The 72,089-nt window shown below is 35.9% G+C and overlaps 1 protein-coding gene across 1 annotated transcript; it reads left to right on the top strand.

The window, feature by feature from the left end:
• Positions 1 to 38,457: 38,457 nt before the first annotated feature.
• Positions 38,458 to 57,232, top strand: LOC149180973 (uncharacterized). Its single transcript, XM_089414049.1, has 4 exons — positions 38,458 to 38,760; positions 41,142 to 41,288; positions 41,413 to 41,538; positions 57,068 to 57,232. The coding sequence occupies exons 1-4, from the start codon at positions 38,458 to 38,460 to the stop codon at positions 57,230 to 57,232; spliced, it is 741 nt and encodes a 246-aa protein (XP_089270175.1).
• The last annotated feature ends 14,857 nt before the right edge of the window (positions 57,233 to 72,089 follow it).

The raw sequence follows: 72,089 nt of genomic DNA on the forward strand, positions 1-72,089 counted from the left end.
GAATTAAAGTTTCATAGCTAGTTATATAATGTCTAAATTTGTTAATGGCATCAACTACGACTTAAAACTCCTTCTCAGTTACAGTATAGTTTAGCTTTGTAGGAGTTAAATTTTTACTAGTATAATAGATTGCATAAGGAGTAAGGTATTTTTTCCCTAACACAACTCCCAAGGATGTATCTGAAGCATCAATTGATATATGGAAAGGAAATTTCCAATTAGGTCCTTTTAAGATAGGTGCTTTAGAAATTCTCTTTTTCAAAGTCTCAAAGGGACCTTGACAATCAAAATCCCAATTGAATTCATAGTCCTTGGTAAGTAGTTTAAAGAGTGGAGATGCATTTTTTGTGAAGTTTTCTATAAACCTTCTATAATATCCAGTAAAACCAAGAAAAATTCTAACATCTCGTGAACAGTTTGGCACTGATAATTTAGAAATGGACTCGACTTTAGATGAGTCTACCTTAATTACATCTCCTGAAATATGGTGACCTAAAAAATTCCTTCATTAAACATCATGATTCTCATGACTTAACGAAAGATTTGTTTCTTTACATCTTATTAAAACTTTTTCTAAATTTTCCAGTGCTTCATTAAAAGAATCTCCATAAACTGTGAAATCATCCATGTACACTTCCACACAATCATGAATAAGATTAGAGAAAATTCTGAGGACTTGTCATTGGAATGTTGCCGGATCATTGCATAATCCAAAGGGAAGTACTCGATAAGCATAAGTTCCCCATGGACAGGTAAATGTGGTTTTATCTTGATCTTCAGGTGCTACCTGGATTTGGTTATATCCACTAAAACTGTGCAAAATGAAAAATACTTTTTCCCTGCTAATGTGTCTAAGACTTGGTCTATGAAAGGAAGTGGAAAGTGGTCTTTTAATGTTTCTTTATTTAATTCTCTGTAATCGATGCATACTTTCCATTCTCCATTTTTATTTGGAACGATTACTAGGGGTGAGACCCACTGACTGTCTAATATCAGATAGATGAAATTTACATTTAACAACGTTTGCAGTTCCTCCTTAACAATTTCTTTTAGATTTGGGTTCATTATTTGTTGTGGTTGTCTAATTGGTCTTTCTCTTTGTTTGATGTAGATATGATGTATGCAAGTTTTAGGTTCAATTCCTCTCATATCAGTGTATTCCCATGCAAAAGAAGAAGAATGTTTCTGTAAGACTTCTACCAATTGATTCTTTTGTAATCCTTCCAAGTTTTCATTAACATTCAAAGTTTTACCTGGAAATATTTCTATTAAAGAATTCCCAAATTTTTCCATGGAGAAAAATGATACTTGTCTAGATGAGAGATATTCATTTCGACTATGGTCATAATGTGAGGAAGATTCATTATTTTCCAATATATGTAAACTTTGGTCTTCCTCTCTTACTTGTTCAGTAGTGAAAACAAGTTGTATATCATCTTCATCATCTATCCATTCGTCATTCTCTATTTCTATTGTTGTTCTTGCAGGAGGGTATAATGTAAATTTCTTTGTAGAATTTCCATCTGAGATAAACATGTCACCTGATCTACAACCGACGAAAGCATGAGATGTAGGTAGCCAAGGTCTTCCTAGGATTAATGGTTGTCCTCATAAATTATTCTTGGGTGTTAAGACCATGAAATCAACAGGATATTCCCCAATATATGAGGATGAACAAACATCATCCAACACACCATCAGGTTTAATCACAGACCTATCTGCTAATTGTAATAGTGTTGGTGTGTATTGAAGGTTAGGAAGCCTAAGTGAATCCATAACCTGTTTACTTATTATGTTTATGGTTGCTTCTAGATCAATCAATGTGTTTGGTATTTCTATTCCATTGATGTGAATTTTTACAATGGGGCTTCCTGGATCTAGATATTATCGGATGGTCGTTTTCCCCATTGTGATGTCTGCAATTTTCCCAACTAATTGAATTCTTTTTATGTCTTTTCTTTTCCTTCCTGATCTTTGAGTACTTAATTCCTTAATCATTTTTGAAAAGATTGGTGTTTCTTTTATGGCTTGTAATAAAGGAATTTTGGTACATACATTTCTCAATTCATCCAACATATTATAATCAGACAATGTAATTTGTTTTTCTAATCCTTCATCAATTTTCAACTGTTCATGGAAAGGTGGTCTAATTGATACCGCGGGTTGTCCTATAGTAGGAGTATTTATTGGAACATTTTCTGTTTGATTATTCTCTTTTTGAGGGAGAGAGGTCTCTCCTTCATTAGATTGATTTTTATGTTTTTGAAGATTTGGTCTTGCTTCCTAAATAACGACGGGGGGTTTTATTGTAACACTCTTCCAAACCTTAATTGGACATTATTAGGATCTAATGGAGTTATTACATAAGTTTGAGGATTTTTCCCCTCCATGTTGTACACAGGTTGTTGTGGCATTTTATTATTAGGATTCAGAAGTGGTTGAGTGGGTAGTTGATTTGGTTTCTGTGTAAATGGTAGGGAGAGCTATGGATTTTGATTCTAAACTTGGATTTGAGGTAATTGATTAGCTTCATAAATTTGATTAGATTGGGGTATAAATTGTGGTGGAAGATAGGATGGTGATTATTGTTGATATTGAGCATAAGCCCCATAAGGAATTTTCCATCCTTGATTCCAAGATTGTGATTGTGGCTAAGCCCAAGGCTGCCAAGATGGATTCCAATTATTTTGTGAAGACTGAGAAAATTGTTGTGGTCTAAAACCTTGTGGTTGATTTGGTTGGGAGTTTTGCCATGGTCTCTTAGCTATAAAGTGAAGAGAGTCTACTTGTTATGGTATTCCTTCGTCATTAAATACAACCTTGAGACCCGGTAAAGAAGGACATTCCTTAGTATCACGATTATCTGCACATATGGAACAAGTTTCTATAGCTTTTGAATCTAAGGAACACTCTCTTAGGGAATGCTTCTTTCAAAATCTAGGACATAAAATAGATAATGCAACACTTTTAGATTTTTTCTTATTTTTTATTTAAGGGTGTCTATCTGTTCACTTAGACTCCATAAATTATTTGTCTTGAAGGTATCAAGCAAGCTTCCTAATTCTGCCCTGCTAACTATCTAAGCTACAGATTTATTAATTCTTGATAAGAGAGGGTCTCTAGGACTCTTTCCAACTCGTGCTTTAGCCCTTGAGATATGTACACATAAATCACAAATATCTACAAATGTAATTGAGAAATATCTCCTTTCCATGCTAAGTTAAGGAGATCGATCCACTCATCTTTGATAGCTTTGAGAAAGAGGGCTTTCAAAGTTTCCTCATCCAAATTATCCATTTTTTCTCTTTTATATTGTAGACAAATCTCTCTACTAAGTCTTCAAGATTTTCATCTACCTTTTGTGTCATTTTGAAGACTTCATCTTTAAGGTTACTAGGCAGACAATAATTTTTATATTTTCCTAAGAAAGCCTCTTTCCTTTGTGCCCATGTTCTTATAGAATTCATTCCTAAACTCATGAACCATTTTAATGTCGAATCTTTCAATGTAGCAGGGAACAATTTCAGTTTTTGAGAATCATGCAGATAGTCATATGATCTGCATAATACTTCAAATTCAAAGAGAAATGTCTCTTGTTATTCATTTCTTTTTCCATAGAAATTAGGAAGAATATAAGGTGAAATATTTTTCATTGTAAGGGTTGTATCTTCATCAAAAATAGGAAATCCAAAAGGATCTCGATTTCCTCTACCTCTACCCCCTCTTCTATTCCTATCTCCACCTCGTCCTCTTCCTCTTCCTCCTCCAATCCTGTTTTCCTCACCATTGACTTTGTGTACCTCTCCTTCCCCTTCTATTTCCATGACAGATTCCTCAGAACTAATGTAAGGTTCTTCTAATTCTTCTAGTTCCTCTATCAATGGGTGGTTAAAATAAGTTTCATATTCCTATTCTTTGCTAGGAACTTCTAATTATTCTCCTAAAATTTGTTCACTAGTGGAGGATAGAAAAACAACTCCTGTAGTTGGGGATGTAAGATTTTCTTCAATTACAGCTTTGGTGGATGAAGTAGGTGAAGTTATGGATTGGATTTCTAATCTTGAGACTTCAGGAAGTCTCTGTCAACCTACAAATGGAATTCGAGTTTGAGTAGGTGGTGTGGAATTTTGAAGTCGTGGTGAAGTGAGTGGATTTGTGGGAATCAAGATTCTTCCTCGTCCTACAAATATACCTCTAGAGTCTCTATCCCTACACATATCATGTTTTGAATTGATAATTTTTGTCTCTTGTTTTTAACTTCTATTTTTACTTCCCTGGCAGTAGCGCCAAAATGTTTAGCCAATTTAGTGTTCTTAAATTGTCAACATAAATTATCTACCAAGGTAGGTATACTGATGAAGCATAAGTGCACTATATGTTCTAGAAGTTATTTTATGTCGTTAAGATATCTATGTTATTGTTAAGGTCTAAACTTAGAATTAATATGGAGATGGTATTACTGACTATATTAGAGTATTGTTCTTAAAGTTGTTAGTTGGTTATCCTAAAAATTAATCTCAGTTGAATCAAGTTTTGTGGATGGTTGGAGAGTGATCCTAAACTCTACTCTATTAGACTTTTTTAATTTTATCTTGAATTTTATGCTGCAGCCAAACTAGATTACTATGTGCAAGAGAAATCTATTCTATCAAATTGGAAATGAATGATGTATGAACTTAATTTCCAAGGAAAAGACTGTCACTCTTTAACCAATGCAACTTCACTAAAAAAATATCTAAAACCGATAAACTGGAAAACAACTAAGCTGTGAAATGAGGCAGTTGAATTACACTAGGTAGAAAGCAAATGAGATGATCAAGTTGTACCAGGTAAAAAGAAAATGAAATAACATGATTATGCTAGGTAGAAAGAAAAGGAAAGTTCTTATGCATACAATAGTTTAATCATGAATTCCATTATACTGCATTCCAAAAAACAAAACTGAGCATCCATAATTTAGCTTTAAGAAATCAAAGAAATCTATTTGCAACTGATCAAAGAGTTGTATTGGACATAGGGACCCTTCACGAGACAGTCAACAATCTTCAATCAACGTTGCATGGAAAATATGAACCAAGTCTATTACTCACAAACAAGTTCAACAAGATGTTCTTCAAAATTTACATATATCGGCGTGCAACAAACGATAGAGCGACCATTGCTCTTATAATATTTCTCCAAGTAACAATATGAGAGTTTTAAGCCTACATATCTTTATTACGATCCCTATTAAACTAAATATATCGCTAAATAATTGATTTTCTATTTGGAAAAGCAAATCGATAAGATTTCGAAAAAATCAGACTTTGTCCTGGCACATAATATTGTAGTTGACTTTGAGGTTGACCATGTTACAGTGTGATATTCTTGAAGGATTGGCTAAAGAGAATATGAAAGAATCCACGAGGGGATCATTCCTCATCCATCCATATATTCTTTTTCTTAGTTGGTGCACTCAAACCCTGTCAACAATGGAGGTAGCTACAGAAATACGGATTAGCTACAAAAACATGCTAATTCCGTATATGAATCCAAACTTTAATAAAACAATAAGGTAGATAGACAAAATATGAAAAAAATGACATTTAAGTGCTTACCTTAACAAAACCTTGTGTCTATTGCATTTATTTAGGTGATAGGTATAGGAAAAAGGAAGAAGTATAGGCAAAAGGGATGCCAAGGTAAGGCAATCCTTGGACTCTACATGCATCCTTTAAATAACTTATAAAACTCATCAAAGAAAACTCAATGTCCAAGCACACGTGGACACCAAAAATAAAGGGGTAAATTAGCTAAATTCACCCACACAACAACGATAGGTATATCCATGGTTGTTGGATTGGGTTATGAGAACCTAGGTGTGATGAAAACACCCAATTTTTCCATAAACCATGGCCCTTCTTGTAATGACATATGACATGGGGCCATGAAAATACATAATGAAAAAAAAAATTAAAACAAAGAAAAAGGTTAGAACTTATGGACCATGTTGTCGTAAGCCAATCATGAATAACTACAATGAAAGGCTACAACCCATTACATATGTATATGAGACCATGGGTTTTGTAATGAATAATGTATTCAATAACCCCATATATATATATAATTTTAACACTTAATTAACATTGAAAACTCGCATGTATGGATCGAAAGGAGAGGAGGAATTCCATTTCTAAGGGTGTGCATCTCCTCGACACACCACCACATTTGCGTAAAAATTACCACATAGTGGCTTACTCATAAATAAAATACTATCTTATCAAGATGCATTTAGTTTCTAAAGTAGGTTTGTAGTTGTGAACTAGTAATAATCTAAAGTAGTCATCAACAAAGTGATAGTTCTTTCAGTTGGTGTTCTCATGAATATTGAAGAAAATGTGGCCAATCCAAACTAGAGTTTTGGACTATGATTGATCCTTCCCTTGTCTCTCTTTTATTGGCATGTCAATTTTCCTTTTTCTAACTCATTTATTCTCATTGACTTTTCCTGTAGATACTGTAAATGATCAATATTTATTAGCCCTCTACTCTAAGTTAATTAATATATCTATATAAGTCCTTCATATATGTCATTTTTCTCTTAGTGTTGGTGAGGGGTGATGCAACTCACTTGAAACATTAGACTCCAAAAGACATCAAGACATGGTTACCTAGAAGCACTTTATTGACCCCTTAACTTCAATAATAATGTTTTTTCAAGGTTCCAAAACTATAACTTCACATTGACACTTCAATATCATCATTTTATAGCATTGTTGTAGGTACTGGAAAATGATTTTCCAACACTCCTATAGGCATTGGAAAATCATTTTCCAGCGCCGACAGAAATCATTTTCCAAAGTTTTTCTGAAGGAGGCTTACAATTTTTTTTGGAAGTTAAAGTTGTAACATTACAAATCAAATGGATGTTTGACTAACCTGAAATGTAGGGTATGAAATGTTCAATGTTCAATGAGATTATTACTTTTGATTTTGCAAAAATTTGATGTATATGCCTTAGGTTTATAACTTTAACACATTAAATTCTAAATTGTGATATGCCAAAGTCATATGATTACATGATACTCTCTATCTTGAGATTCATGAAAGGTGATATTCTCTAACTTAAATTTCACACTCAAATATTTACAGTTTTGCGTCGAAATCTGTCCTACACAGAAATCCTTAGATTGTAATTTTGATGCCTCAAATTGCAATTTTAATATAGATTTAGACTACTCATGAACCTTTGAAATCACAATTCTAAGGTGGAAAGATTGTAAAATTTAATTACTGACATTCAAACTGTTGGATTAAAGAAAAAACATGACTTCAAAATAATTGTAAAACCCCTACCAAAAAAGGGTCATAAATCTTCAAATATAAAAAGGGAAAAATTCGTAGTCTGAATCTACAGCTTGGTGGTTATGTTCAACAATGTCTAAGTTTTCTGAATAATTGCATTCAACATATGCAGGAACCAAAAAAAATCTAAATTTAAATTAGGAAGATGAATTTGACAACCTCAAAAACACTAACAGTGGTACCCAACAGGAAAGGTAGTGTAAAAGAAAATAGCAATTTCATTTTAGTGGCCCATATATACAAATTACTACTTAAAAGTATCGATAATAAATCTTATCAACCAAACTATATGTTCAAGAAAAGGATCAGACTAGTTCCATTTGCAAAAGCATGGCCGAGAGTGCCTATCAGTGGGTTATCTATTCACAATACTCAGAAATCTATGTTTATAGGGTAGATAGTTGAGATCTTTTCCATCATTCAAGCACATTCTTGAGTTGTTCCAAGGTCCATCATTCAAATCTACATGATATTTATTTACGAATACATTCGCAAACAAATTTAGAGCTTAGAGAAGTTTCTATGTCCATTATACAAAGTTATCTTATTCCATACATTCTAGCAAATAGAGAAGATTCATCTCCTCTATGTGTTATTTCTTTGCAAGCTAGAGTGCAATATTTTGAACATGATGTGAGGGAGTTGGGTTCATCGAATTTTTTACTTATAAATGTTCATTGGGACAATAGGTTTCCTTATATGTTTCCACATTTTTGGAAGATTCTGAGACAAGATGGAAAAGAAATGGAAGACTATAATGGGCCTTGAGGTACAAGAACCTAAAGAGAAAATAATATTTTTTGGTAAAGATCTAAAGTATATAAGGCCAACATGAGTATTTATCAAGTTGCAAAAATTCCTAAACATAGATTCGATGACTTCATGATAGGAGAGGAAATGAATCTAGAGGCTCCATGTACCTTTTCTCGACGAAAAACCAAAACTTCAGGCTTAACCGAAGATCCAAGCTTAAGGGGTAGTGCTTCCCTGCGATGGGAACTATAAGTATTTTAGAAATTCCTTATTTAGATGTTGGTATTAATAGTGCTTTATTATTTGTCATATATTTTGACATCTCAAAATTTGTTATGTAGTTATGCTTTCTCATATGGTCGAGGGGACAATAGAGAAAAATCTATAGCCAAACAAAAGAAGTCATTTGTGAAGAAGAGGTGTTGTCAATGCCATTTTATTGTAAAGGTTATGGTTCAAAGCCTCGAGATAGAAATAATGACATAAAACATGTATAACCATGAAGATGGGGGAGGATGGTCCTATCATAGAATAAATGACATTTCAGGTGCTGTTAGGTCTCTGCATAAGCCAAGGATTTCGAGGGATATCGTTTCTTATGTCGAAAGTTATTTTTTTCGACAAGTGCCAATTAACTCAGTTTGTAAAATGCATATTAACAAATATGTTGACATAGATTTCATAGGTTGGGATAAGGATTTTTTCTTATGCAGAAAATATTTTGCAAACATCTATAAACGTTTGATGAAGGGAAATTACCAACTTCATAAAAAAGATGAAATGAGTGTGAAAATTTGGTATGAAAAACACCAAAATGATTTCTTCTTTTACCAAAAGTCGAATGGTGAAAATTTCCCTTTTATAGTTGTAATAAAAAAAAAATGGATGTTGGAAACTATGGTTAAGCTATCCCATAATAGCGTAATAGCCATGGATTCAACATTCAACACAAATAAATATAGGGTTAGTATTTTTTCAATGATTCATTTAGTAAATCATTTTGGTTGTAATGATTCAATATGATTAATGATGTAAAATTAACTTCATTTTTTTTAATATGAGAGTATTGTACACACTCGTGGTGTTTGACGACCAACAAAGCAGGGTTCTCATTGCATGGGTGGTGATGTCACATAGTACATCACAAAATATGTCATTGTGGTTGGAGCACCTAATGCATAGGTGTTATCATCTTCGTCATGATTGGAAAGTCAATGCCATTATGGTTGATGACACATTGGCTGAAATTATTGCTTTGAGGTAACCTCAATCTTCTTATTTAACATTGCAACTTGTATTCAATCTAAATATTTATGACTTAAAATGAACTAAATATGGCAGGAGCATCACCAAGTCTGATGTAATATTGTGTGTTTGAAATATAAGGAGGGCATGGCTCAAAAATGTTAATTGGTTAGCCAATATTCTAGAAAAAGGAAAAGAGATGTTCAATGAACTAGGCCAGATCATGAAAAATTGTTCGAACGATGAAGTGACTAATGCAATAAATGGAATTTTCACCAAATTTGTAACTAAGGTGAAGTTTTTGGACTATTTCCGCAAGAATTGGGTTGATAGTGATAATTTTAGTAAGTGCACATACTCTTTCTTGTGTTTATACCTTTTCTGTTTCATAAAGATAATATACAGTTACAAATTGACTTTTCACATTTAGGGATGTGGGTAAAAGGTTGCCGAGATTTTCCTCATGCAAATCAGGAGACAAATAATGTTGTGGAATCATACCACTGTTTTCTCAAGACTACCTTTCTATCTGATTGTATAAATAAATGTTCTCATAGGATGAATTCATAATTTTATACTCTCCTCACAAATGTTGAACCGTGTTACCGATTTAAGGAATTTTTGAAAAAAGAAGGATATTTAAACAACCACAAGAAAGAGAAGAAACTTGAATCATCAATGGAAAAAGCTAGAATAATTCTAGATAATCATTGAAGCACTCATGAGATCTTACCTCATGCTTATTGGGTGAGGATTCAAATTACACCTGGTATGTGATATCTTATCACTTGGCATCGCACACATTTTTTCACCAGTGATTGCCCATGGTCTATTCATGCAAAATTTGGAAGAATGCCATAAAGGTAGGTTGGTTGTATTCCCCTTCAGTGAATTCAGATGCTTTACTGGATCATGATACCACACCCAATAAATTCAATGTCCCTCCTGAGATAGCTATAGAGGAGCCAAACCTCGATACAGTGATCAACACTAATATCATGGTTGATAAAAATGTAGAACCAAATGTTGAAGAACTTCAGTTGAATAAAGAGGAGTTGTTTGGCTAGAAAGACATGTTGAGGAATAACCTTCCTGCTACTTCGAGAAAGAAAAAACAGTTGATATGTTTGATTAAAAAAATGATCAATGATTCCAATGATATTCTTATTATCGACTATGACTTCACCCTTTAGTTGGGTGCTTATGATTCATGTTTGAAGAGAAAGAAGAGTTTCCTTAGCACTAAACAAAAAAAAGAGAGGAAAACAAAGTGGTAGCTTGGAAATTGATTTGAATGTCCCTGCATCCAGTTATGAACCATTTTATTTCAACATCTCAACCAGCGAAGTCATCCTCATTCCAACAATGCATCTTCTATTGTCCTGGGTAAGTTCCATAAAGTGACGAGATCAACATGTTCAGATTGGTTTATATAGACATAACCATTTCTTAATGAAATAGTGTGTAAATTTTTGCAGTGTGCAACATCCCACTAGTGTGTTTTATCCTATGGATCATCCTCCACTGGAACATGATTCATTGGTTGGCAACTTCCCAATTGGTAATTTTCCAGGTTTGTTGCTATATCTTCCATCTTAATTTTATCTTAAATGTGTGTACTAGATGTTATTGATGTTATTAATGTAGTGTATGAATGTTTACAAAGGTGGGACATCCCACTAGTGTGCCTACAATTCAAGCACATAGACGGATGCACCATCGATCTAGTTATGACATCATTCAAGGTGCATTAGATGGGATTCCTAATTCATGTAGTCATTGTTATGATGTTTTTATTACTTTACATGCCATTATTTGCTTTGATGAAAATTTCATTGTTATCTTACATATGCAATAGCTTCTCTTATTAATGATCCTCCATTAGAGCATGCTTCGTTGGTTGACAACTGTCGAATTGGTGACCTTCCAAGTTTGTTGCTATATCTCCCTCTTAAATTTCTCTTAAACGTGTGTATTATATGTTATTGATGTTGTTAATGTAGTTTTTGAATTCTTGTAGCGGTGCGACATCCCACCAATGCGCCTGCAGTTCAAGCACATAGACAGATGCACCATTGATCTATTTATCACATCAGTCAATGTGCACTGAATGGGATTCCTAATTCATGTAGTCAATATTATGATGTTTGTACTAATTTACATGTCATTATTTTCTTTCATGAAAATTGCATTGTTATCTTACAGATGCAAGAGATTCTCCTATGGATCATCCTCCACTAGAGCATGCTTCATTGGTTGATAACTGTCAAATTGGTGATTTTGTAGGTTTGTTGGTATATATTCCCTCTTAGTTTTCTCTTAAATGTGTGTGTTGGAAATAGCAACAAGAAATGCTAAAAATAGAAGTGCTAAAAATAGCACTGCTATAAATAGCATTTCAGGTACCAGTGTTGGACATAGAAACAAGGAATGAAAAAATGGAAATGCTAAAAATAGCATTACTATAAATAGAATTTCGGGATAGATTCCAATTTTAGTTAGTCCCTGAACTAAAATTGAGAAGTAAAATTCGAATTTGATCGTTGCAGTTGTTTGTAAAATAATTAATTAATTCATTTTGAGTTCATTAATTGTAGAAAATCTGTTAGGCCCCTATACTACTAGTGTAACCCCTTATTGTTATTAGTATAACCCACTTATTATATTGATGTACCCATGTAGTGCCCATATTGTTACTATTGTGCCCCATAGAAGCCCATTATTATTATTATTGTGCCCTTACATTATTATTGTTATGTCGGCTCTGATTATGTTATGACCCCTTAAACTCCTATATATAGAAAGGAGGTCTTTTCATTTGTATCATCCAAGAATTGTTCATTTATGTAATGTAAAGGAGGTTTCCCCCTCGAAGAGGCTGAATTCGAAGGCATTGATCTATCTTTTCTATTTTTTCTTGAGCTGGTTTCATAACATTTGGTATCAGAGCTTTGGATTCTAGGGTTTCGCTGCTCCAAACAGGTCATCGTGGAATTTTCACTATAACGTTTTTTTCTGCAACGTTTCAGAAGTTGCAAGAAAAACCCATTTGAGAATAAATCACACAGAACCTTGGGTCCAAATTTCAGATCTTTTCGCGCTATATTTGCGGAGATATGATCTGAGGAATTTGGTCTTTTTGCAGACTCCTGAACTACATTCCAAACAGGTGACCTGGGGAAAATCGTCATAAATTTCTCTCTGGGGATTGGATTGAAATTTATAAGAAGGTATAGAAAGAGGATGGACTTTAGTTTTTTGTATATCCTTTTCAGATCCATAGGTCGAAATAGTGACACGTGGCACTTCATATAAGTTCGCTCTTCTGGAAAGGTCTATAATCAGGTCATCTTGGGAGATTGTGCATAACTCTTTCTTAGAGAATCCAATTTGGATCAGACTAGTGGCATTGGAAAAAGGACATAGAGGGCTACTATAGGTCTCAATTTCCGATCTTAAAGATCTAAAAGTACAACGTTACAGTCCTTTAAAGGTCAAGCTCCTAAAATCAAGAAAAAGCAAGATGAGGAAGTTTGATGGCAAGGATCCGGTAAATTGGATACTTTAGATGGAGCAATATTTTGATCTACATGGTGTACAACTATTACAAAAGGTATGTATTGCATCTTCATATTTAGAACCAGATCAATTTTTATGGTACGAAGAGCTTTGTTCTCGTAAACAACTTGTTACGTGGTCAATTTTTACGAAGGAAATGATAGCACATTATGAGGATACAAAGAGAAACACCTTCTTTGGAGCAAGACCACAACAATTGGAAAGAGTAAAAGGGCTTTGTGACATAGTGGAAAGAAAAATTATGGAAACCATGAAGCATACCCCTCACAACTATAAAGATGGAAGTGTTGTTTCTCCTAGCCTTCCACAACCTACAAGGGTTACACCACAACAATTGGAAGAAAAAAGAGAAAAAGGGCTTTGTTACAATTGTGATAGCAAATGCACTAAAGGTCATAAGTGTGCTGAGAAGAAATTATTTTACATAGAATATGAAGAGGAGGAAGAAAATGATCAAGAAACATCAAAAGAAGAAGATATACGCCAGGAACCCACCCCAGAGAAAGAAGAAATGAATCAGACCATATCTTGTAAAGCATTGGCAAGAATTACCACTCCTCAAACTCTTAAGATAGAAGGATATATCAAGAAGAAAAATGTGCAAGAAGTGAAAGATCACATCGAGAAAGAAGAAATGAATCCAACCATATCTTGTAATTCATTGTTCGAAATTACCACTCCTCAAACTATCAAGATAGAAGGACATATCAAGAAGAAAAATGTTCAAGAAGTGAAAGATCACATTGAGCATCAAGAAATGAATCCGACCATATCTTGTAAAGTATTGGAAGAAATTACCACTCCTCAAACTCTAGAGATAGAAGGACATATCAAGAATAAAAAGGTTCAAGCAGTGAAATATCACATCGAGCATCAACAACAAGTTCTCCAACTTTTAAAGGATAACGCCACTTTGGTGCAAAATCAAACGAAAAAACAGGTAGATAAACATCGTAGTGAAAAAAGTTTTGATGTAGGTGATTGGGTATTTTTACTGCTACATCTCAAGCAAGCTATTTATGAGAAGGAAATGTTGGCAATACTACATGCACTTAAAAAATGGCGACCTTACTGAATGGGAAGACTCTGCAAGGATGAGGATGTGGAAGCATTGTTTTGTGCTATTTGTATTATCCAACCAGATTGGATAAACGAAGCAAGGGATGAATGGAAGAAGGACGAAGAAGTATGGCCACTTATTCAAAAGTTGCAAAAGATCCCAATTCAAACAATATTGCCAGAAATTGAAGAGGAAGAAAAAATCATATTGGAACCTGGAGCGGTCACAGAAACAAGAACCCGACAACTATGAAATCGATCAATTTCAAAGTATCTCATCAAGTGGAAGAACTTACCTACTGAAGATTCCACATGGGAGGACAATAATTTTATACAGAAGCATCAAGAACTACTCAAGCATTGAGGACAACACTTTTTGAATGAGAGGGGAATGTTAGGCCCCTATACTACTAGTGTAACCCCTTATTGTTATTAGTATAACCCACTTATTATATTGATGTACCCATGTAGTGCCCATATTGTTACTATTGTGCCCCATAGAAGCCCACTATTGTTATTATTGTGCCCTTACATTATTATGGTTATGTCGGCTATGAATATGTTATGACCCCTTAGACTCCTATATATAGAAAGGAGGTCTTTTCATTTGTATCATCCAAGAATTGTTCATTTACGTAATGTAAAGGAGGCTGCCCCCTCGAAGAGGCTAAATTCAAAGGCGTTGATCAATCTTTTCTATCTTTTCTTGAGCTGGTTTCATAACAAAATCAAACATAAAGTCTATGTGAAGACATGCAACAATTTCTCCATTCATTGAGGAAGTTATCCCTTTGATTAAAGGAGATCAGGATGAGTTGTACTTTGAGTTGTAATTAATTAGCTCATTTAACTGAGTTAAGTCCAGTTAGATTAGTTCAAATAGTTTGTTGAACTAATCGTGAGTTCAGTAGTTAATGCATGCATGCATGTAACTGTTGCACTTCAGATAACTGAATATTCATTCATAAATAACTCATGTATGTCAGTTCAGTCAGAGACCCAGTTGAGATGAAAGGAAGGGGCAATGTACTATCAATTGGATGAATTTTCTTATATAGGAAACTCATCCATGTAGAAGGAACTATCTCCTTCAGGATTGCGTAGTTACTTCTGAGTTTAGTGAGCAATGTGAGAGGCAAATTCACACAAGTGGTAGCATTGGATCCCAGGAGAAACTATGCAAGGATATATGAGGCTTGGATGGAAGAGGAGAAGGTTTGTGAGAAGCCTTTGACTATCTATGAGCAGCAGAGGGATTGTACTGAGAGCTAGATAGCTTGTGTGCTAAAGCTTTGTGTAATCCGGACATATTTCCACTTGTATGATAATATAGAGATCGGGGCTTTTAGCTGAGGCTTTCCCCAAAGTATTCTTCTGTGTTCATGTGTGATTGATTTCTCATTCTCAGCTATATGTGTTCTATTTGATCTTCCTCATATTCGATTAAGCTTCCACAAGTTTGTTTTTAGAAGTAGATCTTGTATCTTGCTTTAGTATATTGCATAATCTGTTGATCTACATTGGGAATTTCTACATGGTATCAGAGCAAAGGTGATCAAAGTGAAGAACAGTATACAAAGAAGGGAGAAGGGAGAAGTTTGAAGTTCCTGAATATAGAAATCGAGTTCTTATCACATCTCAATTTCACCAATGGCGTTCAACGGTTTAAGACTCGAGTATGCCCTTGATGGCAACTCAGATTATATAGCCTGGAATGATCGCATGGAAGCAGTATTAGAGGATAATGGTCTAAAGGACTTCATTGATCAAGAAGTCCCCAAGCCGGTAGCAGCTATTGCTACGGAGTTGGCGGAATGGAAGAAATGTGTGGCTAGAGCAAGGAGAATCCTCCTACAGAGAGTTTGAGACCACATTGTCTTGAATCTCCATGGGAAGGAGACACCATTTTCAATGTGGAAAACATTGAAATATCTTTATCAGAATAGTAGTGATCAGAGGAAGCTGGCACTGAAAGACAAGCTTCAAAACATCAAGTGTCAAAAGGGTGACACAATCTCTACATATCTGAATAAGCTCACCACCTGCATGGATGAGCTTGGAAGTGTATGGATCATGACAACCGAAGATGACATGGTGAGTCTTGCACTCTTGGTCTGCCTAAGAGATGGCATATCTACCAAGACTCAGTTAATGGAAGAGAGGAACTGCCAGATTGGGAACGACTTTGGTCAGATCTGATGCAGGAGGAGATAAGAAGAAGAACCATAGATGGTTCTTCTCCAAGGAGGATGAAGAAAACTGCGCCTTAGCGAGTAAGGCAAAGAAAGGGAAGGAGAAGGTTTCTCATCCCAAATCGAGTTCTTCCCATGGTGGGAAGAAGTTTGACAAATCGAAAGTGTGATGCTTTCATTGTCATGAGGTGGGCCATTTTGCAACAAATTGTCCATTAAAGAAATCCAAGATGGGATCCAAGGAAGGATCTGAAGGTGAGGCATTGGCCTCACAGTTCGAGTTGGATTTCACACTCTTCGCATGCATGGTTTCATCCATGGTGGGATGTGGTTGGTTTCTTGACAGTGGAGCTTCCTTCCACATGACTGGCGATACGAATTTGTTCAGTACGTTGGAGGAGAAAGATCTCCAGATACTCATAGCGATGGGTAATGATGAAAAGTATAGTGTCTTAGGAGTAAGCAAAATTGTTTTTCAGAGGAAGCATGGAGCTCACATTACCTTAACCGATGTGAAGTATGTGCAAAGACTGAAGAAAAAACTTGGTATCGATCCCAATGCTGGAAGACGAAGGCTATGATGTAGTCTTCAGTAAGGTAAAGGTTTTCCTTAGACACGTCACCATGAGACGGGTGAAGCAGATTAGTTCACGAGACAAGAACCTGTATGCTCTTGAGGTTCAAGATGCATGCAATTCCTTGAGGAGCAAGGCAACTATTAGAGACTTGGTGTTTGAGAGGGAGAGTACATTACCTCTCAACATGCAGCTCCAAAAGAAGTCTCAGACAATTGTGGAGGAGCCACAATTGGTGAAGCAAATTCAGGAGGTTATGGAGAAGCCATAACTAGAGAAGCCGAGAGGAGACCAAGTGGAGGCATCCACTCATGCAGAGACCTATAGTGGGGGGAAATTTTGAGCCAAGTGGGTAGAGGGATCACATGCATCCATACCTCTAGGTCAGACGTGGGGCAATGTGGAGTGACAGTCCCAAGAAGACTGGAATAGGGGCAGGATCATTGAGGTACCTATCCTCTTTGATTAGAACTTTCTACGAGAGCCCCAAAAAGGAGTAGCAGGACTGGCTGAGAGATAGCTACAGTGCAGGAATCCCAAGACAATGTAGAGCTAGGAGGTTGCAATAATGCAAGAGGCACAGGAGTGTTGCACTAGTGTAGGATGGCACAGAGAGGTGTGCAATGGTGCGAGATGCATGGAGTGTTGTAGCAGCTCAGAGGTCATAGAGGGAGCACTTGTCAGCAGCAGAAGGAGCTTTAACATCAAGGGATGTTTGTAGCCCAACAGGGAGGTCAGTTGGGAGATTTTTTTTGTTTCTATAGTTGTTGGAGCAACAACACTTGGGAGAAGTGTTGCATGCAAAACATTCCAAAGGTTCAAGATCGGGTTCGAGTTGAATGCCTTCTTTGTTGAGAGGGAGTGTTGGAAATAGCAACAAGAAATGCTAAAAATAGAAGTGCTAAAAATAGTGTGGCTATAAATAGCATTTCAGGTACCAGTTTTGGACATAGCAACAAGGAATGAAAAAAATGGAAATGCTAAAAATGGCATTACGGGATAGATTCCAATTTTAGTTTGTCCCTGAACTAAAATTGAGAAGTAAAATTCGAATTTGATCTTAGCAGCTATCTGTAAAATAATTAATTAATTCATTTTGAGTTAATTAGTTGTAGAAAATCAAACATGAAGTCTATGTGAAGACATGCAACAATTTCTCCATTGATTGAGGAAGTTATCCCTTGATTAAAGGAGATCAAGATGAGTTGTACTTTGAGTTGTAATTAGTTAGCTCAGTTAACTAAGTTAAGTCCAGTTAGATTAGTTCAAATAGTTTGTTGAACTAATTGTAAGTTCAGTTAGTTAATGCGTGCATGCATGTAACTGCTACACTTCAAATAACTGAATATTCTCTCATAAATAACTCATGCATGTCAGTTTAGTCAAATACCCAGTCGAGATTAAAGGTAGGGGCAGTGTACTATCAGTCGGAGGAATTTTCCTATATAGGAAACTCATCCGTGTAGAAGGAATTATCTCCTTCAGGATTGCGCAGTTACTTCTGAGTTTAGTGAGCAGTGTGAGGAGCCAATTCACACAGGTGGTAGCATTGGACCCCAGGATAAACTGTGCAAGGAAATAGGAGGCTTGGATGGTAGAGGAGAAGGTTTGTGAGAAGCCTTTGCCTGTCTATGAGCAACAGAAGGATTGTACTGAGAGCTAGATAGCTTGTGAGCTAAAGCTTTGTGTAATCCAGACATATTTCCACTTGTATGATGATACAGAGATTGAGGTTTTTAGCTGAGGCTTTCCCTAGAGTATTCTTCTGTGTTCATTTGTGATTGATTTCTCATTCTCAGTTATATGTGTTCTATTTGATCTTGCTCATATTCAATTAAGTTTCTGCGAGTTTGTTTGTAGAAGTAGATCTTGTATTTTTCTTTAGTATATTTCATAATCTATTGATTTACAGTCGGAATTTCTACAGTGTGTACTAGATGTTATTGATGTTGTTAATGTAGTTTCTGAATGTTTTCAAAGATGCGACATCCCACCAGTGTGCCTGCAATCTAGGTAGATAGATGGATGCGCCATCGATCTAGTTATCACATCATTCAATGTGCATTGGATGGGATTCCTAATTCATGTAATCAATATTATGATGTCTGTATTACTTTACATGCCATTATTTTCTTTGATGAAAATTGCATTGTTATCTTACAAATGCAAGAGCTTCTCCTATGGATCATCCTCCATTGGAGCATGCTTCATTGGTTGAAAACTGTCCAATTGGTGATTTGCCAGGTTTGTTGCTATATCTTCCCTCTTAATTTTCTCTTAAATGTGTGTATTGGATGTTATTGATGTTTTTAATGTAGTGTTTGAATGTTTGCAGAGATGCGACATCCCACCAGTGTGACTGCAATTCAACCACATAGATGGATGCACCATCGATCTAGTTATCACATCATTCAAGGTGCATTGGATGGGATTCTTAATTCATGTAGTCAATATTATGATTTATTTATTACTTTACATGCAATTATTTTCTTTGATGAAAATTTCATTGTTATTTTACAGATGCAAGAGCTTCTCATATGGATTATCCTCCATTGGAGCATGCTTCGTTGGTTGACAAATGTCCAATTGGTGATTTGCTAGGTTTGTTTCTATATCTTCCCTCTTAATTTTCCCTTAATCTCACTAGAAATCAATGGTGGAGATTTATCTCCCTCTCCTAATGAAGTAAAGCATAAGGGGTGTATGAGTATAGCACAAGGGGTGTCAACAATTTATAATGGTTGGTTTCCAAAATTACAGTCAACACAACATAATGAATGTCACATGTTTATTTTGTTTATGAATTTTCATTCATTTAAGCTCTAATCTAGCTATCAAGCCTGCAATACGTTTATGCTTCATGCGATTCCAAATTCTCATCTTGGGAGTAATGTTCCTAGTATAATATTGACATGCATATACTAAAAACTTGTGACGTGTCTCAAGAGTTGGTTATGTTGTGCAGGTCATTTTCCCGAAAGACAAACGACATGCCAGAGAGAAAGTTTTGGAAATCCAAAAAACTGATTTGGAAACAACTTGTAAAAAAATTCATTTATTATGATTCCCAGTTGGAGAGCTCGGCATGGAATACACATAATTTTTTCAATAGGGATTGACTTTGTTTAGTAAATTCTATCATAAAAAGGTTGTAATATTTTATGGTTTATTTCCCGGATATTATGGATCTTAAAGTTTTGTACATTTTGATATATAGTGTATGAAAAAAGAAGACAAAGGGTTTGGAATTCTCTGGGAAAAACTTTGTGTGTATTGTATGAATTCCATGATCAATATAGTTTGCTCTCTGCAAAAGTTTGAAAGTTTTCAAAGATTCACGTGTTACTGTTTTTTGTCTGTCCTCCATCTACGTTAATGTTCTCGTTTTTGCTACTCATATGTTCATATCTTCAGTATTGGAATATACTTGTAATTAACTAAAATTCATGTTTGATTTCTCACTCTCATAATATTGAAATGATCTAAGTTTTTTTCCGTCTAGAGGTTACAAAAATTGTTGTGTAGTGTTCTGTTTGTTTTTAGATCAATATGTTATTCTTCTATTACATCCTGATTTTTACAATATGAACAAAGAAGCCAATACTTGTCTTGCCTCTAGCATATTTTTGAAGGATTTGCAGCTCTTACTCATTTTTGTAAGCATAAACGCACATATGAGTATGGACATGAGTGGGGATGTTGCTTCCCATGTTTTCAAAATTGTTGCCCCTTTTATTCTCATAAAAATTTTAGAATATGTCTAATCCAAATATTGTAACATGACCCTATCACTCTTTAATCTTTCATTACAAATCATTTCCCAATGCTTAATAACTTAATTCACACAAACTTTCTCGGTTTTATGATTTTGCAGCATTCCTATATGCACTGGAAAACGATTTTCTAGCGCTCCTATAGGCACTAGAAAATGATTTCTTAGCACTTTTTCCTGAAGCAATCTTTCCCCATTAAAACACCTCACCATCCAAAAACCCTTAAAGCATGGTAACAAAAGTCATAAAAATTAATGGAGTGACTTATAATTCCCCCCTCAGACATCCCCTGCCCTTTTTCCCTTGAAACTTTGTTGAATAGATGCTTAGTTATATCTAGCATTTTGTTTTCATGTTGCTGAATATATTCACTATGTGTCAGTTGGCAGTGTCATTTGCAAGCAATTCTTGCAAAAAAAAATGGTTTTTCCAACCAACCCCTATAGGAAATTGTATCTATGTTTCTTAACTACATGTTGTTTGAATATAATGTGCCTCACTTCAAACCATTCCCTATACATGAATGGTCTGTAGGATCATGTTTATATGGCCCCATATTTATGCCTCTTAAAGGAGGGTGTGAGTCTCTAAGAGGGTGTTTTCCTATCCAACCTCTCAAGAATTGTCTATATCAGGTCCAATCTATTAAGGTATGTGCCAATGGCCTTTGAATTTGTACTTTCGTTTAAGAAAAGGCTACTAGACATGGAAATATGGATGTCATAATTTTTGATGTCTAAGATTCTATAATGGAACTCCAGAATGTGAAATGTAAAGATCAAACCAATTTAACTCAAAAGGGAATGGATGCATTCAAGAAACAAAAAAGAGAGGATATACTCAAGAGTTTTCACAACAATCATGATGTTAAGAATTGATATGTATTACACTTGATTACCTTTATTGAAGTCAACCAAGGAAAGGAAAGGAATATCCCTGATATGGAACAAAATGATCTTTGTTACATAAATACTTTTACAAAGGTATTCCCTTTCTCAAGATATGGCCCAAAGTTTGCAAAAAATCACCTACAAACATTCACCCATGAAAGTCGAGTTTTACCCTTAGGCATAAAGAGTAATATAGCAATATAAACTATGGAGATATTATGCAAGAAATCCTCCATGTTCTTAAGGATAAGTAATTGATTGGTAAATTGCTTGAACTTATGAATATTTTAAACAAATTTAATAAGGAAAAAAATACATTAAAAATATATGGAAAATATTACAGAACAAGATATCAGATGACTATGATCTATGAGTCAAGTTGGAAGTAAATGGATATATTATAAAGTAGGTTCCTATCAATTTTGGCTCTTAGTTAAACATCGTTTTGAGAGAAACATGAATCAAATTCAAAATATCACAAGTGATTCATGTTGAAAATAGCAACAATAAATGCTAAAAATAGAAATCCTAAAAATAGAATTTCTATAAATAGCATCTCAAGGTATTCTCCAACTCTGTTGGAAATAGCAAAAAATAGAAATGCAAAAAATAAAATTTCGAGATATATTCCAATTTTGATTTGTCCTTGAATCAAAATTGAGAATTAAAATTCGAATTTAGTCTCACCAGTTGTTTGAAAAATAATTAATTAATTCATCTTGAGTTAATTAGTTAGAGAAAATCAAACACGAAGTCTATGTGAAGACATGCAACAGTTATCCCTTTGATTGAGGAAGCTATCCCTTAAGGAGATAGGGATGAGTTGTAATTAGTTAGCTCAGTTAACTGAGTTAAGTCTAGGTAAATTAGTTCCAAACAGTTGGAGGAACTAATTGTGAGTTCATTTAGTTAATGCATGCATGCATGCAACTAGTGTACTCTAGATAACTGAATATTCTCTCATAAATAACCAATGCATGTCAGTTCATAGAAAGACCCAGTTGAGATTAAAGACAGGGACATTGTACTATCAGTTGGAGGAATTTTCCCTATAAAGGAAACTCATCCATGTAGAAGGAATTAACTCCTTTACGATTGCACAGTTAATTTAGAGGTCAATGTTGTGTGTGAGGTGAGAATCACATAGGTGGTAGCTGGAGGAACGAGGAGAAAATGCGCAAGGAAATAGGAGGCTTGGAGGACTAAAGGAAGGCACATGTGTTGTCTATTATGTATATGAGCAGTAGTGAGGGATTGTACCGAGAGCTAGATAGCTTTTTAGCTAAGGCTTTGTGTAATCTTGATATATTTCCACTTGTATGATAATACAAATAGCGGGGTTTTTAGCTGAGACTTTCCCCACGGTATTCTTCTATGTTTCATGTGTATGATTTCTTCTTCTCCGTTATATGTGTTCCAATTGATCTTGCTCAAATTGATTAAGCTTCCGCAAAGTTTGATAGTGGAAGTAGATCAAGTATTTTGCTTTAGTATATTGCATTATCAAGTGAGCTATGGTGAAATTTATACATGGTATCAGAGCTAGCTGATCTATAGAGAAATTTCTGCATGGTATCAGAGCAAAGGTGGTCAAAGCTGAGAACAGTATACAAAGAAGGGAGAAGTTCGAAGTTTGAAGTTCATGATTGTAAAAATCAAATTCTTATCACATCTCAAAGTTCACCAATGGCATTTAATGGTTTGAGACTCGAGTATGCCCTGGATGGGAGCTTGAATTATATAGCCTAGAAGGATCGCATGGAAATGGTATTAGAGGAAATGGTTTGAAGGACTTCATTGATCAAGAAGTCCCCAAGCTAGGAATAGCTAATGCCCAAGAATTGGTGGAATGGAAGAAATGTGTGGCTAGAGTGAGAAGGATTCTTTTGGAGGGAGTTCAATACCATATTGTCTCGAGTCTCCATGGGAAGGAGACACCATTTTCAACGTGGAAGAAATTGAAGGATCTATATCAGAAAAACAGTGATCAAAGGAAGTCGACGCTGAAGGACAAGCTTCGAAAAATCAAGTGTGAAAAGGGCGACATGATATCTACATATCTGAAAAAGCTCACCACCTACAGAGATGAGCTTGGAAGTGTAGGAATCACGACAACCGATGATGATATGATGTGTCTTGCTCTCCTTAATCTTCCTAAGAGCTGGCATAGCTACCACGACTCAGTGAATGGAAGGGAGAAACTGCTGGATTGGGAAAAACTGTGGTCAGATCTCATGCAGGAGGAGATCAGGAGGAGCACCAGAGATGGTTCTTCATCCAATGAGGATGAAGAAAATTTCGCCTTAGCGAGTAAGGAAAGGAAAGGGAAGGAGAAGGATTCTCATCCCAAATTGAGTTCTTCTCATGCAGGGAAGAAGATTGACAAATCTAAAGTGGGACGCTTTAATTGTCATGAGGTGGGCCACTATGCAACTAATTGTCCATTGAAGAAATACAAGGGATCCTCGGAATGATCTGAAGGTGAGGCATTGGCCTCTTAGTTCGAATTAGATTTTACCCTCATCGCATGCATGGTTTAATTGATGATGGGTTGTGGTTGGTTTCTTGATAGTGCAACCTAATTCGACATGACTAGTGATAAAAGTTTATTCAGTACCTTGGAGGAGAAAGACCTCAAGATACTCATAGAGATGGGTGATGATTAAAGATACTGTGTTTTAGGTGAAGGTACGGTTGCTTTTAAGAGGGAGGATGGAGCTCCTATCACCATGACTAATGTGAAGTATGTGCCTAGACTGAAGAAGGACTTGGTATCGATCATGATGTTGGAGGACAATGGTTATTATGTAGTCTTCAGTAATGGAAAGTTTTTCCTTAGACACATCACCATGAGACAAGTGAAGCCTATCGATTCACGAGTCAAGAACCTATATGCTCTTGAGGTTCAAGATGCATGCAAAGCTTTGAGGAGCAAGGCAAATGTTGGAGACTTGGTGGTTGAGAGGGAGAGTACATTACCTCTCAACATGCAGCGCCGGAAGAAGTCTCAGGCAATTGTGAAGGAGCCACAATTGGTGAAGCAGCTTCAGGAGGTTGTGGAGCAGCCACAACTGGAGAAGCCGAGAGGAGATCAAGTAGAGGCATCCATTCATGCAGAGACTTCCAGTAGGGGGAAATTTCGAGCCAAGTCAGCAGAGGGATCACATGCAGCCATACCTCTAGGTGTGAGGTGGGGCGATGTGAAGTGATAGTCCATGAAGGCTAAAATAGGGGCATGATCCTTCAGGTACCCTACCTCTTTGATTAGACCTTGCTATGGGAGCCCCAACAAGGAGTAGCAAGACTGGCTAAGTGGGTAGAGACAGATGCATATGGAGCAGCAAAGGGGGCTTTATCATCAGAGGATGTTTCTAGCCCAACGGGGAGGTCAGTTGAGAGATCAGTTACTTACTTCTCAGTAATTGAGTTGCAATGCAGTAGTGGGCAGCACGATGCAACATGATGAGAGGAGGTGTAGTGTAGATGCATGCTAGGAGATAGGACCAGAAGTAGCACAGATGCAACAAGAGGAATCAGTGTGATTGATGTAGTCAGAGATCAAAGTGACAGAGGCTAGACCAGTCAGATACTGAAGGGCATAGAGGTGGAGAGTTTTCAGTCGACAGACGCAATAACAGACAGAGACTTTGATGATAGAGGCATCATTTTGATTCAGGCTGGATATTTTTTGTGTTTATGGAGTTGTTGGAGCAACAAAACTTGAGAGAAGTGTTGCATGCAAAACATTCCAAAGGTTCAAGATCGGGTTCAAGTCGAATGCCTTTCCTGTTGACAGGGAGTGTTGAAAATAGCAACAAGAAATGCTAAAAATAGCATTGATATAAATAACATTTCAGGATATTCTCCAACTCTATCGAAAATATAAAAAAATAGAAATGCTAAAAATAACATTGCTATAAATATCATTTGGGGATATATTCCAATTTTGATTTGTCCTTGAATCAAAATTGAGAATCAAAATTCGAATTTAGTCTTACCAGCTATTTGAAAAATAATTGATTAATTCATCTTGAGTTAATTAGTTAGAGAAAATCAAACATGAAGTCTATGTGAAGACATGCAACAGTTATCCCTTTGATTGAGTAAGTTATCCCTTAATTAAGGAGATAAGGATGAGTTGTATTTGAGTTGTAATTAGTTAGCTCAGTTAACTGAGTTAAGTCCAATTAAATTAGTTCCAAATTGTTGGAGGAACTAATTGTGAGTTCAGTCAGTTAATGGATGCATGCATGCAACTAGTGTACTCTAGATAACTGAATATTCCCTCATAAATAACCAATGCATGTCAGTTCATAGAAAGAACTAGTTGAGATTAAAGATAGGGACATTGTAATATCAGTTGGAGGATTTTTCCTATAAAGGAAACTCCTCCATGCGTAAGGAATCAACTCCTCTAGGATTGCGCAGTTAATTCAGAGATTAGTGTTATGTGTGAGGTGAGAATCACAGGTTGCAGCTGGAGGACCCAAGAAAAATTGGGCATGGAAATAGGAGGCTTGGAGGACTGAAGGAAGGCATATGTGTTGTCTATTCTATCTATGAGCAACAGTGAGGGATTGCACTGAGAGCTGGATAGCTTGTGAGCTAAGGCTTTGTGTAATCCTGAGATATTTCCACTTGTATGATAATACAAATAGCAGGTTTTTTAGCTGAGGCTTTCCCTAGATTATTCTTCTATGTTTCATGTGTATGAGTTCTTCTTCTCTATTATATGTGTTCCGATTGATCTTGCTCAAATTGATTAAGTTTCCGTAAAGTTTGATAGTAGAAGTAGATTAAGTATTTTGCTTTAGTACATTGCATAATCAGTTTAATCTAAAGTGACAATTTATACATGGTATCAGAGCTAGCTGATCTATAGAGAATTTCTACAATTCATATAATGAATTATGTAAAAATTGGATATTAAAGGTTTTTAAAATCCACTAGTGCCCTATGTAATATTCAAATGATCATACTGGGTATCATGAATGAAGTTTATTTTGAATTCATGGACTTAGTCAAAGGAATTCCATCATATCCAACATTGGTCAGTAGACCTTGGGGATGAAAAATGAAGGCTACTATGTCACTCAAGAGAGATAGGATTAAGTTAAAATGAAAATACCATAAAATTATTATTCCTCCTTATCCTAGGGATGGAAATCCTTTGGGTATAAAAATTGCATGAAGATAATGAAATCAGAAAAATTTATAGATTTATGAATCACGACCAAGATACTATTGAACCCAATCCATGTGGAGAGATATTACAAGGTTCACCATTGTCCATTAGACATAATTCAAACACTACACTATATGAATGGAAGATAGGAAACTATGAATCAAGTGAAAAGGAGTGTTAGTGAATTAAGGTCATCCCCATTAGATTATTCCATTCATGCTTTTCTATAAAAGTGGCACTAATTGTATATAAGAAAGGGAGCAGACAAACACCCATTCTTCTCCCATACACTACAACAAAACCAGCGATTAGCGTCCCTTTTTACTTCTTTTTTTGCATCTAGAGCCCATTTTTGGTGCTATTTGCATCCATTTATCAAATATGGTGCAAAACTTGACACAAAATTTGCATCAAGTTTTGCACCAAATCTTACACCAAGTTTAGCACCAGGTATTGCAATAGGTTTTGCACCACGTTTTGCACCAAATTTTATGCCAAGTTTTGTGTCATCCTTTACACCAAGTTTTGTTCCAGGTTTTGCATCAAGTTTGGCACCTAATTTTGTTTGACATACTTTTGCATCCTCATTTGCATCCACTTTTTGCACCTACACTTGCATCAACTTTTGCATCGACTTTTGCATCCCTTTTTAAATCATTCTTTGCATCCATTTTTTCATCCATTTGTGCATCCCTTTTGTGCCAAGTTTTACATCGTGTTTTGTGTCTAGTTTTGCATAAAATTTTGCATCTACTTTTGTTGCATCCACTTTTCCCTCTTGTTTGGCATCCATATTTACATCCTCTTTTGCATCTATTATTGTACCCACTTTTGCATCTAATATTTTTGTGCCACAATTAGTGCCTAGTTTGGCACCTCCTTTTGCACCCACTGTTGATTATAATTTTGCATCCACGTTTGCATCCTCTTTTGCATCTAGGTTTTCATCAACTACTACATCTATTTTTGCATCCCTTTTTGTATCCAATTTTGGACCGGGATTTGCATCGGGTTTTGTGTCTCGTTTTGCATCTACTTTTGCATCGACTTCTATTGCATCCACTTTTGCACACAATTTTGCATCCATTGTTGCACCCATTTTAAATTTCACTTTTTGCATCCCTTTTTACATCTTCATTTGCATCATACTTTGATTCTTTTTTTGCATCTATCATTACATCCACTTTTGTTATGCCACAATTTGCACCATGTTTTGCACTCACTGTTGTATCCACGTTTGCTTCCAATTTTTCATCCATGTTCACATCCTCTTTTGCATCAAATATTGCATCTATTTTTGCATCCACTTTTATGTTAGGTTTATGCATTGGGTTTTGCATCTCGTTTTGTATCTACTTTTGCATCTACTTACATTATATCCATTTTTTGCATCCAATTTTGTTTTGCCTGTTGCATCAATGTTTGCTTCCACTTTTACATCCATTTTTGCATCTTATTTTGCATATTTTTTGTCTATTGTTACATCCACTTTTGTTGCACCATATCTTGCGCCTACCATTGCAACCACATTTGCATCCCCTATTGCATCCACTTTTGTTTCATCCATTTTTGCATATACTTTTGTTTCCGTTGTTGCATCCACATTTGTTTCACCAAAATTTGTGCCAAGTTTTACACCTACCATTGGACCCATGTTTGCTTCCACTTTTGCCTTCATGTTTGCATCCAAGTTTGCATTGACAACTGCATCTACTTTTGCATCCACTTTTGTGTCAGGTTTTTCATGTTATTGTGCATCTACTTATGTTGTATCCACTTTTCATCCAATTTTACTTCTATTGTTGCCCCCATTTCTATGTTCGCTTTTGCATCCCTTTTCCAACACTCATCATATTTTCTGCATTGATGATATTCCTTATGGCATTGACAATTATGAACAATTGATAACAATGTCAATAATATTGACAATGATGAAAATGAAGATGATGGCGATGACATGAATTGTGATTATGATGATAAAGACGATAGTGGTTACAATGACAATGATGATGATGGCAATGATTATGATGATGACGATGCTAATGACGTTGGCGAATCTTCCCAATTTTAGATGTTGTCATTGTCATAATCATAAGCATTATCTTTGGTGTAATGATCATCATTTTCATCTAGGTCATCATCAAAAACAATAATGGCATGAATGATGATGATGCATGATTACAACAATGTCGATAGAAATTACATTAATGATGATGATGGGGATGATAAAAATGACAATGACGATGATAATGGTGGTGATGATGATGATCATCAATCATCTGTCAAAAATAGAGTTGTTATTTCTCTTACGTATATCAATGTGTCCTAAACAACCCTTTTCTAGCACTGATCACATTTTTTGGGTTGATGATATTTCTTACAACATCTACAATTATGAACAATTGCAAACAATGTCCATAATGATGATGATGATGGCATGAATGGTGATTATGATGATAATGTAATGATGGCAATAACAATGACAAGGATGATGGTGATGATGATGACAATGATTATGATAATGAGGATGACCTTACAATCTTATGGATTCGTGAACAATTACTAGTTTCAATACCATCTTCTGGATAAGTATTACTATCATACTTTTTAAATTTTCTGTCTCTCTTGAGGTATCTTACTATAATGGTGTTGTCAACACTAGAAAGATATCTTGTTGTAATGGTGGTTCTAATGCTAGCACTAGCAAAGTTTAGTAGGGAGGATGCTACTACAAGAGGAATTCCTTCTAAGTGACTATGGCATTCAAAATGAGGCTTTATGGGCTGCTTGTTAACACATGTTCTCATGCTCATATAAAATTAATGTGAAAAGTTGCTTTAATTGGTTCCCATGCATAATTGATATTGATAATGGGGTGGTATAAAATTGTAATGGGCATATCCGTTAGTTAGTTATGATGGGTCAACAACATTGAAACCATCCAAGTGACATTTCACCTTGGAACAATCGTCGCTCGTGTGAAAACACGAAGTTTACGTAAATGAAAGTTGTGATTGTAGTGGAATTAAAACCATCGAGAAATATCAAAGAAGACGCTACCTACCAGTTTTGAAAGACACCCAAGGCATTGAACAACTATTTACGTTAGGATGTAGTGATGGAATCGAAGGAAATTTGGCAGCCCTAAGTTGCCATTACTATTGCCAATCACACATTCAATAGTAACAATAAAAGGTAGCCACATATAAACAGAACCTCGAGGTGTTGACAATCAGAATCTATTGTAATAGCTTTGACGTATATATAGTTTTGTGTTTAGATGAGAATGAAGTGGGCTTCATCCAGGGTTCGGCTCAATCCTCGTCCATTCCATGCAGTGGTGTTTAATTCGCCAAGCAAGAGAATATTACGTGAGTGTTCAGAGTTAAATCAACAGAAATCAAGGACGTGCGATTGTCAAATTATTGCTCCTCCCTTATGATTGAGCGCTTGATGTGATGGTCATTATCCTTGGGTGATACTTTTATTCCCCATTTTCTATTGAAAAAGTAGCGTTTTTTTGTTCGATTATGATAGGATTGGATGAACGCCGGTTTGGGTGGATGTAGACCCATGTTTTTTTGTGGTGATCTTCAAATGTCTTGAGGATAAGAAAAAAATCCTTGACCAAGGTCCATGGTTTTGGGGATGAGTTGGTCTTCTAGTGAAGCCATGGTTTCCCAACTTCAATCCTCTCACTATGTTGCCGATGACTACTCTAGTATGGGTAAGATTCCCAGTTTTCCCATTCACTTTACCCATCTAGATCTTTTAGAAAAAGTGGGCAATTTCTTAACACAGGGTTCAAAATTATTACAACAATATACTCATTAATCACTAAATATGTCATTTGTAGGAATTGCAGTTAGGTGGGGAGGATAACACTCCTATCCATTTTTAAAGCTACACCCAATTAATAAGTTCTCCATGTGCCACAATAAATGCAATTTTTATGACTATAGTGACACATCCCTCGAGATTTCCTTCGACACCAACACTTTTATCCATGAACTAAATAGTGACTATTTCATTATTATATTATACATACATGTTAATATAAGCATTAAAATTTGTATTCCTTTGTAAAAAATGCTAGTCCAAGAGATACATTTGATCACCTTGTCTTGTATCCAATATCCAATGTTGACCCCTATATCCTTAGATCTAGAGTGAAGGTTTCATTTCTAATGTTGTGTTTGAGCTTAAATTCTAATTAAATATTTGGGTTAGCCAAGGTCATTACTTAACTTAATGGCTTTGCAATATACAATGTATCATATTTTTTTTAAGTTCAATTGGTGAGATATGTCTGGGGGATTGAACTTTCGATCACTTGGATACACAAGGGCTTGCCAACATGCTTTTTTCCAATTGTGCTACTACCCTAAGAAAATATACAATGTATCATATTAACATCCACTTAAACCAAATTGACTTTTGGGACACATGTCTCTTTGATGATGAAGGGAATCCAATTATGTGATGTCAAACACATTCCCTCACAAACACTCACAAAGACCCTACACTTTTTAGGGTTCGAACCTAGGTTGTCTGTTATGAAACCAACTCACAAAAAGATAGAAAAGATAGATCAACAACTTAGAAATCAGCCTCTTTGAGGGGGCAACCTCATTTACATTACACAAAAGAACAATTATTGGATGATACAAATGACAAAGCCTCATTTCTATATATAGGAGTCTAAGGGGTCACAATATAATCAAAGTCAACATAACAATAATAATATAAGGGCACAAAAATAACAATAGTGGGCTTCTATGGGGCACAATAATAACAATATGGGGACAATAAGGGCACAACAATAACAGTAAGGGCCACAATGACACTAGTAATGGGGGAATCACTAGTGTTATAGGGACCTAACATTGTCTATATGGAAACACTGTATAGTTTTGAATTTATTTATTGTAGATTTGTACATAGATGGATATTCCTTTCTTTGCATTTATCTTTTAGACTTCTTGCTTTCACCAATTGATTTAGAGCTTATGGAGTCTCAAGTAGCACCAATCCACTTGCTTCTATTGGATTGAATAACATGATTTCTCTTTTGAAATCCATAATATCTCATTCACATGCTTCCTATTTCTCCCATAAGACTTTATCACAGACTCCATGATCATGTTTGTGTCCCTCTTAATAACGCACTCCTTGGAAGGGGCCATAAAATCTTTTATTAGGACTAAACTTGGATGTCTCTTCTTTCTTGCCCTTTGATTCTTCATTCAATCATACCACCCATCAACTTGTTATTTTTCCATTTTTCTTATAATGATCTTTGTTGTTGGGAAGGTGCCTTTCAAGTATTTTGTCTTTGCATATAGATACACATAAAGTATCATTATTTTAATCTAATGGACGTGGTTGTTAAAATCACCAATATTTAATTAAATATGCATTGTTATACCTTTGCTCAAGTCAACTTCAATTCAAATTCTAACACATGTGTGTATACCCTTCCTTGCTTAGTTTGTATATTGTTGTAAGTCCCCAATATATTTATGTTGGCTTTTGAAAGATCATCTCATCCCAAAATAAGTAGGGGGATTCAATATTCAAATCCGGCAGAGTGGGGTTGAAGAAATGGATATTGAAGATGGATTCAATTATAGAAACTATCTTTTGAAAAAAGGTTAGTTTTGCCCCAAAAAGAAAGTCCCTCCTTTGAGACCTTGCCACAACTTCCATAGTTGTGAAATTTTACAATAATAGAACCTCTAGAGTAGAGGTTTACCATATGGCCGTCGATGACATCAGTACAACAGGTCAAAATATGTTGTTAAGGAACAAGTTGTACATAATGAGGAAATCAAAGGATTAGGATGTGGCATCCTTCCTCATGACAATCTCTCAACTAAGAGGCCATCTGTAAGGACTTGGGGAACCAATCATTGATTCTGAAGTAGCCATCTGTATACTAAATGCATTGCCACCATAATGGAGCAACTTTGCAACAAGCATCTACTCCAAGAAGGATTCAACTCACTTTGATAAGTTGTGGGTGCAATGCATATTGGAAGAATCAAGGATCAAGGTCAAGGATGATATTGGATCCGATGGGCAATCTCAAGCCTTTCTAGCCCGAGTTAAGAAGTTGAAGAAGGTAAAGTTTGGCAAGGCCAAGAAGAAAGACATATCCAAAGCGCAATGTTTTGGATGTAACGAATTTGGACACTCTAGGAGGGACTTTCCAAACTAGCATAACAATAAGATAAAGGAAAGGAATGAAGCTCATGTGGCCGAAGCAATGGGAGAACCTGAGAAGAAGGCAAAGAAGGAAGAAGTGAAGGATCTTTACTACTAAAGAAGGTTCACTGACTGTCCGGCTCTCTGTGAAGTTTAATATTTATTTTAGGATAATATGTTTTGTTTAACATCTTAGAAAGAAGCATATGATAGTAGCATGTATAGAATTTACATGATTAATTTTCTTTGTAGAGATCATCTAGATAGATGGATAGATAAACCATTTTGCATATTGACCATCCAAGCATTATCTAACATTATATTAGAAGATATTATCTTGCTTAGTTGAATCATCATGATTCAGGAAAGACCATATTTTTTTGAAGGTCTTCGGAAAAATCATCATGGCAAGGTTAAGTAGACATTCCATGTAATGTGGAACCAATACTACTAAAGGGATGAAAGAATGCAATGGTCAGGATGTAGGCTCTTTGCGAGATATATGAATATCTAAATGATTGGATGAAAGCATAGGAATGCATGTTGGATCTAAAACTCTAGATAAGATTCTTGTGTATAGAATCTTGTGAAAGAAAGTTGGTCATAAAATATGCTTATGTATATGGATATATGATGCTTGAAAGGAATATGATTTGGCTTACTTAAGGATGTGTAAATAATTTAAGACTTTCTCTAAAATATATGTATAACGATGATTAACATCTAGTCTAGTCCCTAGAAGAAAAATTGTAACTTGGTAATAAAGTTCGATCCTTCGGCACTTTGATGCATGAAGGAAGATTCATATGGAGATGGATCATGAGGATGTTGATGGAATGAGAAGGTAATCATAACGAGGCAAGTCTAATTTTCATTATTGTTGGTTATTTGGTTAACATATTATTTTGCTACCTGGAAGAATGTCGCAGGAATATATGATGGCAGTTGAGGCAAGTGCAATTGTATGGATGAAGAATATTGAGGGAAGCTCAATATTTGGTACTGGAAAGCTGTAAGTTCAAGAAATGTTAATTTGGAAAGGGATGGTAGAAGTATGATAAGATAACCTGAAGGTTAAAGAATATCACATTTATAAGGAAGCCATGATCAAGCTTCAAGTTTGGGAAAGCTCAATGCAATGCCTTCATGTTGAATATGAAAGTGATAAGCAAGAAAGGTACCTTGAAACTTGTCACAAGATTGAAGAGAGAAGGTGGCTCCATGATATCTTGAAAGAAAGAAAGCTCGATGATGTAGAGGAAAGAGGAAGCTAGAAAACTATGAAGAACTGGTAGCTAATACTCTTATGAAGGCAAATTGTAAGGCTTATGATGATGACTTCTCAAATAAAAGGGAAGTCTAGATCTCCTCTATTTTTTAGAGGGGGTTATTCTCAAGATTAAAGGAGAATAGGGATGTTGTCTTTGGTTGAGAGGGAGTGATGTGGGACATCACTTGTACATTATCCTCTTCAAGTGATGAAGAGAGAATGGCAGAGAATTGGATAAGAATTTTCGGTTTCCTTGATGATATTACATTCAAGAAAGGAAAGGGACCAACACTGTTTGAGGATGTGATAAGTATCCAAGTGAAGAGTGGTCGAAGAGGACTGATATTCTTTGAGGACTCAAGATTCGAGATCCAAGATAAGAATAGTCCTAATAGGACATATCTTATAGACATCCAGATGGGGTATGTGCCTTGTAGAGGTAGTGCGGTATCACACATAAAGCCTCCCAACATAATGCTCTTGATTAAAGAAGAGATTGTCTAGTTAGGCCTAAGAGACAATGCTGGTCATGATGATGATGCTTGCAATATGGCTTATCAATCTGACTCTTTTTGTGATAACTCTTCAATTTGAGATATGATGTTGTACTGAGTGTACAATTATGAATACCTCCCTAGTTAAGAGGGATTATTGAAAATGTAACTAGTTTCGGTCTTCATAATTGTTGTACTCATTTCAATATGTATCCTATGTAACAAACAAGAAAAGAAAAGAAAATATATTATTATTAAAGCATGGGTTTCATGCTCATTATTGATTGTGTTTTAGGTAAAGCATGTTCTTCATGCTTATAGGGTTTGTTAGGTCTTAGGATTTACTGTCTCGAGTCAAAGGAGTCAACATCATGTTTATAAGACCCTTATGGGCAAAAATATATTTGTAAAAATAATTATTTGTGAGTCTAGAAAATCCTGGAAGCTCCTAAAGTACAAGTCGACCCTGGGAAAATCAAGTCGGCCTAAAGGAGAGAATTCGACCCCTTGATAAGGATATAAAAGGAAGCAATTCAACCTCATTTGGAAAAACTCAGTCAACAAGTTCAATCTACAAGAAAGAGTTCGATCTATAGCTGGGAAGAGCAGGAAAAGAAGAGTGAAGGCCAAGAAAGCACAAGAAGGACATAAATATTTTGTTTTGGGCTCTATCTCTCTCACACGTGCGAAATTCTAGGGTTTCTGGGCTGCAGGAAGAAGTGAAGTTACAGGTCTGAGTTGTAGGAAGATGAAGTGCAACATCTTGTAACTAGAAGGAAGGATACTTGATCTAGAACTCATAAGGAGTTGTCTTGCTATTAGGAAGGTCCCAAGAGGAGGCTGCTCTAGGGTTTCCTTGGAAGCTTTAAGGTCGAAATTGCAGGGTCGAAGTTGCAGGTTGGGTAGCAGTATTGAAGCTGGCAGGTCAAAGTTGCAGTGTCTAACATTTTGGTGTAGAATCAAGGAAGGATTTAAGGAAGGGATGACTTGGTACTAGGAGAAGGATTGGTCTAGGGTTTGGGTCTTTGTATATCATTTGAAGCATATTTTAAGAAGAAAGCCAATATATGTGTCTATTGTTGTTATTATTGTTCTTGACATTGTTTGATGAATAGATCTAACTAAAGAACACAAAGAAGATAAATAAGATTCACAAGCAAATATCAAGTTAAAGGAAAATAAGTACAATAAGCTGCCATTATCGATTTTCTAACAATTTCATCCTGGACTTCTCGTGGGAAGGCAGGGGGGGAGTAGTTGCATTGAAGAGGTAAACAACAATTAGGGCTTGCAACTGAGAACAGGGTTTGCCAAAAGGACCTTAACCATCAGAGCCACGTCTCGACCACATCCATTGTTGAGGCACAGTGATAATGAGGCGAGTGAACCTAATTGGTGAAGTCTCGAAAGACAAAAGGATTTTAGGGGATTGAAAACCAAAGTGAGGCCAATGGACAATGTACAAAATGAAGGATTTTAGGGATAAAGGTGGAAGGTAAACCAAAGGCTAAAGGAGTTGCAAAGGAATGGTAAAACCAAGACACAATGTGAGGAATATTGTCGTAGGCAGGAGGAGGACAAGGCTACCTCACCCCTAGATAACACGTTGAACCTTCCCCAAAGAATCCTAAACCAAGCAAACCAAAGTAATAAAAATGTAGCTGACCCAGTGGAAAAAATTAAGAGCAAAGACAATACTAGTATACTTGTTGGAGTTGAGCTCCCATAAACCTAGAAGAGTTTAAGTGCAGGTACTCCCACTAGTGGGTATGCGGGCCACATGCAACCTTGCCAATACTTGGAAAATGTAGATAGTCTAGCTCATGAAATGGAGTGAAGGATGGAAGGCCAAACCAACATGGAAGAACAACTTGGACCTTCCACGTTTCTTAAGGAACTACTATAGAAGCCGCAGAGGAAATATCCCATAGATAACCCGACAACACGACATTGACACCAAATATCATCAATTTGACCCCAACAATTGTAGGAAATTGAGGAAGTTTCAAAGATTTCCAAATTAAAACAGTGCATTATCATTAAATGTGGGCGACACTATCCCTCTCTTTAATGTTTGGGGTGACAACGGAATAACAAATCCGCTCAGTAACCTAACACACATCTCAACACCCCATCAAATTTTTATTTATTTTTATATAATTTATTATTATATTTAAATTTTTAATCCCCTATCCTTATCACTAATGTAAGTAATTCATAAGAGAGTATCAATAATCATATTAATCCATAAGAGATAAGATATCCCTGCAAGAACTTAAGATTACCGCCTCGCTTGCCCGGATGGTCACATAAAGAGTGGCCCTGTCCCCAAAAACCAAAAAACTCCTCAAAAACAACATAATTTCCCCACCCCACACTAACGTCTTTCAAGGGAAGTGGCAAAAGTTGAAAAGCTACTTAAGGCGGTGCAAATATTTTGAAATAAAGAGAAGAGTATCCCCACCTTAGAATGCCTATAATACTAGATCAGTGAGTGCTGCGATCCGATGTAGTGTAGGGTTTAGTGGTTCTGCATGAGGGTTCAGGAAGATTCAAGGGGTTTATCTCGGGATTTAAGCCTCCGACCGGATCAGTAGAGAGACTGTAAAATTGAGGTGCAATGGCTGTGTCTTCTTCACCTTCGACAGATTTCTCTTTCGAAGCCCAAGAATTAAGTTCGCTGTTATTGAATGCTTCCTCATCATCGTCTGATATTTTGAATTCATGCCGGGTCGTGGAATCCTTCATCGATAGGCACAGCTGGGATCAGACCAGGCATTTTTACATAACATGCTTCCCTGTTCTGCTCCGCAAGATCTTCGGCTTCGAGAAGGTCTTACAGCCGTCCGGCATTGGCGGATGGATCACGCAGACCTCTGAGCATTTCGCGAATGCGGTCGTAAATCTTCTCTCGCCGTCTGGAGCTTTGTTTTCGTCAATCTTTGCCGCAGACGAGGAAAATGTTGTTCGCTATGTGTTTCCATCTGAGTGCCTTCCGGCGTGGATTCGTCACATGCTTCAGTCGGAGAGGGGTTTGTATATCTTATCTGAAGTCTGCCCTGTTTTATTTAAAGACCGATTGAAGGAGGACGACCATGCAGGAGGATTCAGGTGCAGTTGAATGCATTTGAGTATTTTATGTTTTGGTTTGCTTATTACGCTGTATGCAAAGATAATGATATTATGCATCGTTCGGATTCGGATGAAATGAAATTGGTGTTTAAGAAGGCTTCCCGGTCTCGTTTCGAGAAATGGGCGTCTTCTCTGCATAGTTTGCACGGTAGCCATGACAATGGAAGGCCTGTGAAGTTCAATTCTAGCCCTTATTTGCATCTTCTGAATTTGTATCTACACAAATTTGTTCCTATATCTGATTTTTGTGCTCCCAGTGTGTCTGTACATCATTTTTTCGAGGAGAATCCATCGATATTTTCCCGCGCCGAGTTTGTTGTTCATACCTTTGTACAGTTTTGGTTAGTGAATGACGATTTTTCGCCCTTACCTTCACGGGTTTGCCAGTCTTTTGGTATTTTGTTACCTGTTAATAATCGATATCATAGGTATGGTCTCCCCAGTGTAGAAATCACAGAGGCTGTGAAAATACTGGTCAATTATGTAAGCAGTACTTTGTGTTGTCCTCAAGAAGAGTTGAATTCTGGATGGAGAGCTGCATCACAAATGGATACCTTGAGATTGAGGTCATTTTCCTTGCCACGAAGTAGTTTGGTTGTGCCTGCTACATGGTCCCTTCTGTTACAGAGGCCTTTGTACAGGTTTATATTACGAGCTTTCAGTTATTGGCCAGTAGGTGCTTGTCTGAAGAAGGCTACACACATTATTGATCTATGGTTGGATTGTTTACAGCCTTGAAATATTGGTGAAGAAGGCAAAATGATGCCCGCTCTCGAAGAGGATCATTATTTGGAGGCAGAGAATAAGATGCTTAGGGATAGGGATCAACGATTGTCTCCACTTTCAGGTAGCTTGCTTCAAAAGCAAAAGACTGGTACTGATTCTGTGGGATCATTAGTAAAAAGAAGCACGAAAGAAAGTTGTTATGGATATAATGATCATTGGCAAAACTATGTTCTGGCTAATTATCCTTTTTATAGCTCTCTTGTTGTTCAGTTTCTTGTATTTGCCCACAAGTTCGTGCACATCAATACCAAGGCAGTTCTTCAGATGACTCACAAGGTGCATTGCTCTTTCCTTTATTCTATTGTCTTATTGATAATAGCAAGGAATAGATGAATAAACTTTGACACTTCAAGCAAGACCCCATGTTTATTTAAAGCAAGATCCAATGGTGGATTAAAGGTACTTATTTCAAGGTAGGATCAACAATTAGGATTATTATACCTAGGTTTTGTATCTAGAAAATTCAGACATGAGGAATTTACTTTTGGAAGTGTGAAAATCAATTAGTTGGAACTTCCTCTTGCATGGGAATAATCACATAGCAGGAAAGGAGAAAAAGTGTTGTCCAGATCCGAATGTAGATTGCTGCCTTTTAAATATTGAATTTGCCTTGCTGTCAGTGCTATATTAACAGAAAAATTCAACATTAACAACAAATGATCCATTCCTGATAGATTAAGTTATGAGCAGTCTTCATGCATGTAAATGTAGGCTTGAATTTGATATAATTGTTTATTAGTTTAACAGACAAAAAATGTCCTTGGTTTATTTTATAGGCGTTTAAACTATCTTTCTTATTTTGCACTCAAATGCTTTGTATGTGAAAATTACGTCGTGTTATTGAAACTTAATTTGGTTGTTAATTCAACAAACAAATAATTGTCTGTGGTTTAAATTAGAGACATTTAGATTAGGGTCTATTTTTTGGATCTCAAATGCTTTGTGTCTGAAAAATACCTATCCAACTTATTATTTTATGTTGACAGATTCATTGTAGTTTAAATAGTTGTAGACAAGATTTCCAATCAAATAGCTAAGCACACCATCTATTTACAGTCTTTTGTGGAGGGTCATTTCCATAAATTATCATGTCTATTGCTCGAGAAACAATGGGTAAATTCAGCCTGATGTCATTGCACTGAAGTTACTTCTATTTGATAATTCAGCGAGCAATTTATATGCTTCATGTTTTGGACGAGTTCTGCAAAGAAGGATTGAGTTTTGCATTTTACATCTGATAGGTACTTCGCTAACTTTGTATAATGGGCATAGATATTGAATGGATATGGACAAACTTGTGATCCCAACCCAAACCTGGTTTGACTATGCAATTTTGAAGAAAATGTTTTTTGGTATATTCTTATGCACTGTCAAGGGTTCTCAACACAAATTGGGAGTGATCATGTTTGCTGTCTTTATAGTATAATTGGGCTAGGAGGCTCATTTTACAGCCCAGTGTGAACGTGATGTGTAAGTATGTCCGTGCTCAACTTGGACTCTAGAGTTGACGTCCCTCTTAAAATAAAAATAAAATATTCTCTAAATAGAAAAGTAATGTTGGCTATAATAAAAAAGAAAAAAAGAATATGCTATACATGTTTAATTAGTTATCCATTTGACCTATAATATAATTTCATGTAAAGTAATTAGAAGTAAAAAAAAATTATGCGAGTAAGATGTTTAAACCTTATACTTTTCAAAAAATAAGTTAACACTTTATATAAATAAATTACTTGAAGATCTATATTAATAACTTGTGTGAATATCAACTTATGTGAATCCGTGCTTAAGATGGATCCATGCTGGTAAATCATAATGCTTTTCTGACCAAAAAATGTCCTGAATGTGTGTAGTAAGACTTGAAGATCTATATCAATAACTTATGTGAATATCAACTTATGTGAATCCGTGCTTAAGATGGATCCATGCTGGTAAATCATAATGATTTTCTGACCAAAAAATGTCCTGAATGTGTGTAGTAAGTCTGTTGCTTTCAAAGAAAATTGAAGTCCTAAGTTTCTCAAATCTTTCCCTATAACTGTCTGGATAATGTTGATATGCCAATAGTCGGCATTCGTAATCCATTCTCAAGTCACATAAGAAGTGAGTGCAACTCAATGTTACTTAGGTGGATCATGGTTGGGTGGGCAGTGGTCTTGCCTGAAACCTTGCGTTTCCTGCCAAGTTTGATGATTGTTTTTTAATGTCTTATTGAAAATGTTCCTGGATTTCAATATTGCACTGTTTTAGCTTGATCTTCTAACAAGTTCACTTCTTTGATAACGGTAGCAATTGGTGGTTATTATTTCTAATTTGTTTCTTTTATCCAGATAGAAACAATACTTGAAATCCAATTTACATTCGTGCATTTTCGTTGTATATTCATGATCACTTTAATTTTCAACAGGTTTGGTATTTGGCTGAGATTTATGTCAGTTTATACTGGAGTTCATAGTACATGTATAATTTTGTTTGTTAATGTATTTTCTGACAAGTATATCAAATGGGATTCAAAAGGGTGGACTGTGGTTATTCACAGTTGAATTTCCATGCGTATTTCATTGTATCATTAGAACTGAGATATGTAATGGCAATAACATCTTTTTCTAAACGTGTCCTTTGCAGTGTTACCTCTATTCTTTGCTTTTCATCTGTAGGTATTAAGTGTTTTGGTATCTTCAAAAGAGCTACTGTGTCTTATTCGAAGCATAGATTCGACATACAATGATGTGAAGTCGGGAAGTGCGCCATGTTGTTTTGACAGTTTGCATAAGGTTGTGCCTGCCATCCGAGAGCAGCTACAGGTCTTCCCTCTATGACCTATACAGTGTTCTGACGTAGGCTACCTTATCCAATGCACCATTTTTAAAAATGTTTTGTTTGGAAAATGCCTCATTATATTAAGATGTTTCTTTGTGACTACTACAGGACTGGGAGGGTGATTTATCAAATTTTGAGAAAGGCAGTGAAATTACTCACTCTCCTTCGCAAAAAGAAACACCGATGTTGCAACTTTTCAGCACCAGTGATAGTGGAGGCCATCAAATGCTAAAGGTAAGTTTTGTGAATAGTTTCTCTTTATCTCTTTCTTTTTGCAAGACTCATTTGGTTGATGGATAGGTTTATAATTTATTCTGCCCATACATCAAAATTGGAACCTTACAAAGATAATTCCTTACAAACATTAATTCAACAAAATTTTTATTTATGCCATTATAAGGAGGTAACTGCATCAGTAATTGTTTATATTAATTTTCCCAGAGAAAGATGTTCCCTTAACTTGCCCACATATTAACTGTTCCAAGTGAGGAAGTTGGTACATTGTCAGAGTGATGGAATCCCCCTTTCTCCCTCCTTTCCCTGTATTTTTTTTTTCTGGGTGAGGAATGGAATTGACTTCTAGTTGAAATACCAGCTGGTAACTGGACATAACTACTTGGGAATAGATCCTGTAACCTCCCTGGGTATTATGCCTTCTGTAGAAAGGGTTGGGCAAACTGAGCTATACTATTGTGCTAAGTGTTCATTACATATGTACAAACATGAAATCAATCACTATCTTTATTGGGATTTTCTATAACTAAAATGGAAATGAATTTTATAAATCTTCCATACAAAAGGTTAGAATGACTTTAAAGCTCAGGTAGCTGGACATTATTTTATTCAAGAGGAGAGCTGTGTTGGAGTAGATTATTCCTCAATTTTTTGACCACACTGCAGAGCTCATCTTCAGGGTATAATTGAAGTTTGATTAAATTTGGGCTTGATAAGAACATACTTTTGAAGTTTGATTAAATTTGGGCTGGATAAGAACATACTTTTAAAAAATTGATTTCTGATTAATCTTAGCTGGATAATAACCTAGTTGTGATTTAATTTTGCTAGTTGGAAAATAATCTGCCATGGTCTAGATCTTCAACTTGTCCTGACGATGAACCACACTTGTTGGTTTGGAACATGTCGACAAATGATTTATGATGTGATTTATGCCGAAACATCTTCTCAATAATTGAGTTTCTAAACTTTATAGATGATTTTTATTTTTTATTTTTGGGAGGGGGTGGGGAGGTAATTTAAAGGCCTTTTATTAATTGTTGATGATCACATATGATCCAACCTTCTGTATGCCTCTGGTCTGCCACTAGGGAAACCGGACCATTGGCAATACAGGAGGTCTGCTGTCCAAAAATATACATTTTAAAAAAATATACTGAGTTCTAAAAAATCCTACAGTGCCTTGGCTTAACAGCCACAAAATATAACACATAATCCTACTATAATAGTAAAGATAGAAAACATAAATTTTCATGAGGAGACTAGGAGGTGGAAACCTCCACATCTATGGGTGCTTGATCACCTGGACTGTCTAGATGAGTTGGGCCTTTGCCATGCAGTAAGACTACTTTTATCCTTGTCAAATGCTTGTCCATGGCTTTAAATTCCAACTGCATCATGTTCATCATCATTAGAATTTTGTTTTTAGTGTCATTTTTGGAAAGGAGTACCCTTCCCTGCAGCTGTCTAGTTGTAATGGGACTGGTACATCTACTCTTGATAGATGACCTTTCAGCAATGAAGCAATGATACCTCTCAAATTTCCATTGCCATTTTCCCACCCTCAAATGCTAGTTCCAACTCACACGGCAATCGATGAGCTTTCGGGGTTATGTATGCCCCGAGGAGGCCCTGCTGCAGATAGAATCCACCTCAGAAGTGCGTGCCCCGACCAACTAAGGAGTAAGGACTTGACGAGAGGAAGAAAATAAAGAGACCTGAGTAGGAGCTGATCCCAAGAGGAGGGTAGCCCAAGATGGTCTGGTCCCTCTCTCACACCACACCTCGACAAAGCCTCACACCACCATAAACAAAACCAGAAAAACCATAAAGAAGCAAGGAATAACAGAGGATGCCCTGGATTCAGCATAATCAGATAGAAATTTCCATTCATGAATAACATTTACCATCATGAAACAACACAATGTGCCTTTGCAAAGCTTCCCAAATCTGAACTGAGACCTTGCAAAGATTGCTTTTCTCATGCGAGGAGTTTGGTGGAGAGTAAAAGCATCATCTGAGATAATGAAGGGACGTACAACTATGTACACATTCTCATGAAGTGGTGTGGTGGGCACATCTACCTTGCTGGGGTTAGATGAAGTTAATTTGATGTAAAGCATCAAAGAGGAAACATGACATCAATGACTAGTTAAATGTGTTGTTTAGAAATTAGACAAGGTTAGAGAAGGTTATATTGAAATTTCACATTGGGTTGGCCTATACTTCTACCCCTTTTTTGGTTTCTTCTCTTTTTTCAGCTTTTATTTGTTTACGCAGAGGAGAATTTGCATGTTTACAAAATGATGCTTTCAGAAACATCTTCATCCATCTGAAAAATCTATAATTTCTCCATAAGTATACAAAAATGGTGAGGAGTGCAGAGTTCCTAAACTACTGGTCTGTCTGATCTTCTGCTGTTAAAAATTAAAGTTAGCTCTAAGAGTCTAAACAAAACAATTTGATAGTTAATTTTGTATGAATTGAAACTTCTATGTCTACCTTAGATAAAATTTTACTTTGAAGCACATCGTTGTAGATTATACAACCTTTAGGCATACATATTTTCTTGATTATCTCTTCTATTTTTTGCCTCACACCAGATACTTCTAATTGATTTATTCCAAAGTGTGTTTCCATCAATAGTATCAATAGATTTTCGTATAGGGGACCTTGCTAAAAAGATCTTGCATTCTGTCCCTCGTACCTTATTTAAGAAATGCCACCCATTTCCAATGGAGTAGAGGCCACTTGTTTTCATTTTTATCTCTCCAAAGGATGTTTCTAATGATGCTCTCTAGATATTGTATAATTGTAGCAGGGACCATTAGAATGTTGCTTTGATAGAGGGATATCTGATAGGATTGGCCAGTGTCCAGTCTCTTGCCGTATGTTTCAAACTTGACAGGTAAATAGGATAGGCCAATGGGATTGCTAACTTCATCAGTGTTGATGAGGTAGGGATGTAAAGATTGCCCTATCTCTTCTATTTAAGAAAAGCCCCATCTCTTGTCCGTCATGCCCATGGGGGAAGTTCAGTTTAGGTTTCAGCTTATTGTATAATACCAGTGTCCAGTCACTTGCCTTATGCTTCAAACTTGACAGATAAATAGGATGGGCCAATGGGATTGCTAACTTCGTCAGTGTTGATATAAGGTAGAGGCGTGAAGGTTGCCCCTGATAGAGGATATTACAAGTAGAGGAAGGTTCTCAACATGGCATTACTAAGTGATTGCATCCATCTAGAATTTGAAGAATTATATATTTTTGCTTGTCTCTGCATTAGATATGTCTACTAAATGCTTCCAGTTAATGGGGCATTGATTTGAGCATTCAATATATTTTTATTCTTTATCAAAGTATTCTTTTGTTGTATTTGTATTTTTCAATTTATGCCTTACGGCGTTTCCTTTGCAACATCTGGTGCAAATGTTAGTATATCTTACCTCATTTTATGGTTAACATTGTATAACAAAAACATGCGTTGTGTTATGTAATTAATACTAACATGTAATATTGATTTTTTTTGTCAGAATGCTATAGGTAATGATTTCCAAGACGATGATCCAAATTATGTTCAACATATATCAGGAGATGATGAGGATGAGGATGAGGATGATGGTGGTGAAGGAGGAGATGATGATGATAGTTGCGGTGTTGGTGATGATGTGGATCAGAGTAATGAGGATGGTCAAGATGATCATGAGGATGATCTTGGTGGTGGTAGCTAGGCATGGACATGCATTGTTTTTTATGAAGAAATTATTGTGTAGAATGACATTGCTATGTTTAGATGGGTGTTGTGAATTTACCCTATATCAATGAGACATTTTGATTTTGTAATCATACGATGAGTTTGATTTATGTATGTTGTTAATTTATCGTAGAATAATGATATTCATGAAATATTTTGATTTGTTAATCATATTTGAATTTTACTTGTTTTGATTAAAAATAATACTGATTTTATTAGTATTATGTTGCTATTTTGTACATGTTTTGAAAATTCTTAATGACACATTGTTATTTTTTTGGATGGATGTTGTCAATTTCTCTTAAATTTCTTTACAAATGATTTTCAATTGTGATATCTGCTTTAATGATATTTAGAAACTATCATATATTTCACTATGAATCTATAAAGGGGGTCATATATGTAAAGAAAAATATACTCTATATGAGAAGTCAAATGCGGATGTAACCATGGATGCAAAATTGAAAGTAAAATTGGATGTTAAACTAGGAATTAATACAAAATGCAAACAATTGACATACAAAGTGTTTTAAATTAGAAGTGAAAAATTGTGCAATAGTTGACACAAAGAAGGGAACAAAACATGGCATACAAAAGGATATCAAATTGGGCAATAACAAGGACACATAAATGGGCACCAAATTAGATGCAAAAAAAGACAACAACTAGATGTAAAATAAGATGCAAAGTTGAGCGTTAAAAAGAAGCAAAAAACGTTACAAATTAATATGCCAAATGATGATGCAAATAATGGTGTAAATTTGGGATGCAAACTTGGGTGCAAAAAAGGAAAAAAAAAAGATGTAAGAAAGACATAAAACAAGATGCAAAATGGGGCTGAAAAAAGGTGAAACCAAGGATGCCATATTGGATGTAAAAAATGATTCCTAATCACATGCAAATTTAGGCTCAAACTCAGACACAAAATTATATGCAAATGTGGACACAAAATGAGGCAAAAAAAGATGCAAATTTGGATGGTGAAAACGATGTAAAACTAGACACCAAAAAAATGCAAAATTGGATGAAAAAGTCGGTGTAAATAATGGTGCAACATTGGACACAAGTAGACACAAAAAATGGTGCAAAAAAGGGCATAAAATAGCTTAAAATTGGATGCAAAACTTGGTGCAAAAACAAATACAAAAGTAGACGTAAAAAATGGCTCTAAATTGAATGTACCATTAGACACAAAATAAGATGCAAAGGTGGACACAACACATGACTCAACATAAGATGCAAATATAAATGCAAATTTGGATGCGCAAAATGATGTAACATTAGATGCAAGAGATGGTGTTAAAAATGATGCAAAATTGGATGAAACAAATGACGCAAAATATGGTGCAAAATGAGATGGGAAAAATGGAGACAAATCAAACGTAAATGTGGATGTAAAAAATGGTCCAAAAAAAGATGCAAAAATGGGCACAAAAATGGATGCAAAATTTGGTGCTAAATCAAATTCAACACATGGTGCAAAGATAGGCACCAAAGCTGGTGCAAAAATAGAAGCAAAAACTAGTGTAAGACTAGATACAAAACCTGGCGTAAGACTAGATGCGAAAACTGACACAAAATGGATGCATAAAAAGACGTTAAATTGGATTCAAAATACAGTGTAAACTTGATGCAAATGATGGTGCAAAAATGGAAGCAAATAATGACACAAAATAGGAAGCAAAAGAGAATGAAAAATAGATGCAAAAAATGACACAAAACTACAAGCAAAACCTGTCATAAAATAAGATGCAAATCTTGGTTCAAAATTTGACGCAAAAAATGATGCATAGTTTGGTGTAAAACATGATGCAAAATCTAGCGTGAAAAAGGATGCAAAATCAAGTGCAAAAAAGGACGCTTTAAAAATTGTACAATAGAGCCAGATTTAGCGCCAGGTTGCTCATCACAATTACAAAAAAAATGCACTAAAATCTGGCGCTAAATCTGGCGCAAATTGTTGGTTTTGTTGTAGTGATAAAATTTAAAGGAGGGACCAATTCATCTAGTTATATTTCAAGAAAGGGTGCCTTTTCTTTTATGCATTGTGTGCTATCTTTTTATCAATTCCTGTGGTGGTTAAATTTTTCTTTATTTATCTATCAATTTTATTTCGCATTACTCTACTTTTCCTACAATATCCTATCTCTTTTTGAGAATATTTTACATGTCAGTTTTTTGGCATTCATATTGATGGTAATTAATGCTTCTAACAAATAGTGCTTAGGTAGTTGTCTGTTGTTAACCACTGATAGGTGATGTAAATGTTAGTGCCTAAATCTACCTCAAGCTAAAGGAAGGCAGGTCTAGGGTAACATCAAACCACGCTTAACCTGGTAGCTAGCCCTACCAGGTCGGGAGAGGGCTCTCTCCTTGTCAATCTCAATTAGAATATTGGCAACCAAGGCTTGAGATGACTGAAATGAATGTTGCTTTTAGGCTAGGTATAGGAGATTAAGGTTTTTGGTTTGATTTTAAGTTTTGGTTGCTGGATCAATTGGAGAAGGCAGATTGGGTTCAGGAAATCAACTCAGGGATACAGTCATGTCTTGTGGGGCAAGGTAGAAAAGGGTTTATGTACTAGCAATGGATTGAGATGGTAGAGTAAGACAATTGAGGATTTGAGGGCATAAGAAACTATGAATCCTCTTCAAACAATGAAAACATTGAAAACCAAATGCATTCCCAAGACAAAGCACTGTAAATTTAGTGTATTTTGTCTATTCACCTTGATTCATTTAGTTTAGAAGAGAGAGAGAGATGTGGATACATATAAAACATTAGAAGAAACTCATTATAAAGAAGAAACAATACATAAACTCACTGTCACAAGAATCCCACAAAATAGCTATGAAACCTAGTTTTATTCCTTGCCAAACTGTTGATACAGATGTTCAGTGAGTCCAACACTTCTTCCAAAGTCCAACCTTTACAAATGAATCAAAGGTACATGATATAGGGAAGGAAACTACTCAAGCTAGCTATCAGGGTCGAATCCAAGAGAAAAGGGGTGGTTTCAACCATATCTAAACTAAGAACAGGAATATAGGCAGTGGAATAGCTTGCCTTTAAAACCAAGGAAACCAATTCATTACAGCTCAAAACCACTTGTAACTTGATGTATCTAGCCTATGAAGTGATTTTAAACCATATTACATCGAATTCATCATTTACCATGCTTAAATTTGCCAAGAAATGAGGAAAAAGTGATTTCCTAAGAAAACTAGGAAAAATCTGGAAAATCAGGCAAAATTGGCAAAATTCATTTAATGCTCAAGGCCAAGATTTTAATGCGTAGTGCCTTTTCTAGGAAAATTTTTGAAGGCTTCCCCGAGTCCAAATCAGGTGCAGTATAGCTCGTTGGAAAGAATGGCGAGTCTAATTTCTAGAACAACTTGAATTTCTGAATTTGGAGTCCATTTGCCCCTCCAAAAATTGATTCTCCCAAGACTACTTCCTGTGTGCCAAAAAAGTGGCAGAGATGGCACTTTTTGGGTGTTTTTTTCCCTTTTGGAGACCTAGAACTTGTCCAAAATTCCTAGCCATTTCTGAGCTTTCATATTTTTCCATATTGATTCAAAAAATGTAAACTTTTTGCAAGAAAATGTCCCCAACAAAAGTGGGAAAAGCCTATTTTTCACATTAAAAATTTCAAAATTGACAAAAATTTCTCCAAATTTCTTCAAATTTGGCATGATTGACCCTTGTTAAGTGCTTTGATGAGCCAATGATGCTTCAAACAAGATCTTGAGTTTATCTTGCTCTTTTTCGCTCCTTAAATCTCTTTTTAGCTTGGCCTTTAGCCTCTTACCCTTGTTTTGCAAACTTTGTTCCAGGTTAGGTAGTGATAGGCCATATGGTGCAACATTTTCTTCTCTTTGTTGGCTTTCTCAAGCATCTTCTCAAGGTGAATGTTCACCCTCTCCAACCATGATTCTCGGTCATCCTCAATTTCTTGCTCAAGGGAGGTCATCTTGATCTTTCTCTTCTTTGCCTTTTGCCTATTTTCCCTAATCATTTGCAGCTCCATAATAGCTTGCTTATCTGTCAGTTGCTTATTTTCCTGCTCAAGAAAGTTGATGATCCATTTGGCCCTCTCAAGGTTAAGTGATAAGGCTTGTATTTCAACCTCCTTCTCTTTGATAATCATGTCCTTGAGTCTTGAGGTTTGAGAGCCCAAATCAGTGACATCTTCCTCAATAAGAATAAATCTCTGTCTTGCCCTTCAAGAAGGACCTCCTCATGCATCTTTTGTTTCCCTTTGTCTCTGCTCTTTAATTGCTGGTCAACTTGTATAGCTAGAGAAGAAGGAAAAGCCCCTTTCACCCCCGATGAAGATAACATTTTCCTGTGGTCTGGTAAAGAAAACAAGACCCCTTCCACCCCTGGTGGAGATAGTACTCGCCTGGCAGCAGCAAAAAGCCTCCTTGTGCCTCTCTCATAAGTGACAAACACTGACACACATGTAGTTTCAGTCTCATGAACACCTCGCTGTCCTTATGGCACTCCTTCCTCTTGAGGCACTGATGGAATCACCTGAGGGCCTTTGAAAATCTCATGGGCAATAAAGGTATCCCATGGTATGTTCAACAAGCTTAGTTGATGCAAGACAACAATTTTAATCAGTGAGAAGTGGTAAATGTTGTTGAGTTGTTGAGGAAAAGGTTTCCTTTGCACATAGTGAGCCATCTTCTCAATATTCCTGCATATAAAGTATGGGAGGTTCATCATCCTTACTCTTGTGAAATGCATCAACAACCTGATATGATATGTATATAGGTGGGAAAACCTTCCTTCACAAGTGAAATACTTGATGATGAGTTTCATGAGAGGAGCATAAGTGTTCTGCAAGTATTTGAAAGGAAAAACCCTACTGATTTGCCTGTGATATCTAGCCTTAATGTAAGGCTCATAATGTTCTCTGCCCACATACTGCCCCTTATTCCACTGTTCACCTACATTAGGGATGCCTGTTGCTGCTGAAATGGTGGCAGGTGTCAAGGTGAAAGAGACACCAGCAAGGTTCACTTGGCCATTGTGGAGATGAATAACAAACAACCTAGCAAGCTCATGATGAAATTTTACCCTCTCTACCATTTCACAAACTGATAACAAGACTGGTGTTTAAAGCTAGTTACAATAAGAGGGCAAGCAAGTAATTTTGTAAGAGTGGTGGGCTCCTCCCGGATGATCTTTCCTCCTTTGTGTGGCTTTCTTGGCACATGAGCTTCTTTAGAAGAATCACTGACAGTTTCCTCTTCCCTCTCATAATCTAAATCTGTCTCCATGCTTATGAACTTTGAAGTGAAACCAGATGAGTATGAAGAGATTTTGAAATATGAAGTAAGCAGTGTGTATAAGGAAGTGAATGCTAGGAGGAAGGGTTTCTTTTGGGAAATGAGGGAAGTGAACGATGTTATGAATGTGAGATAAGGGTTTGATAGTGAAGTGGATGTAGTGAAAGAGTAGGATGTGGGAGTTAGGGTTTGGGAATAGGGTATAGGGCTAGGGTTTGGTAAATGGGAGTGGGGTTTGGGGAGTGAATTTTGATGATTTAGGGAGAGGGAATGGGATTTGACAAACTCAATATGAATGGAGTGAGAAAGAAGAGCAAATGACCTTTAATAACTTGCAAGAGATGATTTAGCATTTAGCTAGGGTTTGCTCTAAAGGAAACCAAACACATCCAAGCCACCAAGCATAACTTTCCTGAGCAAGGAGGAGTGATCTACTTACTTGGAACAGGCATCAATTTGTTTTTTAGGAAGTTTGGAGGTGTCTTGAGGCAATTCTAGCTCTTGTAACAGGTGCACAGCGCCAAGGAACAGGTGCGTAGTGCACTTTTAATGCGCAGCGCCAGACCAAATTTCAATAGTAAACCTACGACAGATGCGCAGCGCCAGTTTAATGCGCAACACCAAGGCACAGGTATGCAACGCCAGCAAGTTGTCTTGATTTTTCCCCTGTTTTGTCTTATTTACTTAAAATCCTGTTTTCTCCCTTTAGCTCTCTTCAATTTCAACAATGAAGACATTAAACACATAAATTGGCATTTATATCCCTTCTCATTTAATTTTTCACTAACCAAGACCCACTTTTCTAATGTTTTTCCAGCTTTTTTTCCTAAATGATCTGTTTCACTTACATTTTGACTTTTGCCTTTTTGCAAGTGGACTTATACATTGACTTTTTGTAATGCCAGGAATTGACTTTGTTGCCAGGTCAACAAGAACAGCTATTGAATACTTATTACATATAGAAACAATTAAATTACATGAAATTTTTACAATAATGGAAAAAACTTTGTTTTCACCTCAAAATAGAGTTTTGAGGTTAAAAGGATTTATTGAGCATAACAGAAGTAAATTTATGATTTATGAACCTCTTTATCCTTCTCATGTGCCGCCTAACCTTTTTATTCCATTTTGGAGGACCATGATGACAAACCCTAAGATCTAGTGAAACTAAACCCTAAAACTGAATGAAATGAACTGAGATGATTATAAATGACTGAAAAGAGGTTTTGAACAAGCCAGTAGGTATATGACATGAGGGAAACTAAAATGAAACCACTACCATCAGTTGATCTATGACCTAATGGAATGTAGCTGATCGAATGAGACACCCAATATGTGTGCAAAAGAGTAATTGATCACTGATGGAAGTGTCAAGACACTGACACTAATAGTAAAGAAGGTATTTTTGTGATTCTTCCAGATTTTAATACTTGGTTTATTGCTTTTGATTTTCTGATTATTAGACAACCATCTTAGAATTTTGGAATTGCAGGCAATACAATTTTTGTTTATGAATTTATCATTAGATACAATTTTTTCATATTAAAGTAAGTTTAATGAGGATTCTATTTTAAAAAGTATTAGTTTTGTTAGTGTTTATATTTTTTACATGTAAAATCTAATCCTTGGTTGAAGAGGGACCATGCTAATTAGGCCAAGTAGTTGTGCAGTTGTCAAGTTGAAATTTTGTAGTGGTCATAATGAGCCATTCTATTCCTCATTTAAAATACGACCATCTAGGAAACATCTTTATTGGTTAATTTGAACTGTAATTTGTAATTCATTGAAATCCGCAAGTATATATCTAAAGACTAATATGGATGTTTTGAATAACACATAACATTTGGATAGATTCATCATAATAGTACTTACATTGACATATTAATAATGTTTATGACTGAGACAACATGAGTTATATATTTTCAGGGTCACTTCTTGCATTTCACCTATCTCATTGTTTTCTGGAAAGAAATATAAATCAAATTCTTAAAAATTAAATAAATAAAAAAAAAAAAAAAAAAAACAAGAGATAAAAACATTTTAAGCCATATTTTTTGCAATTTGCAAATGCCGAGGAAACAAAACAAACTGCAAGGTCAAAATGGAGACTAAACATGGATTGTGAGGCTCAACCTATACTTCATAGATACAATGTCTAGATGGAAAACTTGAAGGTAAGACTACCCTATACTCTGGATAAAATTTTGGATTGTCAATTTGAAGGTAAGTATAATCCTATAGTTGATAGATAAAATTATGGTTTGTAGAATGCAAAATTTGTGCACAATTTAAATAGAAGGTTTAAATGTATAGCGTAATCCCCACATTCTGTTCAATTTTATGGATCTAAAATTCATTGGATTTAATGTTTTTAATACTATTTTATTGCTTCTAATTTAAGTGTAATTTTCCAATTCCAATTAAAAACATGAAAGAGGGCAATGGAGGTTTCCAAGTGTTATGTTTTAACTCACAAAAATAGACAATTTTCACATGAATGTTGTTAATATTTTTAGGCCCCTTGACTAATTTAAACTTTAAATATGGACATAATTGCCTCAATGCATTAGAAAATTCAAATCACTAACATGGTAAAATAACACAAAAGAAAATATTATAACCTCAACAACACTAAATTATTTATTCACAAACCATGCAAATATTACATTTCTCCATATACATGGAATATATCACATTTGTCCATATACGTGTCACCCATACAAGAGAACCCAATCTTTTCAGGTTAGGGGAAAATAGTACATTAATGGTTTCTTCTTTAATGAAAGAACCATGCCATGAGTGCCCCCAAAAAAATGACAACAAACACGCATTCCCATAATGGGGACCTATCTTGTTGTTGCTCAATGACTTCTGGTGTAACAAATGATGATCCTATGTCATCATTGACAACTCCACAAAATAGATGAGGGGACATTATTTGTATATCTACATGGTAATCTATGTTAAAATTTTGAAATTCATAACTCCAAATTTGGGCTTCGTTGTAAAGGGGTTTTAGATTTTCCTTTTGAACTTGATATGTGCCATTCATCTGGTTTCATATTAACTCTAAATTTGTGAGTATGGTGATATCATCGAAACCAATATTTTTTTCCTCTTTCAATCCTTTGACAAGGGAAATATAGTTTGCGTCGTTATTTGTAGTCCTTCCCTACACTTCTCTCTTTCTATCTAGCACCTGTTTTGTTGCACTATTGGAAAGCACAAATTAAACGATTTCTTGTCCCAGATTAGGATAACATGAGACCTCAATGCACATAATCCAATTTTTGCACCATTTTTATGCTTACAATAGATGTAAAATAAGAGAACAATAAAATGACATTAGAATTATGCATTTAAATTTGAACATTAAACAACCTATAGTGCCAATAGAAAATGAGGATACAAAAGAGAAAAGCATATAATAAAATTACTAGTCATTCAGAAGTGGCACTAAGGCTAGGGTAATAACATAAGTGAATCACTCAGGAAAGAATACAGATTCATCATATTCTTTTACATAACTATATAAAACTTCCATTAAAGGATCAACAAGACACATTACTATGCATGCTTGCTAGTACAAACCAAATATATTCTGGAGGGAAAATGGTTTAGTTCATTAAATTTTCCCAAAAAGTGCTCTGGGTCCTTCTTAACAAAACGAGATAGAAAAAAATACTTCTTTCTATGGTTAAATTAATAAAAATGACAAAATAATAAGGAAGAAAAATAGAATATCTATGATTTACTTCTTATTCTTTGGTCTGGTGATGATACAGTTGGATGAAACTTTGGCACCTAGATTCTTTAAATACATGCACACATTCAAATAGCAAATACCCTGACTCTTTTTTTTAGCAAATTTTCATTATAAAATTATATTCAAACACATCAATCAATTGTTTATAACATATTCCTGTTATAAACAATAATATAAATTCACCAATTTTAATCCAAAGTAAAAGACATCTAAGTAAATATAAATCAAAATAGAATTGAAATCTTGATCAAAGCTTCCTCCTAGTCCTTTCAAGGATAAGCCAAGCCAATTCTTTTCCACCATCAATTTATATAAGTAGTAGTTCAATTTGGTTAGGGTCAAAATAAAGGATGTACCAGTGTGCTCTCACTCACTTAGTTCTTGTTTATTTCATGTTTTTTATGTATATTTTTAGTGAACGTTTTGAGTAAATGCAAGTTTCTTTTTGATAGAATGTGAGTGGCTGCAATATGCTTACAATAAATTCAAGGGTTTCTACAGGTTGATGTGAACTGAGTAGCGGGTGAGTCTTCCTCCGAGAAAAGAAAGAAGAGTATGAAGTTATGTGAGACATGCAATTTCTATGGGAAATATAGGCATGTCGAAAGAAAGTATTAGGAAAAATCAAGTCTTGACTAAATCCATGAAACAACACAACATTTCAATAGGTAAAGGGAATGATATATTAATTGAAACTCTATATAGATTAATAGATAGTTGGATAGTCATTTTAGGTGCATCCCATCATATGACTCCTTGTCACGACTTGCTTCCCTCAACGTCCCATAGAAACATCTCACAAATTGTAGTTGGAGACTCTACTCAGCTTGATGTCTTTGGGTCAAGCACCACCATGTAATTAGTTGATGGGTGTATTCATAATGTACTCATTGTTCCTCACATATTTTCCAATTTATTATCCATCTAGTATATCTCTCATTCAGGTGATGGTAAAACAAATTTTTTTCTTTAAATGTGGCAGTCATTTGTGAACTAGATGATCCAAGGGTTATTGTTGATACTGGAAAATTTGATCAAAATTCTAGACTCTATAATTTTGTTAGTTTTTATCCTACCTCTATTTCCTCATTCATTTCTCACATTGATTCTTTAAGTAGGTTATGGAATGAGAGATATGAACAATTAAACTACAAAATTTCACTACAGTTGTGCACCAAAAATATTGTTCTTCATCTTCCAAAGGTTCCTTTTACTGATGGAATTTTTCCAAGTTGTTCTTTCGGAAAACAACATCAATATCCCTTTCCTAAATGGAAACCTTTACTTGCTACATCATCTCTTGAGTTGGTACATAGTGATTTGATTTCATTTCCAACTTTTTGTTTCTCAAAGGCTAAGTATGCACTAACATTTATTGATAATTACTCATGACTCTCTTAGGTCTACTTCATTATATACAAGAGTGAGGTTTTTGCAACATTTAATACCTTCAAATATTTTATTGAAAGAATCCATCTTGCTTCATCAAGAAACTATGCATAGATAATAGGGGGGAATATGTCAACCAAGCATTCAAAGATTTTGTATAGAACAAGGCATTCATCATCAACATTTTATTCCCTAAACCCCTTAACAAAATGGCATTGTAAAAGGAAGAACTAGACACTGAAAGAGATGGCCAATTGCATGATTCAATTCAAGAACATCACACCTTTTCTCGGTAGAAGTAGTTAATTGTGCCAATTATATTTAGAACCATATGCATCACAAGGAAGTCCAACATATGACTCTAGTGGAAGTTTGGACCCATGTTAATCCTTATGTATCTTCTTTCAGAGTATTCAATGCTCTTTCGTAGGTTTTCATTCCAAATGAAAAGTGCAAAGCAATGGAAAAGAAGAGTCAACTGTTGATATTTGTTGGTTACTATGAGGACATGAAGGCATACAGGCTCTTTGGTCCTACTTATAAGGAAGTATTTCTTTAAAAATATATCCATTTTGATGAGCACAATAATCTAGCATCATCTTCTTCTCCTTCCTATTGATAATGGTCTTAATCATGTTTCCATTTTTGTCAATAGAAGATGAAGAAATTTGTGTTGAGTGTCATCAACCAAAAGAGAATCTACCATCAAAACCTATAGAACCTAAGCATTGTAATCATGAACAAATTGTCCAAAACCAATCTTTGAGGAAGATCCTTTGTAAGTGAAAGAAACATGAAAAATATGGCTATGAGGCCACTAATTCAGTTATCTTGCCTCCAATCAACTATAATCAAACAATCAATTGGAATGCCACCAAAAATCCTTGTTTCTACTTTCTTTGATTCATGTAAATACAATGGGAATTGAAATTACGTAAATACAAATTTCATTGTAAATACAAAATTTCACTAAAAATCTGAAATTATAACTTACAACCAACCTTCACTGAAATACATAATTATAAATATGACCTTCACTGAAATTTTACAGTATTTATAATCCACTTCACTGAAATACATACTTATAAGTGGTCACTTAGAGAGGCTTCGAGTCAACGGGACCTCTAGAATTGGTGTGACGCTTATCTCAATCACAGCGGAGAACGAAACAAAGAAAAGCACGAATTTCAAGCTATAGAAGTTTGAATCTCAAGCACTTTTTTTTGGGTGCAACAGAGCCTTTATCACCTTAAATAAATTGAATTTTTAATTCACATTTTGGGCACGACAAAGGTTTTGAAGGGGATGATACATTTAATGCAGGGAGGAGGGGATGATGGGACGAGAAGGGTGTGTACAGGGGAGGGTGGTGGAGGATGTGGGCAGGGGAGGAGAGTGGAGGAGGAGGAGGAGGAGGAAGAGGAGGGGAAGGGACCCGACATGATGTTGAGGGTGATGAAGGAGGAGGAGGGGCCGGACATGATGTAGAGGGTGATGAAGGAGGAGGAGGGGCCGGACATGATGTAGAGGGTGATGAAGGAGGAGGAGGAGGGTCGGGGGGGTCATAGTCAATAGTGGGACCATCTCGAATAGGAGATTGAGATCGCTAATGCTAGTGGAGGGGACCAAAATGGGTGTCCCATCAGCCATTCTTTCACTGCATACACTTCATACATCCATGAATATGTCTGCTAGTGGAGGTGTGATTCCAATTTCCCCAAATGGAAGATGACCAACTATAAGGGGGGTTCTTTTGGAGTGTGTTAGTCCTTACAATTTCCTAGGCTGAGAAAGAAATCAAGAAGGGTAACCTCAAACCACTTCAGCTCAGTAGCTAGCCCTACTGAGCATGAGAGGGATCTCTCTAAGTCTCTTATTAGTGATATGACTTTAAATAAAATGAGTTTTAGGCTATATATATATATATATATATATATATATATATATATATATATATATATATATATATATATATATATATATATATATATATATATATATATATATATATATATATATATATATATATTTGTTTGTGTGTTTGTGAAAACTTGGGTTTTAGGGTTTGCTGAACTAGGGTTTGGAGCCACAAATAGGTCTAGGTTGTAGGAGTGCAGGAGAAAATATGAGAAGAAGCTTTATATTAGAAGCCATGGTGTATTTAGAATATTTTCAATGTAGCATAGAAGAGAAAATGTAGAAGAAACTAATGAGCATAAGTAAACATGATTTCAGTAGCTTAGGAAGAAATAAACATAACTACGAAAACTAGATAAATAGAGCTTAAGAAACAAGAATTCTGTATATTTCACAGTAAGGCATCCATAGAAAGAAGAGATATCATGTAGCTAAATATGTTTTAACATTTATAAAACAAATATAATGAAGAACAAACACTATGAACTCACTACGCTAGAGTTCCTTGAAAATAGCTGCAACTGCCTCTGTATTAGCTGAAAACATGTTTACATGCAAGCCTCCTCCACAAAAAGTCCAACCCTTCTCTCTGAGAGAGAAATGATACATACAGACTCTCTTAGACCACTTTCACACCTTCAGGAGTTGAATTCCTAGGTGGAGGAACTGACTCCAAGATTCTCTCAACCAACAGGTGAGAGTGAGAAGGTGAAAGTCAAACAATTCTTGGAGAGTTTGCTTCCTTTATGAGTCCTAATAAACATCAAAAACAACCTATGATGTACATTTATTCATGCCTACATCACCTTGCCTTGAAACCAGTGCCATTACATAAAGAGGTTTTACTTTGACTAAGTCAAACTGGAAACTAGCAATTTTACACAGTGAAATTTACAAATTAAAGCACAGAAAAGTGCAAAAGCGAAGCGCTAATGTTGAGTTGATTTTCAGGTTCCTTTCAGATGTCCAAATGCAAGTCTAAGAAATGTCAACTAGACCTCCAAGTCTAGTTTCCATAATAGTCTTAATTTTTGAATTTGACCCATGGGAAGGGCTTCAGAAATCCATTCTCTCAAGGTCGCTCTAGGTGCACAACGCATGTCAAAAAAGGGTCCAGAATGCTAGTTTCTTGCCATTCTTTTGCACTTTTCTCCAAAACTGAGCCACCTTCGTAAAATTTGAGCAAATTGGTTTTTAGAGGATGGAAAGCGTTTTCCAAAAATATAAAATTTTCCTTAAATAGATGCCTGAGGAAAAAGTGCAGTGCCTGGAGCTACTGATTTTTTGAATTTAGCTCCAAAATTCACAAAACCCCAAAAGTGCTTAGAATTTCCTCAAAATTGGCTAGAAGCTATAAAATCATGTATGTTAAACCGTCATAGATTATTTAACAAGAATATCCAAGTTTTCCTCATCCTTTTTGTCCTTTTTGGCTTCTTTGAGCTTGTTTTCAAGCTGCTTTACCTTGACATGGGCGATCATGTTTTGAGACTGGTAGTGGTGCGCAATATGCCTAAGCAAATGATTATATCTATTCGCATTCTCAAGGAGCTTCTCCAAGTGTTCATTCACCCTGTTGAGCCAATACTCCTTGTCTTGATTCACCTCAAGAACAATTCTATCCTCTAGGTCTATGTCTTCATTCAATAGGATGTGTTCTTCCTCTTCTTATAATGCCTTCTATAGGCCCTTTGTTCTCGACCTTTTCCTCTTAACTTTCCCTTTTTCTCCTTCGAGCTCACTTGACTCTATGATCTATTTTCCCTTCCCAACCTACTGTAATAACTTGGTTTTCTCTTTTTCCATGATCAATTGCTTTACTTTGAGCTGACTATTCTCTTGTTCAAGGAATGAAATGATGTATCTAGCTCTCGCCATGTTGACTGTAAGCTCCTTGATCTGATAGTCTTTATCTCTGATTATCTGCTGCATGCTTGAAGTCTGATCCTCTACCTCTAAATCAACTAGCTCAAACTCATTCTCAACTGTGTCTTTATCCCACGCTATTGATCCCTGCTTTTTTGATGTAGAAGGCTCGGCCCCTTTCTCACCATGAGAAGTAAACACAAGCCTCTGTCCTCTCTTGTACATCTTGGTCACCTTAGTCTTAGGCGATTGAGTTTTCTCAATTGATTTTCTAGAGGACCCCACTTCCATTTGTTGTTTTGGTATGATAGAGGTTTGAGCTACTACATTGGCTTCATGCCATTTCAGGGTTGTTTCCAAAAAGGTTTCCCAAGTCATACCTTTCTTAGCAAGTTGGTGAAGGACTATAGTCTTGATCAGACTATGATGGAACAGGCTTGGGTAGTGCTCCTTGTTCTTCATTTGTATCTTCTCTGACATTTTGGAAATGCTCCTGAATAGGTAGTTACACATGTTGAGTGGCTTCTCAGAGGTGAAGTGCATTAGGAGGCAAAAATGATAAGCATACAACCTAGAGAATCTTCCTTCACATGTAAATAACTTCATGACAATATTCATCAAAAAGGCATATTTCTCCAATAAGTATCTGAAAGGTTGTTGGGTCCCTATAATACTAGTGATTACCCCATTACTATTGTAGTTATACCCCTTATTAATATTGTTGTGCCCCTATTGCCCCCATATTGTTATTGCTGTGCCCCATAGAATCCCTCTATTGTTATTTTTGTGGCTTTATATTATTATTGTTAGGTCGGCTGGATTATATTATGACTCCTTAGACTCCTATATATAGAAATGAGGTTTTGTCATTTGAATCATCCAAGAATTGTTCATTTATGTAATGTAAAGGAGGTTGTCCCCTCGAAGAGGCTGAATTCTAAGGCGTTGATCTATATTTTCTATCTTTTCTTGAGTTGGTTTCATAACATTTGGTATCAAAGCTTTGGATTCTAGGGTTTCACTGCTCCAAACAGGTCATCGTGGAATTTTCTCTATAACTTTGTTTCTGTGACGTTTCAGAAGTTGCAAAAAAAAAACATTTGAGAATAAATCGTATTGAACCTCGGGTCCAAATTTCAGAGCTTTTCACGCTATATTTGTGGAGATATGATCTGAGGAAGTTGGTCTTTTTGCAGACTCCTGAATTACATTCCAAACAGGTGACGTGGGGAAAATCGTCATAACTTTCTTTCTGAGCATCGGATTGAAATTTAGTACGAAGGTACAGAAAGAGGACGGACTGTAGTTTTCTTGTATATATTTTTCAGAGTCAAAGGTCGAAACAGTGACACGTGGCACTTCATACAAGTTCACTCTATTGAACTATCCTATAATCAGGTCACTGCGGGAGATTGTGCATAACTCTTTCTTCGAGAATCTAATTTGGATCAGACTAGTGGCATTGGAAAGAGGACACAAAAGGCTACTAGAGGTCATAGTTTCAGAACTGGATGATTCAAAATTATAGAGATACATCAGATTCAATATCAAGCTTCTACAAAGTGAAAAAAGGTGTGTAGTTTTTTTTTAAATTTTTGCGTAAGCTTGGTTTGAAGGAATTCAAAGGGCATAGTAAAGCATTATTATCGGTAATTGATGCCCCGAGGAAAGAAAATGCAAACACCTATTAAGCAACCTGAAAGCTCTAGCATGACTTATGAAGAAGAGGAAGAAATGCAACATGATATAGCAAAATTACGAGACCAAGTGCAACAAGTGTCACTTGCACAAAAAGGAACAGAATCTAAGATGGATGGTTTAAAGAAATATGTAGAAGCTAAGATGGATGGTTTAAAGAAAGGTGTAGAAGCTAAGATGGATTTTTTAAAGAAAGGCATAGAAGCTAAGATGGACGATTTGAAGATAGATTTGAAGAGAGACATGGAAGAATTGAAGAAGTTGCTACAAGAAAGGGTCACTAAGGGTGAAAGGGTAGTAAAGGAAACTCATGATGAGAACAAAATAAATGTTAATCATGATTCCATAGACTCTAATGTTGGATCTAAGACCCACCATATTCCAAAAATTGATATGAGGAAGTTTGATGGCAAGGATCCCGCAACATGGATATTACAGATGGAGCAATTCTTCGATCTCAATAATGTGCAAAACACACAAAAGGTACGTATGGAAACTTTATATTTGGAACCAAATCAGTTTGTATGGTATCAATGGCTTTGCTCTCGTAAACAATTTATCACTTGGGCAATTTTTACGGAAGAATTGATAGCACATTATGAGGATACAAAAAGCAACACTTTTTTTAGCCAATTGATAAGTCTCAAACAAAAGGGTTCAATAATGGAGCACATTGAGGAGTTCCAAAAATTGAACATAAGGGTAAAAGATATTCCAGAGGAGCATAGGATTGATGTATTCATAGGGTCTTTAAAGGATAATATCCAACATGATGTTCGCCTTTGGGAACCTAATTCATTAGAGAAGGCATTCAGGTTAGCAAGAAAAATGGAAAGCAAAATTATGGCAACCAGGAAGCATACCACTCACAACTATAAAGACGGAAGTGTTGTTGCCCCTAGTCTTCCACAACCTATAAGGTTGACACCACAAAAATTGGAAGAAAAAAGAGAAAAAGGGCTTTGTTATAGTTTTGATAGCAAATACACTAAAGGTCATAAGTGTACTGAGAAGAAATTATTCTACATAGATTGTGAAGAGGAAGAAGAAAAGGAGCAAGAAAGGTCAAAAGAAAAGGATATACTCCAGGAACAAAGCCTAGATGAAGAACAAATAAATCCGACCATATCTTGTAATGCATTGGCGGGAATTACCACTCCTCAAACCATCAAGATAGAAGGACAAATCAAGAAGAAAAAGGTAATAGTGTTGATTGATTCAGGAAGCACCCACAATTTTTTTCATTGTAAGGTAGCAAAAGAATTGAATTGCTTCCTATATCCAGCACCAGAGTGTTAAGTGATGATTTCAAATGGAGGAACAATAAATTTCTCTGGAAAGTTCCATAATATCAAGCTATCCATGGGAGAATATGTATTGACTAGCCCAATGCTTTCCATTCCAATGGGAGGTGTTGATGTTGTACTAGGAGTCCAATGGCTACAATCCTTGGGTACAATAGCTTTTAATTTTCAAGAACTTTTCATCAAATTTTCTACGGAAGGAAAGGAAGTTGAATTAAGGGGTATTGTAGGGAAACCAGGAAAGATAATCAGCTCTAATGGTATGACAAAGCTTCAAAAAAGGAGCAAAGAGGTGTAATTGCACAATTATGTTCGCTTGAAGTTTCCACATCGGAGTCATCTATTTCTCCAGATCTCGAAAAATTCCTAGACAATCATTCCAAGGTATTTGAGACTCCCAAAGGTCTCCCACCTATGCGTGATCATGATCATTCTATTCATCTGATTCCAGGAAGTGTTCCTCCAAACATCAGGCCGTACAGATATCCCTATGTCCAAAAGAGTGAAATTGAACGTATGGTTGCAGAAATGCTAGAGGCTGGTATAATTCAACCGAGTCAAAGTTCTTTCTCTGCTCCAGTAGTATTGGTGCACAAGAAGGATGGATCATGGTGCATGTGTCCGGATTATAGGGAGCTCAACAAGCTCACTATTAAAGATAAGTTCACCATTCCTATCATTGATGAATTACTGGATGAATTGCATGGATCAATTTACTTCACCAAGTTGGATTTTCGTTCAGGATATCATCAAATCAGAATGAAGACTGAAGACATTCCGAAAACAACATTTAGAACTCATGAGGGTCATTATGAATTTTTGGTCATGCCTTTTGGCCTTACCAATGCACCTTCAACATTTCAAGGTTTGATGAATTCAATTTTCAAACCATTCCTTAGAAAATTTGTGTTAGTATTTTTTGATGATATACTAATCTACAACAAGTCTTGGAAGGATCATGTTGAACATGTTGACATGGTGCTACAACTATTGGAGGAGAAACAATTATATGCAAAAAGATCCAAATGTTTCTTTGGAGTCCAGGAGGTGGAATATCTGGGTCATATTGTATCTCATTAAGGAGTTAAGGTAGACCTTAGCAAAATTAAAGCCATTAAGGAATGGAAAATCCCCACATCCATAAAGCATATGCGAGTATTTCTTGGGTTGACAGGGTATTATCGCAAGTTTGTTAAGAATTATGGGAGAATAGCAGCACCTCTAATACCATTATTGAAGAAAGATGCATTTTCATGGACTCCGGAAGAAACAAAGGCCTTTGAACATCTTAAAGAGGCAATGTGCCAAGCACCGGTCTTAGCTACACCAGACTTCACAAAAACCTTTGTTGTGGAATGTGATGCTTCAGGAAATGGATTTAGTGTTGTTCTAATGCAAGATGAAAGACCCATTTCTTTTGAAAGTCGTCCAATCAAGGGAAAGTTTTTCAGCAAAGCTATTTATGAGAAGGAAATGTTGGAAATACTCCATGCGCTTAAGAAATGGCGACCCTACCTAATGGGAAGACACTTCAAGGTAAAAACCGATCATGATAGCCTTAAATACTTTTTAGACAAAGATTATCCTCTGAAGAGCAACAAAAGCGGGTCACAAAGATGTTGGGTTATGACTTTGAAATCATCTACAAAAAAGGGAAGCAAAATGTGGTGGCAGATGCACTCTCAAGAAAGGATGAGGATGTGGAAGCATTGTTGTGCGCCATTTCTATTATCCAACCAGATTGGATAAATGAAGCAAGGGAGGAATGGAAGAATGACGAAGAAGTGTGGGCAGTTATTCGAAATTTACAACAAGATTCCTATACGTCTAATACATTTAGCTGGAAAAATGATTCATTATGGCACAAAGATCACTTATACCTCTGTAAGAATTCCCAGCTAAAACAAAAGATTCTTATGGAATTGCACACTTCTCCCTTAGGAGGGCACTCAGGATTTCTAAAAACTTACCACAGGGTTAAGAAGGAATGTTTTTGGGATGGCCTTAAATCAGATATTCAAAAGTTTGTGGCAGAATGTTTGGTTTTCCAACAAAATAAAGTTGAAACAATTAAGACACCGGGTCTATTACAATCTTTATCCATTCCAAGCCAACGTTGGGAGGAGGTTTCAATAGATTTTATCACAGGTTTACCCAAGTCTGAGGGAAAGAGTGTCATCATGGTGGTAGTTGACAAACTTACCAAGTATGCACACTTTTGTGCATTATCACATCCATTTAAAGCCGGTACAGTTTCTACTGCATTTATGGAAACAATTCAAAAGCTACATGGAAACCCAAAGATTATTGTAAGTGGCAGAGATCCCATTTTCACTGGAAATTTTTGGATAGAATTATTTTCTTGTCTTGGTACTCAGTTAACTCATAGCTCATCTTATCATCCTCAATATGATGGGAAAACTGAGATAGTAAACAAATTTTTGGAAGGATATCTTCGTTGCTTTGTATCTGATAAACAGACACAATGGGTCAAATGGTCGCCTCTGGCTGAATCGTGGTATAACACTTCCTTCCATATAGCAACAAAAATAATCCCATTTATAGCACTTTATGGGTATCAACCACCATCCATCACATCATATTTAAGAGAAAATTCTAAGGTTCAGGTAGTGGAACATCACATTGAACATCAACAACAAGTCCTCCAACTCTTAAAGGATAACCTCATGTTGGCACAGAATAGAATGAAACAATAGGCAGATCAACATCACAGTGAAAGAAGTTTTGATGTAGGTGATTGGGTATTCCTACGGCTACAACCATATAAGCAAATGTCCCTCAAGCAAGCTAAGAATGATAATAAATTATCACCAAAGTATTATGGTCCGTACAAGGTGTTGCAAAATATTAGTACTATGGCATACAAATTGGAGCTTCCTGCCGCTTCTCGATTGCATCCAGTTTTCCATGTTTCATGTTTAAAGAAGGTTATAGGAAACAGGCTCCCAATTCAAACAATATTGCCAGAAATTGACGAGGAAGGAAAAATTATATTGGAACCAGAAGCAGTCACAGAAACAAGAACTCGACAGCTACGAAATTGATCAATTTTAGAGTATCTTATCAAATGGAAGAACTTATCTGCTGAAGATTCCACATGGGAGGATGAAAATTTTATGCAGAAGTATCCAGAACTACTCAAGCGTTGAGGACAACACTTTTTTTAAGGAGAGGGGCATGTTGGGTCCCTATAATACTAGTGATTACCCCATTACTATTGTAGTTATACCCCTTATTAATATTGTTGTGCCCCTATTGCCCCCATATTGTTATTACTGTGCCCCATAGAATCCCTCTATTGTTATTTTTGTGGCTTTATATTATTATTGTTAGGTCGGCTAGATTATATTGTGACTCCTTAGACTCCTATATATAGAAAGGAGGTTTTGTCATTTGAATCATCCAATAATTATTCATTTATGTAATGTAAAGGAGATTGCCCCCTCGGAGAGACTGAATTCTAAGGCGTTGATCTATCTTTTCTATCTTTTCTTGAGCTGGTTTCATAACAAAGGCATAGTGTGAGCATGTTTTTCCCTGTATGGTGTTTTTTAAGAAAGGTTTATAATATTCAAGATCTAGGTTCATTCCCTTGAACCAATATTCACCATTGTTTGGTAGCCCTATAGCAAGTGAAATGGAGGCCACTGAAAAAATGAATTCAACACCAGCAATAACAACACTTTCACCCTTCAACTAAGTTGCCACCCAATCTGTCAACTGCTCATGAAAACCAACCTCACTCACCCCGTTGCAGAAATCCAAGCAATGTGCATCTTCAAAACACTGTTTGATAAAGGGATATGAGTTGATTTCACTGAAATTTGATGGCTCATATCTAAGGATTTTCCCTCTCTTTTGATGTCTCTTCCTCTTTGGTGAATATTCTACCTCCGTGACGACAAAAACCCTAGCAGCAAGAAAATGAGAATAACTCTGAGGTATGAGTGGAAAATGAAGTGATGTGAAGGTGGAGTTTGACAAAATGGTAAAGGAGGTTTGAAAGAGGTGAAAATGGACTATGGAGAGCTGATGAAAATGAGTGGAAAAGAAATGGAGGAATGATATTCTTGTGAGAAGGAAAAACAGAGTTTGTTGTGAAAGTGCCCAAAAACCCCTAGGAATGAACTAGGGTTTCACTTTTGGAGAGGTAAAATTTTGTTTTGAGGTTGATTGAGTGGCTAAAATAGCTTATTAAAAATGTATATAGGTGGAAATATTTTACATGTTTAGAAACCAAGAAATAAGAATGACCATCATCAACCTATCATTCCCCATGAGACATTTCACTACAAACCCTAATTTGAAAAATCATTGGCATGAGATGATTTTGAAAAGCAAAGAAGGAAGAGTAATGGTGTACTTACTTGTTTCTTGGCTTAGGAAGCAATGAAATCAAGTTTGCAGGCTTAAAAATCAAATTTGGGATAAATTTGGGCATTTTCTAGACACTCTGCCCTGTGTGCAACACAGTTAGGTTGTGCGCAGTTCCTATCTCTGTGCGCAGCGCCTTGAGAGTTTTTCCAAATTTCCTAAAAAATCGACATTTTCTCTCTTTTGGAGTGGAGAGCTTGATACTCAAGAGTGAATAAGAGGTAAATGAAACAGGTTTGGGGCTTTTGAGTTTATATAGGAAAAATTATTTCTCTTTTTAAAAAGAAATGGTACCCACCAACCTTTGAAAAACTAATTTTTTCACCTTTGAAAACAGAGTCACCTTTAATGTTGAAACCTGAGCTATCTTTTAGCTTTCCTGAGTACTGGAAACTCTTCTTCTAGAACTTTTCAAACATGACAACATGATGAATGTGTGATAGCTCACAAATCAATACCAAAGAGCTACTTGTCATGCTCTTTTCACTGCTAGATTTATTCATGAAAATGATGGACCTTGGAAACCCTAGCAACCTAATGGATGACCTAAAACTAAATGGAATGATGATGATGACTGACTTGCTTTTATTATGACACCTTCATAGAAATGTGATAGGTGACCAGCATGAGTGAATTTTCAAAAGACTGACCTCATTTCTATACTGACCAAACAGTGACCAAATTTTACTGTGTAACCCTAGTGACATAAAAAAATTGATTTTGATAGTCCTGACAAGCATTGTAAAAGCATATTTGATCCAGGTGACAGGCTAACAAGACTAACACTAACATTGGCTCCAATTGGGGATGGTAGCTCTTTGGAGGTGTCAAGAACACCATATACCTAGTAGCCTTATCCATTGGGCAATGGAGTCAACATGCAGAAAATAATAATAATAATAATAATAATAATAATAATAATAATAATAATAATAAATAAATAAATAAATAAAAATAAATAAATAAATAAATAAAATAAAATAAAATAAAAATAAAAAATAAAATAAAATACTTTTGACTTAAAACTAACTGACTTTTTGACATGACAATGACTGAAGAGTAAAATAAAAACCAAAACAGTAACTGACCAAAGAAGCCTTAGGGCCTTCTCTTCAGGCTTCAAACTCCTATGACAACTACTTAGATTGCTAGAAATAAAGTACACACCGGTATATACAATGATGATGAATTTTCAGAACTCTTTTAGACATAGTAGTGCTTGAGAAGCCTACCATTGATCACTCCTCCTAAATAATCTCCTCCATCCATTTCTTCCAATAAGAAAGCATTCTTTCCTCTAAAAGCAGAAATTTTGTAAGGTCCCTTCCATAAGTTTTCAAATTTGCCATGTTTTCCCTTCTCTTCATTTCTAGCATCCCACCAAAGAACCACATCTCCTAGATTGAAATTGTCTTCCTTGGTCTTGCGATCATAAATCTTTTTAATCTTCTCCTGGAGTTTAGATGTGTTCTGAAGAACCTCTTCCCTTGTCTATTGTAAATGAATCATGTTATTTATCCTTCTTTGCATATCATTAGTCTCACTATCCAATTCCTGCATAATTTTCATGACTGGGACAACAAGAGATGAAGGAAAAATTGTATCAATCCCATATACCAACTGAAAAGGGGACATACCTATTGATTTTTTAGTGCTGACCCTGTCCGCCCATAAGGCATTGATGAGATTTTTATGCCAGTTCTTCTTGTTCACTTCTAGAACCTTCTTGATGATGTTGACCAAGGATTTATTGGAGGATTCGGCAAGACCATTCCCTTGTGGATGATAAGCAGTAGAATTTCCTAAAACAATATGGTATTTGGCACAAAATTCCACCATTCTCTTTGACTTGAAGGTAGCAGCATTATCAGTAATTATTTTCTGTGGGCAGCCAAATCTAGACAAGATATTAGACTCAATGAATTGAATGATAACAGAATTAGTAGCTTGCCTGGTTGGGATTGCCTCAATCCACTTTGTGAAGTAGTCAGTGGCTATCAATATCCATTTATGTTGTGCTGAAGATGAAGGATGGATTTTGCCAATGAAATCAAGACCCCACTACTGAAAAGGAGATGAAATTGAGATAGGCTGCAAGGGAAATGGCAAAAGCTTTCTCTTTCCTTGAAAAATCTGACATTCATGGCAGCTCATCACTGTTTTGTATACATCAGAAAAGAGGGTTGGCCAATAGAAGCCAACTCTTAAGATCTTATTTGCTGTAGTTTTCCAAAAGTGATGACTACCACAGTCTCCTTTATGGAAATCTTTCATGACATCCTTGGCTTCATTTTCTACCAAACAATTTAGCAGCACACCACCAGGATCTTTCCAATATAAAACACCATCTAGAATACAATATTTTGAAGCCTTCAATTTTAAAGATCTAGCTTTACCTTTGGGAACTTCCAGTGGAGGATTCAAGTGCTGCAAGACATGGACAATGTCAGAATACCAAGGAGAGGAAATAAACATATCAGACACTTGTAGGAAAGGATCGTCTTCTTCTTGTTCTTCAGAAAGTGCAGCAATCAAATTGATTTCTAGTGCATGTAGATTTGATTCAACCATGAGTTTAGTCAAATGTTGTCCTTTGATGAGCTTTGTAGGATTTATCTCCAAGTCATACTCTAGAATAGTTGCAATCCACTTTCCTCTTCTGCCTTCAGGATCTGTCTGCACAAGAATTTCTTTAACTACTGTAGTAGGAACATAAGCAATGGTGTGAGAATGCAAAATATAAACTCGGAAATCCTTGAGAGCCTTCACCAAATCCAAGGCTTGCTTCTCAATGATATTGTATCTTAGTGCTACATCTCTTATAGTGCGACTGAAAAACATTATGGGCTACTCATTTTTCTGATATTTCTTCCGCATTAGGACCACTGCTAATGTATGCTCATATGCAAAAGAAAAGATGATGAAATCTGAAGTGTAATCTAGACTAATCAAAATAGGAGCAGTAGATAATGAAAAATTCACTGTATGAAATGATTTTTTAGCCTCTAAAGACCAATTTACCTCACTTTCCTTCTTAAGAATGTTTTTCATCTCCTTCAAATGCTCAGCTAGATTAGGAACGAATCTTCTCAGAAAATTGATTTTCCCATTGAAAGACTGAATCTCTTTCTTGTTCCTTGGGAAATCTAATTGTTGAATGGCCTCCACTCTTGTAGGATCAATGTGAATGCCATCCTTAGAGATGATGTGTCCCAATAGCTTACCTTCTTCCATGGTGAATAAGCTCTTCTTTGGGTTGAGTGAGATGCCAAATTTTTTGCATTTCTGAAAAACAATTCTTAAATGATGTAAATGATCTTCATCAGATTTTGAAAACACTATAAGATCATCTAAATAGATAACCAGAAATACATCTTTTTCATTTGCAAAAGCTATGTCCATAGCCTGCTGAAAAGTAGCTCTTGCATTCTTCAATCCAAAAGGCATCTTGGCGTACATGAATGTACCCCATGGCGTTGTAAAGGTTGTCTTGAGCTGATCATCCTTATGTACCAGAATTTGATTATACCCGGAGTATCCATCTAGCAATGACATCCTAGAGGACCCAACCACCCTCTGAAGTATATGATCCATCTTGGGCAGGGGATAATTGTCTTTCAAGGATACCTTATTCAGATTTCTGAAATCAATACATAGACAAATCTCCCCGGTCTTCTTTCTTACAGGCACTAGATTAGACATCCATTCAGAAAATATAATAGGGACTATGATACCAGACTTATAAAGTCTATTTACCTCTTTCTCAATTGATGGCAGTAGCTTGGGATTGATCCTCCTTAGTTTTTGGCGAAATGGCTTTTGATCAAGCTTGATAGGAATGGTATGCTGAATGATACTCTTGTCATAAACCTTCAGATCTGAATAGTCCCAAGAAAATACATCAGCAAATTCTTTCATTAAGGATATGTACTTACTTTTTGTTTCAGGAGATAAGGACTTTGATAGCTTAACCATCTTAGGACTATCAGTTGTGCCAATGTTTACATCTTCAACTCCTTTTTCTATAGGAACCATGGTGGGCTTCTTGGCGACATCATCACGATCAAACAACTCTTCCAAAGGCACCAAGCCTCTTGGAATGTTGTTGTCCTTGAGCTATAATATCTCAATCTCAATTGAGTGGATGTCCGGATCATTGAAATTGGATGCATCGTCAATGTGAGAATTCTGAAATTCTCCTTCCAGTTGCAGAACATTGTCTATATTTTTATCATCCCCAAACACTTGTCAAAATCTCATGTTATCTAGAATAGTTGGGTGATGTTTGACATGGATGGAGTACTTGTAATTAGGATTTCACCATACTTGCTGCAGTGACAAGTGAGTCAGCTATGACATTCTGAGTTCTAGGAATAAGAGACAAAGTGTATTCTAAAAAAGTCTTGAGGATGTCAAGTACAACATTGCGATAAGCTCTCATTCTTGGGTGCTTGGCCTGGTATTCCCCTTTAACTTGTTTGATTACCAATTCAGAGTTGCCATAAACATAAATCTTCTTTGCTCCCAACTTCTTCAGAATTTTGAGGCCAGCAATCAATGCCTCATACTCTGCCTCATTATTTGAACACTCAAAAGCCAACTTGTAAGAACTCATTCTCACATTTCGAGGAATTTTATTTGACTGATGCAATGGACCATGTATCCAGACACCAATCCTAGCTCCTTCTCTTCTCGATGCACCATCGAACTCCATGGTCCAAAGACCATTTTCTTCATCCAGAAAAAGGATCTCTGAAGACTGAACTATTTGCTCTTTAGGAAGATGGTCAGCTGTCTCAAGACTCTCTGTTTTCTGCACTATTCTTTCAATCTCCTCAATAGAATTCACTGGCTACAAACACTATTCATTCGCCTCTTTCCCTTCAGCTGTAATGACTTCATGCATGCTTCTCATGACCTTAGGAACTTCTGAAATTTCCACTAGCTGACTTTCATCATCAACAAAATTTATATCACTAAATAAAATGAAAGAATCAAGATCAGTATGGACAGCATGTATAGGATGATTGACTGGCTTCTCCTTACTGCTGATTATGAATTTCATCTTCTTTTGCCTATAAATTTTTCGATGCTGACCAAAAACAGGGATAATGGCATATGAAAAGTCATATTGTAGAGTGCCCTTTAGTTTTTCTCCCCAAGAC

Source organism: Pinus tabuliformis, chromosome 3_2 (genome assembly GCF_031772625.1).
Source record: "Pinus tabuliformis cultivar Carrire ecotype Pingquan chromosome 3_2, CPIR1, whole genome shotgun sequence".
Classification (NCBI taxonomy): domain Eukaryota; kingdom Viridiplantae; phylum Streptophyta; class Pinopsida; order Pinales; family Pinaceae; genus Pinus; species Pinus tabuliformis.

Bases quoted from the DNA above. Each gene is read 5' to 3' on its own strand.
- LOC149180973 (XM_089414049.1), top strand. From the start codon at position 38,458: ATGATGCCCGCTCTCGAAGAGGATCATTATTTGGAGGCAGAGAATAAG. The intron at 41,289-41,412 runs GTCTTCCCTCTA...TGACTACTACAG, and splicing joins CCATCCGAGAGCAGCTACAG to GACTGGGAGGGTGATTTATC. The intron at 41,539-57,067 runs GTAAGTTTTGTG...CATTTAATGCAG, and splicing joins GAGGCCATCAAATGCTAAAG to GGAGGAGGGGATGATGGGAC.